Source organism: Triticum urartu, chromosome 5A (assembly GCF_056163025.1).
Source record: "Triticum urartu cultivar PI428250 chromosome 5A, HENAU_Tu73, whole genome shotgun sequence".
Taxonomy (NCBI): Eukaryota; Viridiplantae; Streptophyta; class Magnoliopsida; order Poales; family Poaceae; genus Triticum; species Triticum urartu.
In genome coordinates this window covers 553,006,776-553,078,376 of record NC_141877.1, presented here as the reverse complement: position 1 = coordinate 553,078,376, position 71,601 = coordinate 553,006,776, and the positions used below count along the sequence as shown (strand labels likewise).

Genomic DNA, 71,601 nt, shown 5'->3' with positions numbered 1-71,601 from the left:
GACAAAACACCGAGTCCCTAGTATGCCTCTACTTGACTAGCTTGTTGATCAAAGATGGTTATGTTTCCTGACCATAGACATGTGTTGTCATTTGATGAACGGGATCACATCATTAGAGAATTATGTGACAGACAAGACCCATCCGTTAGCTTAGCATAATGATCGTTAAGTTTTATTGCTATTGCTTTCTTCATGACTTATACATACTCCTCTGACTATGATATTACGCAACTCCCGAATACTGGAGGAACACCTTGTGTGCTATAAAATGTCACAACGTAATTGGGTGATTATAAAGATGCTCTATAGGTCTCTCCGAAGGTGTTTGTTGGGTTGGCATAGATCGAGATTAGGATTTGTCACTCCAAGTATCGGAGAGGTATCTCTGGGCCCTCTCGGTAATGCACATCACTATAAACCTTGCAAGCAATGTGACTAATGAGTTAGTTGCGGGATGATGCATTACGGAACGAGTAAAGAGACTTGCCGGTAACGAGATTGAACTAGGTATGATAATACCAACGATCGAATCTTGGGCAAGTAACATACCGATGACAAAGGGAATAACGTATGTTGTTATTGCGGTTTGACCGATAAAGATCTTCATAGAATATGTAGGAACCAATATGAGCATCCAGGTTCCACTATTCACTACTAGGGAAAAGCCTAGCAGCAGCACGGGTTCTAGGTATATCAGTAGCGCGGGGACCAGCGCTACTAATAAGGCGCTACAGCTAACCCGTAGCAGCAGCGCGTGCACACCCACGCTACTGCATACAAGTGTAGCAGCAATGTACTTCGTGGAAGCTCGCTACTGCTAATAGCTCTAGCACGCTTTACCTGGACGCGCTACTGCTAATAGCTCTAGCGCGCTTTACCTGGACGCGCTACTGCCAACTTTTCTCCACTCGCTACTGCTAATTTTAGCAGGTTTTGTTTTTTTCTACATATTTGTTTTGTATTTGAACAGGCTTTATACAAGAATCTTTAGCAGATACAAATGTCATCATGATACACATACAAATGGCTGCGAGACCACAAATGTAATCATAGCATATACATACAAATAGTCTCATCATAATCATCATCCAACACAAAGTGGTATCTCGTCATCATCTCAAAAATAGCGATACATGCATGTCTCGAATACTTGCAACTACAACGTCATCCATCTAAACAATGGTATACGCGAGAAGAGCTATCACTATGAGTGAGAGCGGAACTATGCAGTACATGAGGCGGCTGTTATGAGTCCTCTCTCGCGCTAGCGTGAACCTCAAGTAACTAGCTTCTCCTTCTTGTCTACTTTTGAAGCCTTTATGGTTGGCGTCCAAGACCCCATTCACTTGCGCCTGACACTCAGGCCACTCGTTGTACACCCCCGGAACCTTCCCTTTGTACACGACATAGCACTGCCATCTCGCCATCAAGAAACTAGGTACCTGTTAGAGATGCATCTTCATCAAGAGGATGTACAATCATATGCAAAAAAATATACTAGAGCAACACGAAAAAGAAAGGGTTAGCAACTAGATGCAACATACAGTACGCAAACTAATTAACTAGAGGTACGCAAGTCATCGTACGCAAACTAACAAAGTAGCGTTACGCAAGTTTGGCAGGGACCGTGGACATCACAAAGTTTCATCGCTACAAAAAGTATACAAGTTCAACCGACACATATCATCATCATCGGCATCGTAAATCACTAGAAGTTCCATCCTTCCATATCATCGAGGATGGACCCTAGCTTCTTGAACAACGTGAGGTCTTGACGTTGCATGCCTATGTGAGTTCGGACGTCAGCTCGCGATGTAGGGCCGTGGTGGAACATCCCCTTCTCATCGACGACTTCTTTCATGATGATCGTCGCAATGTACCTTTGGATGCGAAAGAAGTCATCTCTAAGTTTATAATCCGCTTCTCCATGAGATTCTAGCCACTTGTGGATATGATCATCATTTCTGCTTGTCATGCGAAGCTTTTGGTGATCTGTGCTGAACTCAATCATGAGATGGAGGATGTAGAATCCATCCTTCTTTCTTGGTTTTGGGACATGGATGCAGCAGAAGTTAGTTTTATACGCGAAACCCATCTTCTTGTTCCTTTGTTTCCTGATCTGCATGTGGCCACCTCTAATGTTGAAGCCTTGGAGAGCATCATCTAGAATATTCATTATGTGGGTGTAGTCCTTTTCTCGTAGTCTCTGGAAGGGTCGAAATACACGGCATGGGAGACTCGCGGGTAAAGAACGATAAGGACGACGCACCCGTTGCTGCGGGGAAAAGACACCTCAAATTATTCTCCATATGAGCGAGAAGGAATGATTGAAATGTACGAAAGGGTTGTCCGGAACTGACTTACTTTGGATGATAAGGCAGGAGGACAATTTCCTTGTCCTTATTCTGTACCATGAAGTTTTGGAGGTAGTCCCTAGCAGTTTCACGCTCAAAGTCGCCGAGACTCAAGAAAGACTCGTGCATGTAGTAGGGATCCGCCACACAGATTTGCGAGACTTCTTCTCTCTTCATGACGGAGCTCATATGTAGCGCAAAAAGGCGGACGATTGTAAAATCGAGCCGCCTTGTCAGAAACATCTCAAAGATATGGTCAAACCGCAGGAAGAACACCTCCGTGTGCCGTGTGTCGACGTAGCACTTCCCCTCAGGCACACGAGCCACGTATGTCGGATATCCTGGATCCTTCAAGGCTAGTAGGCTTTTCTTAATCGACAGCACATGGTCGTGCAGTCTCCTGAGATCCCCTGATAGTGCCTCCAGCGGTTTCGGCAGTAGCATCGGCTCGCCCGTGAGATGGAACATGGCCGCACCTTTCACGGGTACATGCTCTTCAGAATCCATCGTCTGGCTTCTATGTGCTCTGGCTTGTTTGGACGTAGCTATCTTCCCCGATCTCTTCCTCTCATTTTTCTTGGGCACACCTTCCTGACCCTTCCTTAACCCCTGCCCCAGTGTTCTCGGGCTAAGCACTGTACGACCCCCGGCTAGTTGAGCCTGTGTTGAGGCGGCATCTTCAGGCATGTCCTATGAGGATTTCATGAAGAGAGACTTTTTGCAATCCCTGCTATGACCTTCCTTCCCGGGCAAATCATCCATATCCTCATTAGCATGCTGAGATAGCCCGATTTGTCATATGGTTGACTCATCATATCTAAGTCATAGTCATACGCGTTTGTATTAACCCATTGGGTCGACCTCCGTCTCATCATCCATTCTCTGTTCTACAGGATCGATCACAGCAACCAGTACTATTGCACCCCCTTGATCACGTCGTCCGCTGCTCTCACCCGACACTATAGGAGCTGGTAATTGCGTAGGAGGGGTGGTGGTCTCCGCACATGCTTGTTGATGTGTGGTTATTGGTGTGCTCTCGGCCGGCTCCAGACGAATAAGATTCTTCGGCCATAGCAGCATCCAACCCTTGCAGCTTCCAATCCGCGGCGGGGTCTCGTCGTCCTCTCCCACATGCTGTACTGGAGGAGGCAACTCCTCATGCCCCGATTTCACACTGGACAAGTTAACCCTGAAGTGCCCAGCGGGGATCGGCTGGTTGTGGAACGTGGGTTGCAAGGGATTCATTATCATCCCCTTTCCCACGTCCACCTTTTGGCCTTTGATCAAGTAGAGTATGGTGCACGGGGTTTCTTCGGCCTACAAACACATATGTCTGTGGCATAAAACATCCAAAAGACAACGAAAATGGAATATTATATATATATATATGTTGGTGCGACATGTAATTACCGTGAGGGCGTCGAGCTTAGCCAAAGACGGAGGGCCACCTAGCGCGCCAGAGACTGAGGATGGGCTGCTATTAGCGGGAGCGACTACAAGAGGAGGCCCGATTGCGTGAGCAAGTGATGGTGCGGTGGTGTTGTTGTTCATGGAGTTGCCCCCGACGAAACTGGACAACGGGAAATCATGTACCGTCTTGTCTAGATTTTCCTTCATCCAGTTGATGATAGCTGGAACCAAGTTAGTAGCGAAATCATTTCTGCAGGCAGTTACAACTTCATTAACTGCCTGTTGTAGCAACTCATTTTTCTCCTCGGCTGTTTTGTTGCGTCCTCAGCTGCTTTTTTCTCGACCGCAAGCTTCACCTTATCATCGATGTCCGCTTGACTAAACTTATTTTTCTGCTTCTTGGCCTCTGGGCCCTCGTTGTAAAACACCTTCCACGTGGCGCCGTCTCCAGCGCCATGCACACGACCATATTGCGGCTGCTGGCCCAAAGGGAGTCCCTTAAGTTTGTTCAAGGCCTGGTTGAGAGGGGTTTCCCACTTGGGCCTCATCAGAGAAGTAGGGCTTTCAGCTGCAAGCTGGTGTTGCTTCTCCTGGAGAAGGAGCGTGAACTGTTTAGGAATGTGTAGTCGACTAGATATGGAGTTAAATGTAAGGTGGTAAAAGAATAATTACTAGTAGTCTAATCAATTTCCTCGTGATCTGGTCAGTGTAAAAAACCTTCTTTTCCTTGTCCCACTTGTAGCGGGCCCTGATGAAGTCACGCTCCAAGGGGTTGGTGAACTTCGCGAAGGGGTCTGGGATACCCGCGGCTTCACGTTCCGCGTCCTCCTTATCCCATATGGGCCTTTTACCGAGGTAGCCACGGCTTCCGAGACGATGCTTCCCCGTGTTCCTTTGCTGAATGCTCTTGAATTTCGCAGCCTTAACCTTGGCTGCCTCAGTAGCGCAAGTGTCCTTAAACTTTTCGAACTCCTCTTCCGTAAGTGTCGGATTTTCCTCCAGAATCTTGGACAGGGGTTCCTCAGCCTCAATAGCTCATTTCACACTCCCTTTCCAGGAGGCCAAATCATTGCTGAACATTCCCATGGCATGATTGTTAATCTTTTTCATCTTCGGATCATCCCACGGTCGTTCTATGTTATCATCCCGGTCGGGGAACTTGAATCTCTTGTGCAACTTCGTCAGGAGCAACTACGTCAAATGTTCTTTACTCCTTAAGTCATCGTCGTTGATGCTCGCGCATTCCCATAGGATGCATCCTACTTGGTTCCCATAGCACTTGCGAGGTTCTTCCGGCTCTAATGGCTCAAACTTGCCAGGTGCCATCTTTGTGATCACCAGTCGTCCAATCCCTAGTTTGTTAGGTTTTCGTATCCTCTGCTTCTTCTGCTTCTTCCTTTCGGTAGCGGCATCGGCGCCGGTACCTTCCCCGCCGGTATCTTCCCTGCCGGTACCTTCCCCGCCCGTCTCAGCGCCGCCATCGGTGCCGTCGCCGTCAGTGTCGATGTCGGCGTCAGTACCATCATCGAGGCCGACCTGCAAACATTGCCTTTGGAATTGCTTAGCAGTCAAATAGTCGAGGTACTCTTGTTCACCCTCATAATCCATCTCGTCTGCATCTTGGTTAGAAGGCCCAGTTTCTTCGTTGTTCGACATGTTTCCTATGATTAAGTCTCCTCGTTTAATTCTAAAACTATGAAAAAAAATGAGAAATGACATAAAAAAGATATCTATGTTTGCCGGAATGTCGTTTCCTAGCAACTCGCTGTACTCGATATGCCTATTGTCCAGCACAAATCATGCCAAAATTCACAGAAAATTTCGGCATGTCCTTTGCTAAAAAATGGACATATCGAGCACCTAAAATTCACCGGAACGGAAATGAATCAACATTCCGGCGTAACATAGGCCACTCGGATCATTTACCCTGCACATAATCATCATGTCCAAATGACATGTCCAAATTCCAAATATGACATGTCCAAAACATCACATGTCCACATATCACATGTCCACTTCAAATTTGCATATAAAAGGAAGAAAAATATAGAACTTGAAGAAAAAACCTAGTTAAATTCATAACTAAATATATAACCTAATTAACCATCTACCCTAACTAAAACCTAAGTAAATTAACCAAGAAACCTAGCTACCAGAGAGAGGAGAAGCGGTGAGGAGCTTACAGAGGGTGCAGGCCCGACGACGGCCGAGGTTGGGAGGGGTCGAGCGCCGGGGCCGGAGCCGGGGTCGGGGTCGGGGCCGTGGGCGAGCGTCGGGGCCGGTCGGGGTCGGGGTCGGAGCCGGCGCCGGGGTCGGGGTCGGGGGCGGTGCCGACGCCGGGGTCGGTCGGGGGCGAGCGCAGAGGCCCGGCGAGGGCAGGGCTCCGGTGCGCGGCGCGATGGGGGATTTGGGGGAAAAGAGGCGGGATGAAGAGAGGAGTGGGGATCGATTTTGGGGGTTAAGTGGGCATAGCAGTACAAAAAAGACACATCCGTGACATTTTGGGCCGAACGAAAATCTTTTCTGTCATACTTATGACACTTCTATGACGATAATTGTGAAAAAACCCGGTATCATCATAGATGTGGTGGGTTCCTACTTCTATGACAAAAAATCATGACAGAAAATGGGCTTTTCGTCCTGGGCGGGCCGGAGACGCAGCTGCATGACATTCTTTGGGCCGTCCATGACGGAAAAAACCGTGGTAGAAGTGAGGGCGAGGAAAATATCAGGGTGTTCCCGGTTACGGTGGGTGGTCGGGGCCGAGCGATGCGCGTTTCTCTCGTACACGCACGTGCGAGGGTGCGAGGCGTTGGGCTCTAACTGAACCCGAGCGAGGCATTGGGCTCTAACTGAACACGAGTGATTGCACTGCAGGCTACGCGTTACTGAACCCGAGCGATCGATCGATGGCTGTTAACTGAACCCGATCGAGCGATTCCTTCACTACTGCTGCTAACTGAAGCCGATCGATGCTGCCTCTGGATGAACAGTGAGCGTTGCTGGGGGGGGGGTTGGATGAATAGTTCCCAGTGGGGGTGGATGAACAGGACCACATGGTGTTGCCTCTGGATGAACAGGACCCCGATCGATCGAGCCGGTTGGGGCTGGATGAACAGGACCCCGTGGAGGGTGTGACACCCCAAATTTTTGGCCTTGTTTTATTAATTAAGATTTTGCCAGGAATTAAAACTTTTATTTTCTGGGCTCCCTTTTTATTTTTGAACCATTATCTCCCTTGATTTATGGAGTTTTCCCCAAAGTGAAACCTTTCAAATATGTTATTGGACTTGTTTAACCTCTCAAGAAAAACTTTTCTTTTATCAGTATAACTAATTTCATAATTAATTTGCTTGATCTTTATTTTCTTGAAAAAATGGTTTTTCAAGGTTATATGGCCATAATTGAACTACAACCATTTGATAAGTTCATTCAAAAATTCCAACCAAAATTTGGAAATGTCATGTGATGTTTTTAAATCATTTTTATACAAAAATATCTTTTATTCATGTAATATGTTGAGCTCTGCATCAGTTTTTCTTCTCTGGTCCAGAGTGCAAATTTGCACTACAACCCATTTAAATAATTCTTTCTAGCCTCCACCAAAATTATGGGATATTGGTAGTAGCATATGATTCAACATTATGCAAAAACCCTGTGATGTTATTTGAAAAAATCGAGTGAATCAACCTCATTTTCATTCTGGTCCAGCCTTGTGATTTCTACTGGAACCCTATTTATCTTTGCTCCAGTAACCTTGTGCCTTCTCCTACTTGTAGACAGCCCTACCAAACCCCTAAGTCCAGGAGCATGCACCCATTTGAATATTTTTGGTTCATGAAATAATGTCATTTATCTTATGTCCAGAATTGAAGTTTTGCAAAACTTGCACTAACAAGTTTCTGCTTTTGGCCAACTAACCTCACCACCTTCTCATTCATCTAAGGAGACCTTGATCTGGAGATTTTGGCCACCCCAAGTATTGCCTAGAGGCCCTTGGCATTTTGACAAACACCCTGTGTGCATAGCCAAATTTGGCATGGATTCAAGTTTACATTGTGAACTTGGCCACCTGACCTAACCACCATGCCCATTCACCCTCTATCTAACCCTAACCTAGCCCTGTATCTTCCCAGCCTCAACCGCGACCTCTAGCATGCTCTGGCATTACGTCGAGCACGTCCCGTGCACGCCCGGAGCGCGAGCAGAGCGTGCGTTTGGCACGCATTTTGCACGTGCCGCGCCTGAGACGACGCGTCGCGCCCCTAGCTTGCCCCCACTGCAGAACCACGCCACGCACGTCCCTCCTCATCGCTACACGCCAAGCCGCCCCTCGCCTCGCCCCGGCAGGCCAAGAGCTAGCCGCCGCAGCCGCCCGACAGCCTCTGCACATGTCGGCGCCGCCCGAGCCTCTCCCGCTCGCCACCTGGCCCCTGGAACAGCGCGAGCTCATCCACGAGTGTGTCCACTAGCGCTCGTCGCCGCCACGACGCCCTAGCTACAGGATGGCGGTCGCCGGCGACCTTATCCGCAGCCGCCACGGAACCGCCTTGGCTCACCCATTTAAGGAGCCCCGAGCTCATCTCCGCACGCAGGCAGTACCAAGCCATCTCCCGAGGACCCCCATTGGCAGCCAATCGATCCGGGGAGGTCTCCTTCCTCATCTCCGGCAACTGCAGCCGCCGCCACTGCCCCGGCCAATTCGGCACCACCAGGGCCTCCCACTCTCCGTTCTCTTCACCAGGAACTCTCTCTTCCTCCCGTGAACCCATCCCCCTACTCGATTTTGATCGGGAACCACCGTAGCCCCAAACACACTTTGCTCCCGAAGCTCCCTCCGCCGCGAAGCTCACCGCCGACGACTCCGTCCACCCCTGTCTACCCAGCGACCACCGGAAGGACTGCCTCGGTCTCGCGGATCCATCAGACCCTCTGGAACCCGCGGGGAGCCGCCGTTCGCCGGTGACGATCGCCGTTGCCTCGCCTCCGTTCGGGCAGAGGAAGAGGAGGGAAGGATAGACTGGTCAAACCTGACCAGTGGGCCCCCTAGACCCACTGTCAGTGACCCACGTGCCGTCCACGCTGGAGTAAGTGGAGGCGTAAAACCCGTAGTACGTTTTCTCTGCCGAAGGCGTAATCTCTGTTGAAACGTTTTCTTTTTCCCGATTTTATTAAAAACAGATTTTGACCACAGCTTTGACTGTCTATAACTTTTTAAATATAACTCCAAATGAATTGATTCTTTTTCCTACATCTCTCAAATTCTGTCTAGTTTATTTTAGATTTATTTGAAAATTTTCCAAACAACTTTTTTGTACTGTTTTTGAAATATGTGTTATTTGCATATTTTTGAAAATAGGATTTTGGAAGAGAGGAGAAAGCTTTCAAAAGTTTTGGAGTGCACCCCTGCCTTTGCACACCATGAAGGCAAGCATTCTGAACCACGAAATAATATTTTTGGTGTGTTAGTTGACACGTTTATAACACCACCTTATATCGGAGAACTTGTTATTTCATGTGATATGATCATTTGCATGAATGCATATTAGTGATTTCCTTGCTGTTGGAAATGAATATACTGGTGATGGTAATCATCCTCATGTGCCTTGCATGCATACCGGAAAGAAATTCGGGAAAAGCCTCTGCCTTGGGTAGGCGTGAGCTTATCTCCGGTCTCCGTCGGGACGGTTACGTCCGGTATGGCATGGTAAGATATGTTGAGTGGTGATTTTGTTGGTTGAAATATATTTGTTATACATGTCATGCAGGGAATTTATAAACCTCCTGAGTCGACCGTAGATCGAGTCTTGTTCCAGTAACCCCCATACTTGCTATGTACTACCACTTGTCCCTGCCGCAGGTAGGGTATGGTTCAGTAAGTCGTCAACCCCTTTCAAGCACACACCGTACAGAGAGGCCATGGTGGAAGATATCGGTTGTAGCCGGTAGGCATGCCACCTGGTCCGGGGGCATGGGTGTTTCCGGTTGAGACCGAGAGGGGAGGCCACCCCTTAGAGCGCGCGATATAAATTTGATCCCATGCCATGCGAGGTTGTAGCCTCCCCACTTAGAGTTTTGCTTAACAAGTGTCATGGGTGGTTCCAGACACCGATGAGTTAAGCTGGTGTGTGCAAGTTAGGCGTGTTTTCAACTAAAAGGCTGTAGATGGAATTAGTCTCGATGGACTAAAGGAATCCGTTACTCGTGGGTAAAGAGTACACCCTCTGCAGAGATTAAAACCTATTCGAATAGCCGTGTCCATGGTTAAGTATTACAGTCTGGGATGGGTCAAGTATTGGTCTTAGTGTCGGTCTTCGGAGGACATATTGTTAAACCAAACTTGGATGCCGACTGGTTACTTGTGAGGACCATGATTATTATTTTGTGATGGACTAACCCGTTGCATTATTTATATTATCAAGTATCCCTGGGACGGTTCTACCTCCTGGATATTCATTATGATTATTTATTTTATAAGCCCTTTATGTGGTGTCGCTGAGACGCCCGACTGTGGCATTGCTTGTTATTTATTTTTTATTTTATAAGCCCTTTATGTGGTGTCGCTGAGACGCCCGACTGTGGCATTGCTTGTTATTTATTTATTTTATAAGCCCTTTATGTGGTGTCGCTCAGACGCGTGACTGTGGCATTTCTCTTATAGGCCCTTTATGTGGTGTCGCTCAGACGCCCGACTGTGGCATTTCTCTTATAAGCCCTTTATGTGGTGTCGCTCAGACGCCCGACTGTGGCATTTCTTTTAAAGCCCTTTATGTGGTGTCGCTCAGACGCCCGACTGCGGCATTTTATTCCCACTCCATTACTGCTTATTCATGTTGCATGAAAATAACCTACTTGCATGCATAAAGATGTTTTATTTATGACTGACGATGTGATCATAGAATTCTTCAGTGCATGATTATCAATTATATTATCCCAGTGTTCATAATGTCTGCGAGTACATTCAAAGTACTCACTGGCTTGTCCCTGGCTATTGTCTTGGCCAGATTTCTGCTTGGAGAGGAGCGTTGCGGTGACAGCCCCGGAACCCACGTAATGGTGATAGCAGCCTCGCAAAGATAGGAGCTAACCTGGTCAGCTGTTCCTGTGGGAAATGGAGTCCCATAGACACTGACGACCCACAAACCGCTTCCGCCATCAACCACTAGAAACCTTTTGTTGTACTCACAGGCCAGAATGGTCTTGTACTACATATGTTGTATTTTGCTTGGAATTTCTGTATCAAGTTGGTGCCTCATCAGCTAACAGTTATCCTGGGGCTGGTGAGTACAACGACCATTTTCTGGAATTTAAAACCCGGAAAACCGGTCGTGACAGACTTGGTATCAGAGCCAGGCTGACCATTGGCTAATCCTATCTTAGCCGGGTCTATAAAAATTAGGCAAACCAACCCACCAAACCATAACCAAACCCCAGCCAAGCTTCTCGTGCAAGATAGCCACACAGTGACCCAACACCTTTTGGCAGTCGGTGCCCAACCTATCAACCCAACCTGTCGCTCATGCACCAGTGACCAAATCCTGAATAGTCTTTCTCACAAGCATGCGAAGGAAGACTCCGTCCCCTTTTTCCTATAAAAAGGGGCATGCTAGCCCCAACACAGCCCAGCACAGCCTCTACCCCAAACCAAGCTACAATGCCCGGCCCTGTCGTGCACAATGAGACCACAGCAACCAACCTTGGAGGCTTTGTGACCATACTCGCAAACCTCACCCGTCGTGCCTATGCGTTAGAAGAGCCCCCAGAATATGTTGTGTACCAAGGACCCATGAGCGGTGAGAACCGTCAATTCTGGGCCACTGTACACATCTACGGTAGGGGTCTAGAGCCCGAACGCCCCTACAGGTTCACCGAAAGAACAACTTCCTTTGAGCTTCAAGCCATCCAACTAGCTGCTCGAGAGGCTATAGTTCATCTCCGGCACTTGTCGCCCAGAGTTAACTGTCGCTCGTTCCACTACTACCCCAGACGTGAAGGGTATGGTAGACCACCCCAAGTTGCCAACGGAGATCACGAGACAGATCCTGCATTGTTGCACCTAGTGCGCTATGTAAGTGCACTAGAGGAACTGTGCGATCAAATCACTATTGATCTAATCGCAGCTCGTGGAGAGCTGGTTCGTCGAGCCCCGGCGAGAGAAGAGAATGAGCCCAACGTCGACAACCCAGTCGTGCTGTTTGGACACCCGATCGAGTCCCTGAGGTCTGCCCCAGCCATCGGCCAAGGTGCTGCGATAACCCCAGAAGTGCTTCGTCGCATATTGGGAGCACACTCCAACGGGATTATGGCCAACAATCCCCGAGATGGTCCTCATCGCTACCCCGAGCCTGCAGCCCCTCAACCCACGCCAGCTAATTCCGACTACGAGACCCGTGGAGGAGCCTCAAGGCACGCCCGCTTGGATGTAAACGAGGTAGACTAAGTCACCCGAGTCGTATCGAGTCCCAGTGTACCCTCGCTTTGTAATCGTGTGGCCTTGTAATTAAATACCGCCTGTTGTCATGCCTCTGTTTTAATAGTAGCCTTGCCTGGATACGCCAGTATACAGTATAAGATTTCTATCCCGGACACAGTTACCAAAAATCACCCCGTCAACCCACAGTAACACATCACTATAGTGAAATGTGAGAATCTGTGGCTTGACCCCGACCCTTGGAACAGAGCTGAAAATTTTCTTTACCATTCACCTCGGTAAAAATGACCCAACTCTGGTGCTATAAAAAGGCCACCGCGTGACCTTGCCAAGCACCTCTCACCTTGTGCACCACCCTCACAACCATTTCCTAGCCATGCCGAGCCCTAGCATTTATCTGAGAACCCCAGATGCAACCCCGGGTAGTTTTGTCAAGATATTGCAGGATTTTACCTGCAGTACCATGGGCGCTACCCAGCCACCCCAGTACGAGCTGTTCAAATCAAGAATTACCCCTTCCACCTCGAGATATTGGGCAGCAGTACACATCCCTCCCGTAAACTCAAACCAAGATCCAACGGAGGTCTCCTTCGTGGGGAAATCTATGCCAACCCCACATATGGCCATAGAAGCTGTTGCATACGAAGTGCTTGCTCGCCTTTGATTCGCGGTACCCTATGCCAGCGAACGAGGGTATTATTAGTTCCCGAGCCGTGCAGCACCCGGAGGGATGGCATCTTTTCCCGGTGGACAAATTGAGAGAGACCCAGTCCTAGCCAACCTTGTCCAGTACGTCATCGCTCAAGAGCATTTAACCCAACGTGTGATGGGTTATCTCCAAAGCCTCGCAGATTTAAATCCTCAGATTGCCATCGGCAGAGCACTAAGGCCCGACCAGGAGAGACACGTGCATCGACTGGTCAATCCACTTCCCCCGATAGAAGAGGAGTGTATCCCAGTACCGGAGACGTTTTCTAGGGACCCCGTCCAGTTACCATTCCCATTTTAGACGTCGCTGCGGTGTTCATTATTGCAACATTTATTTATGTGTGTGACTTATACGTGATACTCTGAATTTGTATGACGAGTCAATTATTTGGCTTCTACTAATGTGTGTAGTTTTTGTTGTGGTTTATGCCCCTTTAAATTAACTGTTTTCCCTCGTAAAATCCTAGAGTGAGATTTCTTTTCCCTGAGTTGCTACATCTGCACCTTCTCACGGCATGGATAAATTAACTTCTCGCAACACCACGGCAGCAGACTCACAACCATAATCATTCGAACGCATACACTATTTGCAAAACTTGGCAATGGTGTTACATCCAGCTAATCACCCCCTAACAACAGATTGCACCCGGCACACCCCATCTACTCCTCGTGATCACCACCACCGCGGAGAGCCAACACCCGAGCAGCAGCGTCGCGACGCTCGTCGAGGATCATCGCGCACAGGAGCACAGAGAGCCCCAGCAGTGTCGCCAGCCCTTCGCATATCAGGATCGCAAACCAGTCCGGCATCGCCTCCGCCATTAGAGCCTAACCCGAGCTTTTGTGAGCAGTAATGGAGGGAGAAGGAGGAGGAGAAGTGAGGCCAGGTGCGAGGAAGAAGAGAGGGGCACCCCGGCCGTTTTATAGCTCGAGCTCGATGTACGGTGGGCGAAGTCCACCAACGCCGCTCGTCGCCGATCGCCGGTGTTTGGAGACGAATCCGCGAGCAGTGCCGACAGCGCGCTGGCCCACGAGGTGAGTGCACGCTGCACCGGCAGCTAGCACGCCGCGCACTACCATGGTACGGCCTAGATGCCCTACGCGCTAGGCGTCGTCGGTGGAGAAAGCGCGCGGGAGAGAGGAAGAAGAGAGAACCAGAGGGAGAAGAAGAGGCTGACAGTGGGCCCCGGGTCCACCTGTCGGCCAAAGAGAGCACTGTGCTCTCGGGTACGACCAACGTATATTTAAATTTAGAAGTTATTCTAAATTTATATCCAGCGTAGAAATCTTACGTTTTTGTCCCGAACCGTAGACTTTTCCACGCAGCACCAGTTTTCACACTGTGGTTTTTCACCACTTATTGCCCTCTCACTGTAGCCACATTTTTACTGCTTATAATTTTTCTTAAAACAACTTTTAACAAATCTGGAGGACGAGATTTTTCTTAAGGGGGTAGTGTTGTGACACCCCAAATTTTTGGCCTTGTTTTATTAATTAAGATTTTGCTAGGAATTAAAACTTTTATTTTCTGGGCTCCCTTTTTATTTTTGAACCATTATCTCCCTTGATTTATGGAGTTTTCCCCAAAGTGAAAACCTTTCAAATATGTTATTGGACTTGTTTAACCTCTCAAGAAAAACTTTTCTTTTATCAGTATAACTAATTTCATAATTAATTTGCTTGATCTTTATTTTCTTGAAAAAATGGTTTTTCAAGGTTATATGGCCATAATTGAACTACAACCATTTGATAAGTTCATTCAAAAATTCCAACCAAAATTTGGAAATGTCATGTGATGTTTTTAAATCATTTTTATACAAAAATATCTTTTATTCATGTAATATGTTGAGCTCTGCATCAGTTTTTCTTCTCTGGTCCAGAGTGCAAATTTGCACTACAACCCATTTAAATAATTCTTTCTAGCCTCCACCAAAATTATGGGATATTGGTAGTAGCATATGATTCAACATTATGCAAAAACCCTGTGATGTTATTTGAAAAAATTGAGTGAATCAACCTCATTTTCATTCTGGTCCAGCCTTGTGATTTCTACTGCAACCCTATTTATCTTTGCTCCAGTAACCTTGTGCCTTCTCCTACTTGTAGACAGCCCTACCAAACCCCTAAGTCCAGGAGCATGCACCCATTTGAATATTTTTGGTTCATGAAATAATGTCATTTATCTTATGTCCAGAATTGAAGTTTTGCAAAACTTGCACTAACAAGTTTCTGCTTTTGGCCAACTAACCTCACCACCTTCTCATTCATCTAAGGAGACCTTGATCTGGAGATTTTGGCCACCCCAAGTATTGCCTAGAGGCCCTTGGCATTTTGACAAACACCCTGTGTGCATAGCCAGATTTGGCATGGATTCAAGTTTACATTGTGAACTTGGCCACCTGACCTAACCACCATGCCCATTCACCCTCTATCTAACCCTAACCTAGCCCTGTTTATTCCCAGCCTCAACCGCGACCTCTAGCATGCTCTGGCATTACGTCGAGCACGTCCCGTGCACGCCCGGAGCGCGAGCAGAGCGTGCGTTTGGCACGCGTTTTGCACGTGCCGCGCCTGAGACGACGCGTCGCGCCCCTAGCTTGCCCCCACTTCAGAACCACGCCACGCACGTCCCTCCTCATCGCTACACGCCAAGCCGCCCCTCGCCTCGCCCCGGCAGGCCAAGAGCTAGCCGCCGCAGCCGCCCGACAGCCTCTGCTCATGTCGGCGCCGCCCGAGCTTCTCCCGCTCGCCACCTGGCCCCTGGAACAGCGCGAGCTCATCCACGAGTGTGTCCACTAGCGCTCGTCGCCGCCACGACGCCCTAGCTACAGGATGGCGGTCGCCGGCGACCTTATCCGCAGCCGCCGCGGAACCGCCTTGGCTCGCCCATTTAAGGAGCCCCGAGCTCATCTCCGCACGCAGGCAGTACCAAGCCATCTCCCGAGGACCCCCATTGGCAGGCAATCGATCCGGGGAGGTCTCCTTCCTCATCTCCGGCAACTGCAGCCGCCGCCACTGCCCCGGCCAATTCGGCACCACCAGGGCCTCCCACTCTCCGTTCTCTTCACCAGGAACTCTCTCTTCCTCCCGTGAACCCATCCCCCTACTCGATTTTGATCGGGAACCACCGTAGCCCCAAACACACTTTGCTCCCGAAGCTCCCTCCGCCGCGAAGCTCACCGCCGACGACTCCGTCCACCCCCGTCTACCTAGCGACCACCGGAAGGACCGCCTCGGTCTCGCGGATCCATCCAGACCCTCTGGAACCCGCGGGGAGCTGCCGTTCGCCGGCGACGATCGCCGTTGCCTCGCCTCCATTCGGGCAGAGGAAGAGGAGGGAAGGATAGACTGGTCAAACCTGACCAGTGGGCCCCCTGGACCCACTGTCAGTGACCCACGCGCCGTCCATGCTGGAGTAAGTGGAGGCGTAAAACCCGTAGTACGTTTTCTCTGCCCGAAGGCGTAATCTCTGTTGAAACGTTTTCTTTTTCCTGATTTTATTAAAAACAGATTTTGACCACAACTTTGACTGTCTATAACTTTTTAAATATAACTCCAAATGAATTGATTCTTTTTCCTACATCTCTCAAATTATGTCTAGTTTATTTAAAGATTTATTTGAAAATTTTCCAAACAACTTTCTTGTACTGTTTTTGAAATATGTGTTATTTGCATATTTTTGAAAATAGGATTTTGGAAGAGAGGAGAAAGCTTTCAAAAGTTTTGGAGTGCACCCCTGCCTTTGCACACCATGAAGGCAAGCATTCTGAACCACGGAATAATATTTTTGGTGTGTTAGTTGACACGTTTATAACACCACCTTATATCGAAGAACTTGTTATTTCATGTGATATGATCATTTGCATGAATGCATATTAGTGATTTCCTTGCTGTTGGAAATGAATATACTTGTGATGGTAATCATCCTCATGTGCCTTGCATGCATACCGGAAAGAAATCCGGTAAAAGCCTCTGCCTTGGGTAGGCGTGAGCTTATCGCCGGTCTCCGTCGGGACGGTTATGTCCGGTATGGCATGGTAAGATATATTGAGTGGTGATTTTGTTGGTTGAAATATATTTGTTATACATGTCATGCAGGGAATTTATAAATCTCCTGAGTCGACCGTAGATCGAGTCTTGTTCCATTAACCCCCATACTTGCTATGTACTACCACTTGTCCCTGCCGCAGGTAGGGTATCGTTCAGTAAGTCGTCAACCCCTTTCAAGCACACACCGTATAGAGAGGCCATGGTGGAAGATATCGGTTGTAGCCGGTAGGCATGCCACCTGGTCCGGGGGCATGGGTGTTTCCGGTTGAGACCGAGAGGGGAGGCCACCCCTTAGAGCGTGCGATATAAATTTGATCCCATGCCACGCGAGGTTGTAGCCTCCCCACTTAGTGTTTTGCTTAACAAGTGTCATGGGTGGTTCCAGACACCGATGAGTTAAGCTGGTGTGTGCAAGTTAGGTGTGTTTTCAACTAAAAGGCCGTAGATGGAATTAGTCCCGATGGACTAAAGGAATCCGTTACTCGTGGGTAAAGAGTACACCCTCTGCAGAGATTAAAACCTATTCGAATAGCCATGTCCATGGTTAAGGATTACAGTCTGGGATGGGTCAAGTATTGGTCTTAGTGTCGGTCTTCGGAGGAGATATTGTTAAACCAAACTTGGATGCCGACTGGTTACTTGTGAGGACCATGATTATTATTTTGTGATGGACTAACCCGTTGCATTATTTATATTATCAAGTATCCCTGGGACGGTTCTACCTCCTGGATATTCATTGTGATTATTTATTTTATAAGCCCTTTATGTGGTGTCGCTGAGACGCCCGACTGTGGCATTGCTTGTTATTTATTTATTTTATAAGCCCTTTATGTGGTGTCGCTCAGACGCCCGACTGTGGCATTTCTCTTATAAGCCCTTTATGTGGTGCCGCTCAGACGCCCGACTGTGGCATTTCTCTTATAAGCCCTTTATGTGGTGTCGCTCAGACGCCCGACTGTGGCATTTCTTTTAAAGCCCTTTTTGTGGTGTCGCTCAGACGCCCGACTGTGGCATTTCTTTTAAAGCCCTTTATGTGGTGTCGCTCAGACGCCCGACTGCGGCATTTTATTCCCACTCCATTACTGCTTATTCATGTTGCATGAAAATAACCTACTTGCATGCATAAAGATGTTTTATTTATGACTGACGATGTGATCATAGAATTTTTCAGTGCATGATAATCAATTATATTATCCCAGTGTTCATAATGTCTGCGAGTACATTCAAAGTACTCACTGGCTTGTCCCTGGCTATTGTCTTGGCCAGATTTCTGCTTGGAGAGGAGCGTTGCGGTGACAGCCCCGGAACCCACGTAATGGTGATAGCAGCCTCGCGAAGATAGGAGTTAACCTGGTCAGCTGTTCCTGTGGGAAATGGAGTCCCATAGACACTGATGACCCACAAACCGCTTCCGCCATCAACCACTAGAAACCTTTTGTTGTACTCACAGGCCAGAATGGTCTTGTACTACATATGTTGTATTTTGCTTGGAATTTTTGTATCAAGTTGGTGCCTCATCAGCTAACAGTTATCCTAGGGCTGGTGAGTACAACGGCCATTTTCTGGAATTTAAAACCCGGAAAACCGGTCGTGACAGAGGGCAGGATGAACAGGACCACCCCGTGGAGGGCAGGATGAACAGTAGACATTGAAGGGCTGTATGAACAGTAGCGCATGGAGGGGTGGTTGAACAGGAGCCCGTGGAGAGGGCTGGTTGAATAGTAGCCGGTGGAGTAGCGCGTGGTGGAGGCTGGATGAACAGGAGCCCGTGGATGAACAGTCGCAGGTGGAGGCTGGAGGAGGTCGACGGTGGATGAACAGTAGCTCGTGGAGGCTGGAGGGGGTCGACGGTGGAGATGAACAGTATCCCGTGGAGTCCCGTTTTGTGGTACGCCACACCTCTCCCGATGAACAGGACCCCTGTTTCGACCGTAGCGCTCCAACACAAGTCCGTTTCCTCCGTTTTGCGGTACGCCACACTCCTCCCAATCAACAGGACCCCCGTTTCGACCGTAGGATGTCCGTTTCCTCCATTTTGTGGTACGCCAGACCCCTCCCGATGAACAGGATCCCATTTCGAACGTGGTCGGTCGAACACAAGGCTGTTTCCTCCATTTTGCGGTACGCCATGCCTCGTTTCCATCGGCTGTTCCGTCCAAGCCCTCCCGATGAACATGAGGACGCATTTCGTTTCGACCCAGCCGTTTGGCTCCCCATGAACACGACAAGGACATTGTTTCTCCGTTCTGACCTAGCCATGTACACGAGCCCTGGCCGTACGGACACGCGAGTAGGCGTTCGAGACCCTGCCCGTATGTACGTATGTGGCCGTATTTACTTTCTTGCACCCTGGCCGCTGTATGTACGTTTACATGCTACGTGCGTGCCTCTACTACGACACGTGCGCGCCTCTACATCGACCAGTATGTACGTACATGTTCGCGACCAGAATGACAACGCTACGTACGCTTCGACCAGGTGGGTCCCGACTGTCAGGCACTTCCTTGCGTGCAAAGATGTAGCTGGTGGGTCCCAGCAGTCAGGGGGCGAATCGTTTTTTTGCCCGGACGCACTTCCTTGTGTGCGAAGATGTAGCTGGTGGGTCCCAAAAGTCAGGGGGAAACGTTTTTTTCATGAAATACAGTGGCCCGTCCGGTGGGTCCCCGCTGTCAGGTGGAGGAATAATTATTTTGCGCGTAATAAGGAGGCACTTCCTTGCTGCGGCCGTGGACCCAGCTGTCGGCCTCTCCACGTACACTCCACGTCCGATGGAAGTCGTTCCTTGACCATGTTGACCACGTTGCGCCGAGAGAACCAGGGCAGTGGACGACGGTGAGACCTAGGAAGGGGACGACGCGGAGCCGGGGAAGACGCGGCAGTGGAAGCCCGTGCAGAGAGGAGTATGAGGGTTCACTGGTTCGGCTGCGGTGTGAGGCTGCCATCACCGCAGGGCCTGGCCAGCGGTGGGAATAGTAGGGGGCGGTGAGGCCTCCACGGCGGCACAGCCGGCCACGGGAGGCAGGAGCATGCGGCACGAATGGTGCTGCTTTGGGCGGCTCGAGCAAGAAGAACAGAGGTTGAAGAAGCACTACGGCCGTTGGATGGACATCGTACGGTCACTGGAGCTAGAATCGTTCATATTGACTAACTTGACAAAGCACTCCGTTCCCGTCAACTTAGTAGGCCCACAAGTCAGCCTCCCACCAAGGTGGGTCCCAACTAGCAGGGGGAGTATTCATTTTTTTGTGCGTAATAAGGAGGCACTTCCGGTGGGTCCGAGCTGACAGCGGGGGGAACGTTTTTTCGCAAAATACGGTGGCCGGTCCGATGGGTCCCAGCAGTCACGGGGAAACGTTTTTTGCCAAATACGGTGGCCCATGAAGGAAATATGCCCTAGAGGCAATAATAAAGTTATTATTTATTTCCCTATATCATGATAAATGTTTATTATTCATGCTAAAATTGTATTAACCGGAAACATAATACTTGTGTGAATACATAGACAAACAGAGTGTCACTAGTATGCCTCTACTTGACTAGCTCGTTGATCAAAGATGGTTATGTTTCCTAGCCATAGACATGAGTTGTCATTTGGTTAACGGGATCACATCATTAGGAGAATAATGTGATTGACATGACCCATTCCGTTAGCTTAGCACTCGATCGTTTAGTATGTTGCTATTGCTTTCTTCATGACTTATACATGTTCCTATGACTATGAGATTATGCAACTCCCGTTTACCGGAGGAACACTTTATGTGCTACCAAACGTCAGAACGTAACTGGGTGATTATAAAGGTGCTCTACAGGTGTCTCCGAAGGTATTTGTTGGGTTGGCCTATTTTGAGATTAGGATTTGTCACTCCGATTGTCGGAGAGGTATCTCTGGGCCCACTTGGTAATGCACATCACTTAAGCCTTGCAAGCATTGCAACTAATGAGTTAGTTGCGGGATGATGTATTACGGAACGAGTAAAGAGACTTGCTGGTAACGAGATTGAACTAGGTATTGAGATACTGACGATCGAATCTTGGGCAAGTAACATACCAATGACAAAGGGAACAACGTATGTTGTTATGCGGTCTGACCGATAAAGATCTTCATAGAATATGTGGGAGCCAATATGAGCATCCAGGTTCCGCTATTGGTTATTGATCGGAGACGTGTCTCGGTCATGTCTACATAGTTCTCGAACCCGTAGGGTCCGCACGCTTAAGGTTTCGATGACAGTTATATTATGAGTTTATGAGTTTTGATGTACCGAAGGTTGTTCGGAGTCCCGGATGTAATCACAGACATGACGAGGAGTCTCGAAATGGCCGAGACATGAAGATTGATATATTGGAAGCCTATATTCAGATATCAGAAGTGTTCCGGGTGAAATCGGGATTTTATCGGAGTACCGAGGGGTTACCGGAACCCCCCGGGGGCTTAATGGGCAAAAGTGGGCCTTATTGGAGAAGAGGAGAGGCGGCTAGGGAAGGGCCATGCGCCCCTCCCCCTCTAGTCCGAATAGGACAAGGAGAGGGGGACGGCGCCCCCCCTTTCCTTCCTCTCTCCCTCCTCTTTCCCCCCTTCTCCTAATCCAACAAGGAAGGGAGGGAGTCCTAGTAGAGTTGGCTAGAGTTCATTGGCATGCCAAAAAAATGGCAACCATCCAGACAAAGACCAATCTTTGTGTCAGAGTAAATGACCACGGGTGGCCCAGCCGGCTCCCCCTGGCACTTCAGAAAAATTACAAGCCATTCCAGCCTTCGAGATCCAAGGCGTGGGGCCGTCTTCCTCCAGCCGGCTACCTCTCAGAGTGGCTGGACGAAGGTGGCCCTGCCTCAAGAGCTCCTAAGGGAAACTACAAGAGGGCCGGCTCCAAGAAGCCGGCCATGAGAGGGCCGGCTCTAAGAAGCCGGCCATGAGAGGGCCGACTCCCAGAAGCCGGCCACAAGAGGGCCGCCTCCTAGAAGCCGGCCCCCAACCAGCGGCCAGGACCGTGCCCTCAAAGTCTACACCCACATAACGGCGACAAGACGGGGCGTGGCTACAGTAAAGCCTGCCACCCCCGAATCCCAGGACGCGCATGGCCACAGTGTGCCGTACAGGGTGGCCGTCCCAGTCCGGCGCAGCACTGTTGCCATGTTGACCGTGACATCACCCACGGCGAGATGTCAGTACGACCCAAGGGCTGCGGGCCCCATCGGTCAAGAAGATACCCGAAGGCGGCCAGGCCTCCTGTAGTCGGCCTGAGGTGAATCCGGCTCCCAGAAGCCGGCTAGCCCCTCCCCTCGAGGGGCGCGCCTCATTAAGAAGACAAGACATGGTAAGGCTACAGTGATGTGCCGCCCAATGACGGCACCGTAGCCATGCTTACCACGACGGAGCCCACGTCACCAGAGGTGGGGCAACAGTAAACAACCCCCAACAAGACCCCCGAGCGGTGGGTCCAGCCTGTCGACTAGAAAGCCGGCAGCCGGCGGGCCCACCAGTCGGCGGGCCCCATCGGCCAGCGGAGAAGCCGGCGAGCATAGACGCAGACAGCTAGGGCCCATGTCCAGCTGGATTACCATTGTACCCCTGGGGGTAGGCCTATATAAACCCCCTAGGGCGCCCATGCAAACGGAGATCTTTTTAGGAGTTTTTAGACAGCACATCGAGGGGAGAAGAAACCTAGCCTTTCCCTTCTTCTTCTTCCCTCCGAACAGCTCAAGGAGCCCCTTGTAGCTACTTGCCAATCTAGTGATCATGCGGAGGCCCCGCAGAGCAGCAGTAGGGGTGTTATCTCCACGGAGAGCCCCGAAGCTGGGTAAGATTCGCCGGCGTGCATGTCTTTGCCTCATCCCACTTCTAGGCACCGGCGACGTTTTATTGGCTCCCACAATGATAAGCCATCCGTTGGCATATGTCGCCCCAACCACCCGACATTTGGCGCCCACCGTGGGGCCAGGTGTACCATCGTCTAGAGACTTGCTCTGGACGGGAACCCTCTTCCTTCCCCGTGAGCGTAGCCAGCCTGGCTTACCCAATGGCGCTTGCCCCGACGCGCTGCAAGGTGTTGCTGACGCCTGCGCGGCGAGCTGCCTGGCCGATCTTCTTGGCGAGGCTCGCATCTCCGACGAGCCCGCGTCCGACGCAGGCACCGGCTGCCTCGAGAGCCACCTGGTCAGCCTCCTCGACCAACTCCACATTTCCAGCGAGCCCGCTGCAGACTTGGAGTCGGTTGGCTCCACCGACCCGATGCTCGTCGACTCTGACACAGCATCGCTCGACGCCTTCCCCACCAACGTAGTCATCATCAGCGACCCTCTTCCTCGAGCCGACAGTAGCGGCAGCGCTATCATCGAGGTACTGGTCATCAGCCATGGCACCGCCTCTGGCGGAAATGCCCACGACGCCTTGCAGACGGCCTTGCACGACTTGTCCGCCCCCATCTCGGCTGATGCCGACGCAGAAACACTGGAGGCACGCCGCCTCGCCCTCGTTGCGGAGGGCCAGAAGCTAGCTTCCATGAGACGTCTCACCAAGGCTCACCAGCGCGAAGTTGACCGCGCCGCCTTCGGCACGCCACCTCCTGACGGGCCGAGCCGCATTGGCATCGTCAGGAAACGCGGCGCGGCCATTGCCGACATGTTGGGAGCGGATCACCCGGTTTATGCCATGCCTCTTGAGAACCTACGCGCCGCCCAGGCGGCGGTAGACGAGCTGGATAAGCTGGGGGCCGACGAGCTCCCTTACATGACTAGACGCATCCAGCAGCTTATCGACGCTGTCGCGGAGCGGCATGAAGACGGCGTCCGCGCTGAAAGTCTTCCCCCGCGCCGAGAGCATGGTGCGACGTCGCGAACACCGACGGTTGGTAACACCCATGCAAGAAAAGAAAAGGAGCCGGCTGCAAGTCGCAGCCGGACTTGAATCTCCATCGAGCGTGACGCAGAAGGCCGCCCTCGAGCTGTGGAGCGGCGAGGCAACCCACCTCCTCCTCCGCCTCGTGGGGAGAGATATCCCACACCACCGCCTGTCACGCATCCGACTCTCAGTGGCCGACTGGGTCGCCGCGAAGGAGTCGGCGAGAATGACGCCCGCCACCGGATCGACCGCCTGGTGCGATCCCTGGCCCTGGAAGAAGATGATGTCGGCCCGCCTTGCTTCGGCCCCCGCATCCGCGATGAGCCCTTCCCCAAAGGGTTCTCACTCCCAAGAGACACACCCAAGTATAATGGCTCCGTGAAGCCGGAAGATTGGTTGATTGACTACTCCACAGCGGTTCGCATAGCAAACGGCAACAGGCGTGTTGCCGTGAAGTATGTCCCCCTCATGCTCCAAGGCACGGCGCGCACCTGGCTCAACAGGCTCAAGCCTTACAGCATCAACAACTGGCTAGACTTCACGGAAGCCTTCGTCCGCAACTTCACCAGCACCTACAAGCGGGCTCCCAAGCCCCGACAGCTCTCCTTGTGTGTCCAAGGGCCCCATGAGTCAACCCGCGACTACCTCACGCGTTGGGCCGAGCTCCGCAACTCCTGCGAAGGGGTGCACGAGGTTCATGCCATAGAGTACTTCACCGCCGGGTGCCGAGAAGGCACCCTCCTCAAGCATCGGCTCCTCTGCGATGAGCCGACTACCCTCGACGAGCTGCTAGTCATAGCGGATAAATACGCCACGGCCGACTCCATGAAGACCGAGCTTCGAGTAGACACCTCGGGGAAGGTGCTCACCCCGGGTCCCAAGACGCCGGTTGGAGACTCCAGCCGACGCCCGTACCACAACGACCACAAGCGCAAGGGTCCCGCGCCGCCTTCCACCAGTCGGCAGGTAGCAACAGTCGAAGACAAACCAGCCGAAGGGCGGCCCGCCACTACAAGAAATATGTCAACTTATGACCACCACTATTGGTCACTGAATGGTTAAAAATTTCCATTTATGACCTTTTTGTGACCAAAAACATAAGGTCAAAAGCTGACCGTCGTAAACTGACTATAGCGACCTTTCTTCTGGATTGGTCGTAAACGTTTATGACCAAAAAAAGGTTGTAGATTTAACGACCAACTGTTTTGGTCACTAGCAATCCGACCACACCATGTCAGATCCACCGTGGCAAGCTGACGTGGCAGACTTACGACCAAATGAAAAGGTCATAAAATAGAATCAGCCCGGTCCATTTCAGCCGTCTTGATGGGCCAAGCCCAATAATTCAGCCCATTTAATTTTTTTCTCTCTTTATTTTGCTTATCTGCATGGGCCTGGCCCAATAATTTGGCCTTTTATTTTCTGGGAATGGAGCCTTTTTCTGATGATTTTTTTATATTCCACTATTGTTTTGGGCCACAACCTTTTTAGTCTAGTTCGAATTTGGGCCTTGGCCTTTTTATTTTCTATTATGCAGCCTTTTATAATTTTTTTTCTTACAGTCATTTCTTTTTTTAGGCCCAAGCTTTTTTGGTCTAATTCTTGTTTGGGACTTGGCCTTTTTAGAGCCCAGGTTCTCATTTTGCATAACTATAAACAGAAAGGCCCAGGTGCACAAGTGATCCACAAGCCCAGGTGCACAAGTGATCCACATAACTTCACAGAAAATAAACAAAATGATCCACAAGTGATCCAGGTTCACAAGATCACATAACTTCACAGAAAGGCCCAGGTTCACAAGTGATCACATAACTTCATAGGATCCATGTGCTCTAGTTTAAACAGCAAAATGCAACAAAATGCAACAGCTCTCAGCTCAGCTCCCAGGTTCACAGGTTCAAAATGCAACAACTACCTTAGCTCAAAGACAAAGAGGTTCATAGCACAGCCATCAAACTACCTTAGCTCCAAAGAGAGCCATCAAGTGGGCTAACTTCTCTTCCTGTTCTTGAGACTTCTTGCGCAGTAGCTCAAGTTCCTTGTCGCGTGCAGCTTCAGATTCTTCCGCCTTCATCTTGATTGCTGCCAATTCTTCTTGCACCAGTTCAGCTTGAAGCTCGGACCTCTCCAGCTTCTGCTCAAGGTCACGAACATGAGCAGCAACTTTGCCGGAGTTGTTCCTAGATGACTGGAGCCCAACATTCCTGAGGAATGTGCTTTGCTTGGCTTCGGTCTTGAGGACTTGTTCGACAATTTCAATAGCAGACTTTGGCTCTTCACCTTCTGGTACCGGCGCTTCCTTCATTTTTTCCATCTCAAGCTAGCATATGGAGGAAAATGATAGGCATTAGTGGGAGATCTATTTCACATTTTGCAAACAAAACCAAGCAAGAGAAACCAAACCAGCACACAAATAGATTATTTGAAGTAATCAAACCAGCACACAAAATCTATACAAGAAGATGATGACTAGTGACCTGGAGACATGCAATTGGAACAATATGATCACTTCATTAAGCCTAGAATGGTGGTTCTATATAAGATGGCTTCCCAAGTGAGCCGATCATCAAACTAACATTCAGATCAAATTTCATCATATCATAAAAAATGCATCAAATAGCTACAGCAAGTTCTGATATCTTTGTTGAACTATCAAACAACATCAAAGCATGGAACATAGCATGTGTTCTTGACTGGCTCCGAGTCAAACAACATCAAATCATCAAAGCATCAAAGCTGGCTGTGAATCAAATAGGGCAAAGCATGGAGTGACTTACTATAGCAGTCTTGACTGGCTCCGAAAACCCGTGCTTCTTGCTATTGTGGGTGGCCTTAAACAAGTCAATCGCAGACAGCTCCTCACCCTTACGCTCTTCTTTCTGAAATGTTTTTCAACAAAAATCAAAATGTTATTCAGCAAGAATCAGAAATGTTATTCAATGAGGAACCAAAGGTAAGGTCTCTAGAGAAGAGTTCTCACAGTGGCAAAAATGTGTGCTGTGTAGTGCCTGGAACCAGTTCTTTGATTGTACACAACTTTTTGTCGATTCATCTTGTTCGACAAACAGGTTTCCTACAAAAAAGCATACTGTCAGCATGATCTAGCACTAGCATATCATGTGCAGAACATAAATCATCAAACAAAGCAGAGACAAACCTTGTGTCTTGGGGTAGACCACATCTCCACCAGAGCTTGCCATTCACCATCCGTTAGATCAGGCACCGGAGACTTAATGCTGACTTTATTTGCGGCTACGGTATCAAAATACTTCTTCTTGATCTGATGGCGTCTGTTCTTTGAATATTTCTGCAGAATATCTTTGCACGAGGTCTTGATGGTCTCCGAGTCCGTGTTCATCTCAAAATTTGCCTACCAAGATAGCAAACAAGGTAGGAACAATATTAGTGATCATGCATAGGTGTAACAGAAAATAGATAGCACATTAACTATGAAACAAGTAGCTTACAGCAACTTTCCCAATGTAGTTCTCCAATAGACTAGCATTTTTTTGTATAGCTTGAAGTGAGGAAGAACCAGAAGATGGCTTTTTGCAACGAGTCCACACTCAGAAGCAAGCTTTGCTGCCTGCAGAGGCTTCTTTGGATGAATCATCCCTTCGGCAATTTGGATAGGCACCTTGCTACCAAGCGACTTGGTGATCCTCTCTAGCCCTTTGCCCTTTCTAAGTCTAGTCTTGGGAGTCATTGCATCTGAAAATGAAACTGAACTCATAAATTAGAATAGAAATCGACAAATGCAGGAATCAACAAAAGCATACATGATCATTCCATTTGGAAAATGCACTAGTAAAAGATAGCATTGCAAAGGTCAACTTGCCTGATTGAAGCACAAGCTGCTGTTATTCTTCATTGATGACAGCGTTCCTCTCAATAGAAGGTGCAACAGGGCTGAGGTCTATGTGGACAGTGCCTGCTTCATCAATGCAGATGGTTCCTGCTTCATCTAGGCAGATAGTGCCATTTCCATCCATGCTGAGAGTGGTTCCTTCATCCATCGGCAGCAACTCATGACCCGTTTGCACCGAGGTCTGAGAGTCCATGAGCAGCATACTTTCCTGATGGTCCGTCGCAGTCGCCATCCTTGCTTTCTGCCTTGTGACTCTATCAAGGGCAGGTTCATCAGGTTCCAGGATCCTCTTTTTTTGTCCTAGAGCTGGGGCCATCACCCTTCCTGGAGGCATTGCAGGAGATGTTTCTGAGCTCTTGTGCTTCTTGCTGACTGTCTTCTTAACACCAAGCCTCTTCGTCCTAGATTCCTTCAGTGCCTCGTATAAACAGCACGGAAAAAAGCATTAGATCACAAGAGAAATATGTGAGCACAAGGAATAACATAGAATAACATAACCCCAACCCTCCAAGCAAGACAGAGTTTGCACCTTAACAATCTTGTTGACTACAACATCATCCACTTCCTCTCCATCAATAACTTCATCCTCCTTAGGATTGTACTCTGGGTCATCATTGATAACTCCACTACCCTCTTGAACCTCATCACTTCTACCTTCTTGTACACCATTTGTTTTCCTAATCATCGACGCTATTGCACCGATGCCAAGGGACTGGAACATCCGATTGTTCCTCATGATATTTCTAGCCCTAACCTTCTCGTACTCGGTGAGAGGCTCTTCTTTGCATGATAAAGGAAACATAACTATTAGGTGAATGTTTGGAATGCATGGACAGGCAGCCAAACATATCTTATGAAATTTTATTATCATTTAATCCTAGTTATTCAGGTAAGGAAGACTAACAGCACACGGGCACAATTAAGCCAGCTTATTCAGATTGCAGCAATACATTTCACTTAGCATATTAAGACACAGATTTTATGAAACTGACCATAAGGAGCAAGTTGCATACCAATGGTTGGCGTCATGCTTGACCTTGTCCTCCTTGCCATGGATGATCTTGAGGTGGTGCTTGCAAAATAGAATAAACAACAATCAGATACAACATGGATAAAGTAAAATGATGCACTTGTATCAATAAAGGAAAGCATTTGGACCATCATGCACATACAGTGATGTACTGTTATTAATTAAGCAAACATGTAAGTGCACTAAACAAGCATGCATGTACAGTGGAAATATATGTACACTAAACAAGCAAGCAAAGTGCTACTAATAGAAACAAGCAAGCATTGAAGGAAATTGAAAAGAAGCAAGCAAATACTATTGATACAAACCCTAATTAATAAGAAAGCAAGTAGCTTCTTCTCCATGTGCTACTGATACAAGCAAGTACTGCTAATGGAAACCCTAATTAAGCATGTATGCTTGCAAGCAACATGTATGTTAGCAAGCAAGCAACATGAACTAGTGAATTGGTGTCATGTACACATGCTTAGACAGTCTGACAGCAAGCTAGACGAGTATATCATGAGGACCTTCAAAACAACTAGATGTTTCCACTAGTAAAGCATGAAACAACAGTACTTGCAGAAGTACAAAAGCAGATGAAAAAAATACTCTCAACTGCTCAATAAAGTTCCCGGTCTTTGCAACAACAACAACAAAAAAAGGCGAGAGGGCCACACGGGACGGCCTCTATGCTGATAAAGAAATGCTCATCTGAATCATGTAATTCCACTATAGCTTGGTGACTGAACACATCACCTTCTACTTAACACAAATTGCTTTTGTGTTTGAGTACAGAAAGAACGCCATACCCGCAAAAAAAGGACAGATCATGGGCAGCCATAGAACGATATTACAACATCTTGGGCCAGCACAAGGCATCATTTTCGATGAAATAAAAGGGAAATAAACTACTGGTTTCATAGGGGTGAATCGTGATGATGACAACATTCACTTGGCCATACATCTCATCAGAGAGATACGACATAAACACCAGGTTCAGAAACATCAGTGACACAGCGCCCCGCTCACAAGAGCGGTAAACACGCCACGAACCAGACCAACGCACAAGCACAATATAACCAAACACACAGCAAACCCACCCATAACCTCAAAACAACAGGAATGGGTAGCATGAGAGGCCCTGAGGGGCACCTTCTCCAAGTGCTACTGATACAAGCCAAGTAATTAAATCATACACAAGCAACATGAACCATGAACCAGAGGGAGGTCTTCCTCAAACCTCATCCACCTCCTCATCCATCCCCATCCCCTAAAATCATGCACTTCCTCTCCATCAACATGAACCCTAAAACATGAGGGGGATCAAACACTACAATTGCACAAGGACACGCATGCAACATAACCAACTGTGACCCAAACCAAGCACCATGAGTGAATCTGGCGAGCACGTTCTGGATCAGTAGGGTTCGAGCAGGGAGGGAGGAGCCGACGCGCGAATCCTAACCCTAGATCGACATGAAAACGAATCCTAGCCCTAGATCGACATGAACAAGAACAAGAACCAAGAGCTCGATGAACATGAACAACTTGTCCAAAGAACATGAACAAGAACCACCAGGAGCTCGTAGATCAACCGAATCCTAACCCTAGATTGACCGAATCCTAACCCTAGATCGACCGAATCCTAACCCTAGGTTGACCAGGAGGGGGATCTACCGAACCCTAGGGGGAGAGGGGAGAGGAGAGGGGTACCTGTCGCCATCGTTGATCGTTGATGATGTGGATGATGTAGCCACCGTCGCCGATGTACTCACTGTCGTTGATGTAGCCATCGATGTAGCAACCGTCATCGAGGGGAGAGAGAAGGGTGGATTCGTCGTCGGGGTGGGCGGCGCACCGCGGTGCGGCGTGGCGGGGCGGCACGGAGCAGGGGAGAGAGTGGGAGCCGGGCGGCGCGGAGCAGAGGAGGGGCGGCGGGGCGGCGGGGAGGGGAAGCTAGGGTTCGTCGGGGAGAGGGGAGGGGAATGGAATGGGGAAATTTTGGGGAGTGGGAGGGGAGGGGAGTGGGATTCCGCGTGTTTAGTGGGAGAGGGGTGGTGGGTCCTGCCTGGTAGTGGGAGAGGGAGTGGAGGGAAATTTTGGGAGAGGGAAATTTTGGTGGAGGGAAAATTTTGGTGTGGGAGGGAAATCCTTTTGGGTTTGGGTGTAGAAAAAATAGGGTTTTTTTGCAAACTTTGTAGAAATCATGGTTAAAATCATACCGAGTAGCTCAAGAAAACGCCGGTATTGCAAGTTTAGTATTTTTGCTAGTTGGTAGGCCACATTTGATGATGTGACGCGGAGGTCTCCCTTTTTTTGATTTTTGTTGAATTTTTTACGGTGTTTTCAAAAACCGGCCGATTTCGTCGCGGCGACCGCCCGTGGCTAGGGTTTGAGCCGTGCAAATCTGTTGTCGATTCTATGATGGAATGCCTACCTGTGAAGCTAAAAAGAATTTTTAGTGAAAATAACGGGCAAGCTATGGAGGACCCGCAGTTCAAATTCCAGCCGGTTCCAGCTAAATCGGCCGAAGGTGGTCCGAATTGCCGGGAGTAGCTACGAGGGTCGGAAATGCATGCTTTTTGGCGACCATCCGTAAAATAGGGTCTACTTTGAGATAGACATGGAATGGCGCCGTTTGGGGTGCCCCTCCTTGTAGCCGCTTCACGAAAAACGCATGTCTTTTGCATTCAAAAAATGAAAAACGGTTTTTTTTGTTAAACAAGTTGGAACCTCGCTTTGGCAACATTGTTTGCCATCACAAGACGGAGGCATGCGCCCAATTTGGGCATATTATCAGAAACTATTCAACGGATGCGGCCATATCATTGCTAGTTTGGCTTGAAAGCCATGAATCTTCGTTCGTGGTAGGTCGTTTTTGAGAACACTTTTTCAAGAAAACGCCGGTATTGCAAGTTTAGTATTTTTGCTAGTTGGTAGGCCACATTTGATGATTTGACACGGAGGTCTCCCATTTTTTTTGATTTTTTTTGAATTTTTTACGGTGTTTTCAAAAACCGGCCGATTTCGTCGCGGTGACCGTCCGTGGCTAGGGATTGAGCCGTGCAAATATGTTGTCGATTCTATGATGGAATGCCTACCTGTGAAGCTAAAAAGCATTTTTAGTGAAAATAACAGGCAAGCTATGGAGGACCCGCAGTTCAAATTCCAACCGGTTCCCGCTGAATCGGCCGAAGGTGGTCCGAATTGCCGGGAGTAGCTACGAGGGTCGGATATGCATGCTTTTTGGCGACCGTCCGTAAAATAGGGTCTACTTTGAGATAGACATGGAATGGCGCCGTTTGGGGTGCCCCTCCTTGTAGCCGCTTCACGAAAAACGCATATCTTTTGCATTCAAAAAATGAAAAACGGTTTTTGAATTTCAGTTTTGCTAAAGCACATCTATATGTGCCATAAGTATTGCACATCTAAGTCCTATGGCATTGATCTTACGTCGAGATTCGTGTGGATATTTTCCTTTTTCTTCTTTCTTTTCTCTTTATGCTTGATTCACTCACTTAGATGTGCAATAACTAGAGCACATCTAGATGTGCCCTAGACACACCCTTTGAATTTGTACGGTGTTTCCAAAAACCGGCGGATTTAGTCACGGCGGTCGTCCGTGGCTAGGGTTTGAGTCATGTTTTTAGCATTCAAAAAATGAAACTTATATTGTTTCATACATGAGCATGCACAAAAACCCATAATTTTATCTTTCATCCATGAGCATGCATAAAAAATTTCAATTCCCATCAATTACCAAACTGAATATTCATTGTTAAAAACATGACTTGTTTAGATGACACTGTCATACAGCATCCATGAGCATGCACAAAATTAAACCTGACATACTAAACATTGACATGTTCATATTACACTAACAAGCTTAAACCTAACATGATGAACACCTTCTTAACACCTTCACTCCTCCTTCTCCTTCATCAACCTGATGCGCTCAGAGTGGCGAATCCCAACGCGGATGTACTCCTCTACCACAATTGGCATGGTCCTGTCGCCAAGCTGTGGGATTGCAGGTGCCGCCACCATCACGAGGTCGTCGTCCGCCACCACCATCGCGAGGTCGTCGTCCGCCACCACCATCGCGAGGTCGTCGTCCGCCACCACCATCGCGAGGTCGTCGTCCGCCACCACCATAGCAAGATGTAGGATCGAAAGTATGTCTAGAGGGGGGGTGATTAGACTACTTGACCAAATAAAAAACTTAACCTTTTCCCAATTTTAGTTCTTGGCAGATTTTAGCTAATTTAGGACAAGTAAAGCAATCATCACATGATTCAAGCAAGCATGCAAAGAGTATATAGGCAGCGGAAAGTAAAGCATGCAACTTGCAAGAATGTAAAGAGAAGGGTTTGGAGAATTCAAACGCAATTGGAGACACGGATGTTTTTCCCGTTGTTCGGATAGGTAGTGCTATCCTACATCCACGTTGATGGAGACTTCAACCCACGAAGGGTAACGGTTGCGCGAGTCCACACAGGGCTCCACCCAAGGGCAACGGTTGCGCGAGTCCACATAGGGCTCCACCCACGAAGGGTCCACGAAGAAGCAACCACCCACAAAGGGTCCACGAAGAAGCAACCTTGTCTATCCCACCATGGCCAACGCCCACACAGGACTTGCCTCACTAGCGGTAGATCTTCACGAAGTAGGCGATCTCCTTGCCCTTACAAACTCCTTGGTTCAACTCCACAATCTTGTCGGAGGCTCCCAAGTGACACCTAGCCAATCTAGGAGACACCACTCTCCAAGAAGTAACAAATGGTGTGTAGGTAATGAACTCCTTGCTCTTGTGCTTCAAATGATAGTCTCCCCAACACTCAACTCTCTCTCATAGGATTTGGATTTGGTGGAAAGAAGATTTGAGTGGAAAGCAACTTGGGAAGGCTAGAGATTAAGATTCATATGGTAGGAATGGAATGTCTTGGTCTCAACACATGAGTAGGTGGTTCTCTCTCAGAACATATGAGTTGGAATGGTGTGTGTGTTCTGATGGCTCTCTCATCGAATGAGGAGGAGGTGGAGGGGTATATATAGCCTCCACAAAAAATCCAACCGTTATACAGTTTTCCAATCTCGGTGGGACCGAATCAATAAGCTCGGTCGGACCAAAAATGTAAACCTAGTGACCGTTAGTGATTTTTGGTGGGACTGACATGCAACTCGGTAGGACCGATATGGTTAGGGTTTGGGCATAACGTAATCTCGGTGAGACCGATTACACAAACTCGGTGAGACCGAATTTGGTAATTAGCTAACCAGAGAGTTGGTCAGGCAAACTCGGTGGGACCGATTTGCTCTTTCGGTGAGACCGAGTGGAACTCGGTGAGACCGAAAAGTTACAAAGGGGAAACACGGAGTTTACATTGCAATCTCGGTGGGACCGATTCGCTCTTTCGGTGGGACCGAAAAGTTAGGAAAGGGAAACAGAGAGTTTGCAACCCCATCTCGGTGAGACCGAGATCCCTATCGGTAGGACCGAATTGCTAGGGTTTGGCAGTGGCTAATGACAAGTGAAACTCGGTGGCGCCGGATAGGAAGAATCGGTAGGACCGAGTTTGGCTTAGGGTTTAGGTCATATGTGGATATGGGAAAGTAGTTGAGGGTTTTGGAGCATATCACTAAGCACATGAAGCAAGAGGCTCATTAAGCAACACCTCATCCCTCCTTAATAGTATTGGCTTTTCCTAAAGACTCAATGTGATCTTGGATCACTAAAATATAAAATGAAGAGCCTTGAGCTTTTGAGCTTGAGCCAATCCTTTGTCCTTAGCATTTTGAGGGTTCCAGTTTCACATCCATGCCATGCCAATCATTGAGCTTTCCTAAAATAATCATCTTGGAATAGCATTAGCTCAATGAGCTATATGTTGTTATGAATTACCAAAACCACCTAGGGATAGTTGCACTTTCAATCTCCCCCTTTTTGGTAATTGATGACAACATATAGATCAAAGCTTCGACAAAAGATAATAATCATGAAATATATCGTCGCTTTGAGAAGTATGTGATAAGTAAGAGCTCCCCCTAAATTTGTGCATATTTAAAATTTGCTTTGGACTGCAAATGCACAAAGATTAGAGTCATGGGTTACTCTTCCATGTCACATACATCTTGGTGGAGCGCTTAAAATGATAAGAAAGAAATACATGCACTCATCACCAAGAATAATGAATGATCACATAAGATAGATAAGATAATAGCATTAAGCAAGCATTAAGTGTAGCTTATGATCAAACACATGATCATCAATGTCTCACAAATAATGACGTAGTATCTCAAGCACTCAAAAGCAAACAAGTTCGAAAAAACCACCAAATAAATCAAGAGAGAAAAAGCAACACTCTCTCTCTCTCAGCCTTTGATCTATACATCTTCTCCCCCTTTGGCAACAAGTTACCAAAAAGTTCCTAGAAAATGCATAGCACTAGATCGACGCTCATGCTTGATCTTCTGGTGGTGGTGGAGTCCGGATCACTCCAAGGACGAAGGCTTCAGTAGATGCTGAAGTAGTCGCTGGAGTTGGAGCTGAAGTAGATGCTGGAGCTGGTGGAACTGAGGCTGTGGCTGGTGCTGAGGTGGTGGCTCTTGTGTCAGCAACTGGCACGGCAGACGACCTCGGACCTCTTGGCACTCTGGCAAAGGCATGAGTGGTAGTCCTGCCTCTCCTCTCCTGCATGTCCTCCTGGAGCTGCTCCACTGCAGACTGAACTTCCGTTACCTTGACATCCAAGTCATAGAACTTCTGTTCCATGATTCTCTCTAGGCTCTGCTGATTCTGAGTAAGGGTGGCCAGACTTTGCTCAATCCTCAGCGTGGATGCAATCAAGTAACCAAGCTGCTCTTGTTTGGTCTTCAAGAAGTATTCAGATGCCTCCTCTTGAGTGGGCATCTTGGCAGCTTTCTCCTTCCTCGCCTTCTCCTTCTTTGCATATGCTTGTGCAGACGATGGCTCGTTCTCAGTCATCACAACTTCATTGTTCTCAAAATCTGGATGGATGGGCAGGTGTTCCTTGTCTAATAGATATATGCCCGTGCCCATCTTGGAGTTGATGAGCTCCTGAATCTGAGGGGCATATCCGCAGCTCCTCTTCTGAACTGCTGCAGTCCTCTTGATTGTTTCCACTATGAGGCTCATCACCTTGAACTTCTGAGGCACATCAAACACATGTAGCAAGTTGATAGCATGGCCTCTGATCATCTTGTGATCTCCAGACTTAGGCAATAAGGTGTGCCTTAGTATCCAATTGATCGTCAGGAGCCCTGATAGAAGGTAATGTACTGAGCCAAACTTGAAGGTATCAAGTGCTTCATTGGGAATTTCCTTGTACATATTGGACATGGAGTTATGGTCCATCTTCTTCTTGGCATAGATATCCAAGTCACCATCTTGCTCCTTTGGGGTATTTATGATCTGTGCCCACTCAGCCACTGTAGATTGGTACCTTGTACCCTTAGACATCCATGTGATCCTCCCATCTGGATAAAAGTGTGCCGTGGAGTAGAATTGCATGATCAGTTCCTCGTTCCACTTTGTGAGCTTCTGCCCAACAAAGTCAGCTACTCCACAAGCATTAAAGCTGTCATATACTCCTGGGTAGTGTTCCTCCTTCTCCCTCATGTAGGTCCAGTCAACCCATCTCATGTCACAGACAATTGGCTTCTTATCTAGCAAAACAGTCTCATAGAAGTCCTGCTGCTCCTTGGTGTGAAACCTGTAGTCCACTGCTGTCCTTCTCCTTGAAGCATACGGGTCTGCTTCTCTCCACTTTCTCAGCCCTGAATCTCTCCTGAGCTTCATGTCCTCAGCCACAGGATGAGCATCGTTGTGGTCTGGGATCTTGGGCTTTAGCTTTCTCAGGACATTCTCTTCCTCTTCTTCAGCAACAGTCTCAGGCACTGGGGCCTTGTTCTTCTCAGCTGCAGGAATGCTCCTTGTATTTCTCTTAGGTTTTGGTTTTGGAGCCGACTTGGCCTTGGAAGCAGCTCCCCCTGATTTTATGGCATCTCCCATTAGCTTGGGAGCCTTGGGCGCTGGTGCAGCTACCTCTTCTTCCTCTTCTTCTTCCATGATGGAAGCTTTGCCAAGCACTCTGGCCACAGTCTTCTTCACCCTTTCCTTTCTTTTCTTGCCCTCAGCTGCAACTGGCTCTTGGGGAGTGGGCTTCTCAGTTGAGGCTCTTGCCTTAGACATGGGCTGCCTGCCTGCTAGCCTTTTGATTTTCAGACCTGGTTTAGTGCCTTGAGCTGGCTCAACTCTCTTGGAAGTGGCCTCTTCCTCTGCCACATAGTCCTCATCTTCGGAATCTGAAGTCCTCTTCTTCCTTTGTCTCGTGGCAGCCTTTGGCAAATTGCTAGGAGTGCTCCTGCTACCTTCATCAGATGAACTGGAGGGACTAGTGCCCTCACTCATCACTACTTGCTGCTCTGACATGTTTTGGCTATCACTTTGATCAGACATGCTGCAAACTGACTGCTGACCCTATGAATAGATTATAGATGAGATAGAAAAGATGAGCATCACAAAATGCAGAGATTTTTGCAAAAGAATGATCCAAAAACTTAGTTTTAGTTTCCCACTGAAATCATCTTGGATCTACCGATTTTCAAACTCGGTGATACCGAAGCAGTTTTGGAACCTAAACTAGTGAACTTGGTAGGACCGAGTCACAGTTCGGTGGCACCAAGACTGCTAGGGTTTCACTGAGTTCAAAAATCGGTCACACCGATAAGATTCTCGGTCAGACCGAGTCTCACTTGTGCAATGGCATAAGCCAAATCGGTGGGACCGAGTTTTTCAACTCGGTGGGTCCGAGATAGTTTCGGCGGAAACCTAAACCTAGAATTTTCGAATCAAACCTAATCTACGGGCGTTTTGACTGGATAGAAGTTTATCAAACGTGGCTAGAATCAATATGATCACAATGTGCTAGGAATCAGATTGAGGAATAGCACAAAGATCAAGTCCATACCCTAGTTCGGCGGGGACTTGCTATGGCGGCAACGGCGGGGTAGAATTCCCGTTGACGGCGACGGAGACCAGCGACTGGAGGCTGCTGGCGGCGAGAAGACGATCCGGAGACCACGAGGGCAGAGAAGGCTCTCGTGCGGGCGAAGGGGTTCGGAGAAATTTCCAAATTTTTCCCGTGACTATATATAGCCCGACCCTGTCGGTGTGACCGAGTGGAACGACTCGGTGGCACCGAGATTCATAACTGCGTGCAGTTACTGAAACTTGGTGTGACCGAAAAGTTCAAATCGTTTGCACCGAGATCGAAAACCTAGATCAACTTAATGATCTCGGTAGGACCGAAAGTGGAGTATCGGTCAGACCGAGAATCATAAAGAGGTTTTGGAAGTTTAAGTCTATGACGAATCGGGGACTCCGAGCGCTCCTCACACAGAGTGGTTCGAATCTGACTTGATCAAATTTTGTGATGCAGCATGAATAGAGTTTGAGACGAGAAAAGCATAGATAGCTAGAGGAGGTTCTTAGGCATTCTTGTCCATCCACTTGGCAAAAAGAAATAAAGCCGAACAATAAAAACAACAAGTGGATGTCCTCGAATGAGTAAAATATGCAACCAACATGCTCACACAATAAGATGGCAAATGAAATATGTGACAAGGCATGCACAACCAATTCTAGCATCTATCAAGCAATTTGCGATGACTAGGTCATCTATATATGAGTATATTGACTTAGGAGTCAAGTGAGATCACTTGATCATAGGTCATACTCATCGTTTAAGCTCAAGTGGGGTTACCACTTTTACATAAAGCATTGTTGTGTTCACATCTTTAGAGTTGCTTTAGCTCAAGTCTTAGAGTAAAGCTCCCCCTAGATGTGATATCCCCCCTAAGAGGGATGAACTAACCTTGGGTTTTGTCGATGATCACTTCATGTAGATATTGAAGATGTGGATGCTCAATGTTGATGTAGATCTCTTGGAGCTATCCATTTGAGTGAATTGCACTTTCAATACCTAGATGGGTTAGTCCCATAAGGAACAAACAAGGATATCCATAGACATAGAGTGATGCACACAAAAAATGATGTCCATGAAAACTTTTAGGTTACCTTGTCCCTTGTCTTACCAACAAGAGGGTTTGTGACTCCTTGAACTAGTGCAAGATGTGGAAATTGATTGCACTTGTTCTTGCCAAAATGATAAGAGTGAAGTATGTTGGCGGAGTCACCCTCAAGAACTCTCTAGTTCTTCTTCTTTTGGATCCACATCATCTTGATGGGAATCCTTGGAGTTGTAGTCGTACTTGACGAAGTGGAACTTGAAGTAGTCTTGGGAATCCACTTGACTAAGGTCTTAGGAGCTTCTTCAAATGCATCAATTTTCTCTTGAAGCTTGTCCTTCCCTTTTTGCTCGTAGTCTTGTGGTGGAAGATCATCTTGAGCTTGTGTCCCCTTGAAAGAAGCATACTTCTCTTGTTGAGGGACAAACTTTGTCTTGGGGTATTGATCTTCTTCCCACTCAACTCCATTGGCATTGAACTTTCATTCAAAACCAACACCTTGATTCTTCCGGTGCATTCCTTGCTTGCGCACAATTTCCTCGAATTGCTTACTCCCGGCAAGGCTTTTGTACACTCCTTTCTCTATAATTCCCTTCAATAAGCTATTTTCTTGCTCAAGTGTAACTTGGCTAAGAGAATCATTAGTGGAATCAAGAGAGCTACTAGAAGTAACAATATTGGATTTAGCATGATCATTGTTACTACTAGAGGAAGAATCTTTCTTGTTGGACTTGACTTGAGGCATGTAAGTGGATAAGAGTAAACGCTTGGCAATGTAAGAAGAACTTTTCTTGCGGAGATCATCATTGATTGCCTTTAAGAACTCATGCTCTTGCTCAATATTGAGCTTTTCAAAGCGTTATTTCTCATGAGCTCTTAAAAGTTCTCGATGATCTACGAAGATAGTGTCATGAGCTAACTTAAGAGTTTTTAGTTCTTTAGTTAGAACCTCAATCTTCTCCTTATCATTGTCATTCGTCTTATCTTGATTAGCATGATTAATTGGTCTTTCATCATAGTATTCATCACTAGAGTTGTCACCAAGCAAATCATCACCTAACAAGTCATCTTCATCACTATTGAAATCAACATACTCGGGGTGTGTTACCTTAGGACCTTTGGCCATGAAGCATCTTCCAATTCCTTCATTTGGTGAGTCAAATATGTCGTAGGAGTTGGTTGACACAAGTGCTAGACCGGCAACACCTTCATCTTGAGTATCTTCGTAGTCGGAGTGATAACTTCTCTCGGAGTGGCTGTCGGAGTCGGAGCCGGATACCCATTCACCAACATGAGCTTGATATCTTCGTCTTGTGTAGCTCCTTGATGATTTTTCCTTCCTTTCCGAATCCTTGCTTCTCCGTGAGTATCTTCGTTCATAACGATCATCTCTACTCCTTCTCTCTCTTGGTGGTGATCCTTTGCTTCTTCTTTTTGGAGAATCTTCTCTTCTCTTGTAGGGAGCCGTACACTCATTGGAATAGTGTCCGGGACTTCCACAATTGTAACAGTTTCGCTCTCGACTAGAAGATCTTTTGTCATTGTAGGACCTTGACTTGGAGCTTCTATCTTTGCTTCTACTCTTGTATAACTTGTTGAAGTTCTTCACCATTAAGCTCAATTCTTCATTGAAGTCTTGTTTCTCACTTGATGATGTAGGGGCTTCACATGAGGCTTTATAGGCACCACTTGATTTGTTGTGAAGTTCCTCTTTATCCTTAAGTGACATCTCATGAGCAACAATTCTTCCAATCACCTCCGTTGGCTTGAGATCTTTGTAATTGGGCATCATTTGGATCAATGTGCACACAGTATCATATTTTCCATCCAAGGCTCTTAGAATCTTCTTGATGATGAATCTATCGGTCATCTCTTCACTTCCTAAGCCGGCAATCTCATTTGTGATGAGAGCAAGCCTAGAATACATCTCAGCAACACCTTCACCATCCTTCATCTTGAACTTGTCAAGTTGGCTTTGAAGCACATCCAACTTGGATTCCTTGACGGAGTCAGTACCTTCGTGCATATCAATCAAAGTGTCCCAAATTTCCTTTGCATTCTCAAGGCGGCTGATTTTGTTGAATTCTTCGGGGCACAATCCGTTGAAGAGAATATCACAAGCTTGAGCATTGTATTGCAACATCTTCAACTCATCCGCGGTAGCTTCACGGTTCGGTTCTCTCCCATCAAAGAAGTCACCTTGCAAACCAACACACACAATAACCCAAACGGCGGGGTTATGTCTAAGAATATGCATTTTCATTTTATGCTTCCAACTAGCAAAATTAGTACCATCAAAGTAAGGACCTCTATGGTGATAATTTCCCTCGCTAGACGCCATACTCTCCTAGGTTGTGAAACCAAGGCTATGACCACCAAAAGCTATGGAGATCAAGCAAATGGAGACCAAATCTCTTATACCACTTGTAGGATCGAAAGTATGTCTAGAGGGGGATGATTAGACTACTTGACCAAATAAAAAACTTAACCTTTTCCCAATTTTAGTTCTTGGCAGATTTTAGCTAATTTAGGACAAGTCAAGAAATCATCACATGGTTCAAGCAAGCATGCAAAGAGTATATAGGCAGAGGAAAGTAAAGCATGCAACTTGCAAGAATGTAAAGAGAAGGGTTTGGAGAATTCAAACGCAATTGGAGACACGGATGTTTTTCCCGTGGTTCGGATAGGTGGTGCTATCCTACATCCACGTTGATGGAGACTTCAACCCACGAAGGGTAACGGTTGCGCGAGTCCACACAGGGCTCCACCCAAGGGCAACGGTTGCGCGAGTCCACACAGGGCTCCACCCATGAAGGGTCCACAAAGAAGCAACCACCCACAAAGGGTCCACGAAGAAGCAACCTTGTCTATCCCACCATGGCCAACGCCCACACAGGACTTGCCTCACTAGCGGTAGATCTTCACGAAGTAGGCGATCTCCTTGCCCTTACAAACTCCTTGGTTCAACTCCACAATCTTGTCGGAGGCTCCCAAGTGACACCTAGCCAATCTAGGAGACACCACTCTCCAAGAAGTAACAAATGGTGTGTAGGTAATGAACTCCTTGCTCTTGTGCTTCAAATGATAGTCTCCCCAACACTCAACTCTCTCTCATAGGATTTGGATTTGGTGGAAAGAAGATTTGAGTGGAAAGAAACTTGGGAAGGCTAGAGATCAAGATTCATATGGTAGGAATGGAATGTCTTGGTCTCAACACATGAATAGGTGGTTCTCTCTCAGAACATATGAGTTGGAATGGTGTGTGTGTTCTGATGGCTCTCTCATCGAATGAGGAGGAGGTGGAGGGGTATATATAGCCTCCACACAAAATCCAACCGTTACATAGTTTTCCAATCTCGGTGGGACCGAATCAATAAGCTTGGTCGGACCGAAAATGTAAACCTAGTGACCATTAGTGATTTTCGGTGGGACTGACATGCAACTTGGTAGGACCGATATGGTTAGGGTTTGGGCATAACGTAATCTCGGTGAGACCGATTACACAAACTCGGTGAGACCGAATTTGGTAATTAGCTAACCAGAGAGTTGGTCAGGCAAACTCGGTGGGACCGATTTGCTCTTTCGGTGAGACCGAGTGGAACTCGGTGAGACCAAAAAGTTACAAAGGGGAAACACTGAGTTTACATTGCAATCTCGGTGGGACCGATTCGCTCTTTCGGTGGGACCGAAAAGTTACCAAAGGGAAACAGAGAGTTTGCAACCCCATCTCGGTGAGACCGAGATCCCTATCGGTAGGACCGAATTGCTAGGGTTTGGCAGTGGCTAATGACAAGTGAAACTCGGTGGCGCCGGATAGGAAGAATCGGTAGGACCGAGTTTGGCTTAGGGTTTAGGTCATATGTGGATATGGGAAAGTAGTTGAGGGTTTTGGAGCATATCACTAAGCACATGAAGCAAGAGGATCATTAAGCAACACCTCATCCCTCCTTAATAGTATTGGCTTTTCCTAAAGACTCAATGTGATCTTGGATCACTAAAATATAAAATGAAGAGTCTTGAGCTTTTGAGCTTGAGCCAATCCTTTGTCCTTAGCATTTTGAGGGTTCCACTTTCACATCCATGCCATGTCAATCATTGAGCTTTCCTGAAATAATCATCTTGGAATAGCATTAGCTCAATGAGCTATATGTTGTTATGAATTACCAAAACCACCTAGGGATAGTTGCACTTTCACAAGGTCGTCATCCACCACCAACATAGTAGGGTCGTCATCAGCCACCACCATAGCATGTTCGTCGTCAGCCAGAATAGGCTGCTCCTCGTCATCCCCGCTCTGCTCCTCGTCATCCCTGCTCTGCTCCTCGTCGTCATCCCCGCTCTGCTCCTCGTCATCCCCGCTGCTGCTCCCATTGCCTGGCCAAATGCAACAAAGTGTGAACATGGTGTTGTCATCGTGCAGGTAGAGGAAGCCAAAAGGACAGGAAGAAGAGAGGCAGAGAGCTTACTGGCATCATCGTCGTGCTGGTAGTACATGCGGCACATGGTGTTGTCGAACATCTTCACGGTGAACATGGCGTCGCCGTCGTAGCGGAAGACAAGGAAGTACCCGAGCTGTAGCTCATGGGCGCGGGCGAAATGCTCCCAGCCGGGCCCTAGGTACATGTGGCTTTCACCATCAAACACCACCAACACTTTCCACAGCCTGTGAAGCCCGCTATCGGCCTCCCGCAGCTTCACTTTGTGGGGCTCACGGCACGCGAGCATCTTCGCAAACTTGTCAGGCAGCCTCTGCAGCGAGGGTCAAGCAGTGGTTAATTGCGGCAATCAAGCACTAGACAGCAGAGTGATGATAAAGAAATGAGTGATGATAAATATACCTGCCTACTGCAAGATATCTCAATTATGATCTCGAAGAACTCAAAACCTTCCAAGCCAGCCATCTCACTTCTACTCTAAACAAGCAATAGGAAACAAGCAATAGTAAATTAAACAACATGACTGGACAGAAATAGGAAACAAGCAGCATTGTAAACCTTCCATACTTGAGCATGTTTAGTTTAAAAGAATATAAACAAGCAAGAATGCATGCATGCATATCAAATGTTGGCATCTACTGCTGCTACTACTCTGCCCATATTCATGCAGGTCACTACACCTGCATATGCATGAATCCCACTGCAGCACAAGACTTATCAACAAGAATAACCACAACAGCATGTTCAACCACAGAATTCAACAGCAACAGAATTCAACAGCATGTTCTGGCAACAGTAACAGCATGTTCACCATAGAATTCAACAGCAACAGAATTCGGTTAATTCAGTTAATTAACCACAGAATTCAACAGCAACAGAACAGCATGTCTACCACACTACCTACCATAGCAACAGTTAATTGCTGTCAGGTGACTACCAACAGAGCATAGATCCACCAACCACACTACCTACCACAACAACATAGTAATCAAACAGCAATTCAATCACACTAGATCCACCAACAGAGCATACTAAATCCACCAAGAACAATATGCCTAAATCCACCAATAGATGCCTAGTATGCATAACTAATCCTAGATTCTCAAACCCTAGAGCAGTAGAGAAAGGAGAGAGGATATGAAGCGGATGGCTTACCGCGGCGGAGTCCGAGAAGAAGTGGTCGCCGGCGGCGTAGGGCAAGCTGTGCGGGAGGCGTCGGACCAGTAGAGGCACCGGGGAGGCGTCGCCGTCACCCTAAAAAACACCCTAATCAAACCCTAATCCGACGACAAGAACCCTAATCTATCATAACAGTAGATAGGAAGAGGAAGAGGAAGCGGATTCATACCCACGGTGACGGAGAGTCGGCGACGGAGAGAAAGAAGCTGGCGGCGGCGGTGGGAGAGGAAGAAGCCGGTGGCGGCGGAGAGGAGGAGCGGGTCGAGTGGATAGGAGGAGTGGAGAGGGGGAGTGGGGAAAAGAGTGGATAGGAGGAGGAGCGGGCCCAATTGTCAGCGAGTTGTTTGATACATTGAAATGGGTGGGCATAGAGTACAAAACCAACAACCTCTTCCTAGCCCAGTGGTAGAAACCAAGTGAACTAAGCGCACGGTCGTGGGTTTGAGCCCTCGCGTGCGCATATTTTTTGGCCACGCGCATATTTTTGGTAGCTTTGGTACAATAACAAAATGGCCCACTTGTCAGTGAGTGGGTCGAGTGGCCCACTTGTCAGTGAGGTGTGTGCTTGATACTTGACTAGTTTGATATAGTCAAAAGGGTTGGCACAGAGTACAAAACCAATAGCCTCTTCCTAGCCCAGTGGTAGAAACATAGTGAAACAAGCGTATGGTCATGGGTTCGAGTCCCCGCTGGCGCATATCTTTTTGCTCACAATGAAATGGGTTCAGTTGAAGCAAAATTCAGTTAAAATAGCGCAAAATTCAGTTAAAATTCAGTTGAAGCAAAACCAGACATCATCCACTTCAGTTGAAAAAAACTACTACATGATCACAAAAACTACTAAATGATCACCAAAACTTGAACTAAATGATCACCAATATCTAAATGATCATTTTGCAATCTTTTGCATTACAGGACAACATTTTGACAACATTCTGAGCACAACTTCATTTTGCCATCAGCTCCATGCTATAAGACCACACCACTACAGCCATCAGGATCACACCACTACAGCCATCAGGATCTTCAAGCATTTTGCTACCTGGAGATAATTGTAGTACATCAGGATCACCATGCATATGCACAAGAAGGAAAACTACAGAGAGTTAGAAGGATCACCAAGGAGACCAAATTTACCTTCATGTCCATTCTCTACTCATCGTCGTCAATACGAAAACAAGGAACTCTATGCCCACTCCTGTTTTCCTCATCATCACTACAATATTGCAGCATAGTATGATCAGTCCGGTTTTCCTCATCCTCGCTTTCATGTCCATCCTCTACCACCTTTCTTCTTTTCTTGATGCCTTCAACTGTTGCAACACCAATGATCACACGTTCCCGGTCCCTTCGCACTCTGCTTTGCACCGGAACTTCCATAGAGTCATCATCAGCTTGCAACGGAACTTCCGTAGAGTCATCATCTTGGTATGTTAGTCCACCATCACCAGGGCCCTTTTCCACTTCAGTTTCAGTCACACTCCACAAGTGTCTGTGCTGAAAGTTTTGCACAACTCGCCATTTTCCGTGCAAAAGAGTGTCTGGCAGATAAAACACCATTGTTGCTTGTGTTGTTAGAATAAAGGGATCACTCTTATACCAGCACCTTGCAGTGTTGATGCTTTTGAAGTGGCCATCATATTTGACAAAAGAGTCTCTCCTCTTCTTGCTACCAAGCTCAAACCAGTCACATCGAAATAAGACAACCGAGCGATGGATGCCTCCACTAGAGTTGTACTGCAACTCTACGATGCTTCTCAACTGACCATAGAAGTCAATGGTCTCACCATCATGTGACCCCTCAGTGACGATTCCACTATTCTGTGTCTTCCTTTTTTCCTCGCGGTCAACGGTGTGGTACCGGACACCGTCAGCAATGCATGCTGAATACACTCTCACTCGCTTATCCGGTAAGCATGCCAAATCAAATAGATCATCACTGACCTTCTTCTCCTCATGCAACTTTCCAATCTGCACAAATAAACCATTTAGCAAACAATGGTATTTAACAATGGGTGAATAATACATAAAACATAAAACATGTGGCTAAAGATCTCACATGATTCTTAAACCACTTAGCAAACACCTTGGCAACCCTTTTATCAACATTGATATTGCTTTCTTCCTGATTTAACTCTTCCTTGCATTTCCTACAATGCCAACAAAACATGTGAATTAAAACATTAGGCTGGTGCCAACCCAAGCAAAATATATATATATATAATGAGTGCACAAGATATAACGTACTCGATATATGGTAGAACCTCGGCGCAATTGCTGAGCACAAACAAAACCATCTTGTCATACTCATCACCAGCCTCCAAGTATTGTGAGGCTCCAAGAAAGTTCACACCATGGTTGAAAACAGAGACATCACCACTTTGCGAATCAGACCGCTCTCTATTTCTGCCCGGCCGGTTCCATCTTGTTTCCACATCACCAAAGTATCTAGAGCAAAAAGTCAAGCACTCGTCAACGACATATGCTTCAGCAATAGAACCTTCAGGTCTTGCCATGTTTCGCACATAACGCTTACAAGTAAGCAGCCTTCTTTCGATTGGGTACATCCAACCGTATTGCACAGGGCCTCTAAGCATTGCCTCTTTGGGTAAGTGCACCGCCAAATGGACCATCACGGTGAACAAAGCTGGAGGGAAAATCTTCTCGAGCTTGCAAAGAATAATTGGGATTTCTTTTTCAAGTCTTTCCAAGACAGTTAGCTTGAGGGTTTTGCAGCACAGTTCTCTAAAGAAATTTCCCAGCTCAGCAACCGCTTCATATATATCCTTGTGCATGATTCCTCGGAGGCCCGCCGGTAAAATCCTTTGGAGGAGGATGTGACAATCATGGGTTTTCAGTACTGAAAGCTTGAATCCATCAGAAGTAACACACTTTGCTAGGTTAGCAGCATAACCATCTGGAAATTTCACCGCTCTTAGGAATTCACAGAATGCAAGCTTTTGTTCTTTATTCATTGTATACCATGCTCGTGGAATTTCAAATGAATCTTCATCTTCATTGTGCTGTAGATGCAAATCTTCTCTTATGCCCATGTCCTCCAAATCAAGCCTAGAACTAACCGTGTCCTTTGTCTTCCCTTCAATGTTCAGAAACGTCCCTAGCAGATTCTCGCATATGTTTTTCTCAATGTGCATTACATCGAGATTATGCCTTAATTTCAGATCAGCCCAGTATGGCAGGTCCCACAAACAAGACCTCCGGTCCCAACATTGACCTTCCTCACGCTTTCTTTTCTTCGCCAGCTTTCCTGGTCTCACATCTTTCACCTTTTCAAGTTGCTGCTCCAGCTCTTCTTTAGTGAATTCAACTGGCTTGTCACGGGTTTCATTCTCACCATTAAAATCTTTGCTTCTTCGCCAGCGATGGTTTCGGGGAAGAAAGCGGCGGTGCCCAATATAGCATATCTTGCTCCTTATTCTCTTTGAGCAAGTGTCTTTGTCACAATGGACACAAGCCTGATAACCCGATGTGATCCTCCCAGACAGAGTGTGCAGAGCCGGGAAATCATGGATGGCCCATATGATCGTAGCACGTAGATTGAACTTTTCTTCCGGACTCAAGGCATCGTATGTAGGTACACCAGTCCAGAGCTGGAGCAGTTCTTCTATGAGGGGCTCCATAAAGACATCAAAATCCTTTCCTGGAGAATCTGGACCCGGGATAAGCAATGACATCATGAAGTTGGACTGATCCATGCATGCCCATGGTGGAAGGTTGTACGGCACCACAAAAACTGGCCACATGCTATAAGACATGCTCATGTTCCCAAACGGATTAAACCCATCTGTGGCAATGCCAAGTTTTATGTTCCTTGGATCTGCAGCAAAATCAAAATGTATACGGTCAAACTCTATCCATGCCTCTCCATCCGCTGGATGGCTCAGCTCATTGTCCACAGGTTGCCGCTTCAGCTTGTGCCACTGTACCTCACTCCATGATTTCTTCGAGATGAACATCCGCTGCAGCCTTGGTATCAAGGGAAAGTGCCTCAGTACCTTCTCCGGTATTGACTTCTTCCCATCAGCATCTTTCCACCTAGATGCATTGCATTTTGGACAGTTGTCATGCTTTGCTAAATCCTTCCGAAACAAGACACAGTTATTTGGGCACACATGTATTGACACATAACCTAACCCCAGCCTGCGGATTATGCTCAATGCTTCATCATAAGATCTGGGAACACAACTATTAGGGAATTGCAAGCTCAAAAGACAGAGTATTGCGTTGAATGCGGCATTGCTAATCCGGTAGAAAGACTCTATGTGGAGTAACTTCACGGTGAAGGTAAATCTTGAAAATTTACCCCTTCATGAGCTGCGCGCTTCGCCTCCTCTAACACCTCAGCAAACAATGATTTCTGTCCATCAGCACGATCTTCAGCATCGTACAAATCCTTCAATAGGTCAGGAATCCTATCATCTTCATGCCCATCCTCTTCCTCCAAAACAACATTATCTCGCAAAACCTTTTCCATGAAATCAATGCCAGCATCACCACCACCCATCATATGAGGGGCCTCTGTATCAGCTTCAAAATGTTGAGGTTGTCTGTCTAAAGGTTCTCCATGATATATCCATCTATCATATGTGCTGGACATCCCATTAAGAAGCAGATGATCTTCCACTCTTCCTTGAGCCATTCTTGGACGGTTGAGGCATTCACAACATGGGCAAAGAATGTGAGCATCGTTGGCAAAATTTGCCCGAACAAATGCCATGAAATCATCAACTCCTTTCATATGTTCTTTCGAAAACTTTCTAAATCCTTCTCTAATCCAGCTTCTGTCCATCTGCCAAAGACAACAAATTGTTGCAACTTAGCAAATCAATCTAAGTGCATCAACATTAATTAATGAAAATGGATGGAAGTAATGGAAGCTAAAATTCCAGAAAATTTTATATGCTAATTGCCTAACCACAAGGCCTGAAGAATTCTTAACAAACAAGCTGAACAATTCCTAACAGCACATCAAGAAAATTCATCTATGCATTATCTACCAAACAAGCAAGCTATCTCCTAACTACTAACAGTGCATCAACAAAATTCATCTCCCACCAAAACAACAAGCAAGGTATCTCCTATGCTGAAGAACATCTGACTGAAATCCATCTCCCACTGCTCGGGTGACGAGAGAGGAGAGGGGGGAAGAGGTGAGGGGTGCATACCGGGAGGTGTGCTTGCGGCAGCGGCGAGTCCCCCATGCTCGGCGAGCCCCCACCACCGTCGGTCACCTACGCCCCTGCTGGCCCCCGCCTCCACGCCCTGCCTCGCCTCCGCCCCCTGCCGGCCCCGCCCCCGCCTCCGCTGCCGGCCCCGCCCCCGCCTCCGCCCCCTGCTGGTTGCTTCCGCCGCGAGGCCGTGGGCGAGGTCACCTGCGGCGAGGCCCTGGGCGAGGTCACCTGCGGCGAGGTCGTGGGCGAGGTCACCTGCGGCGAGGCCATGGGTGAGGTCACCTGCGGCGAGGCCGTGGGCGAGGTCACCTGGTTGCTTCCGCCGCCGCCCGCCGCCACCTGGTCGGAAGACCTAGAAAAACGCTAAGTGTTGCTCTGTTCGATGCCACCCGCCGCCACCTGGTTGGAAGGTCCCACTTGTCACTGGTACGTGAGAGCCGTAGTTTTATATACTATATGGAAAACTACCCACACATTAGCAACAATCTCTCTCTGGCCCAGCGGTAATGAACGAGCGAACCCAGCGCGAGGTCGTGGGTTCGAGTCCCCGCTAGCGCATATCTTTTAGGGAATTAAACACTCGCTCAACCACCTGTCAAATGGGTCCTGCCTGCCAGTGTTGCAAATCGTTGCTCTGTTCGATGCCACCTGGTCGGAAGGTCCCACTTGTCAATGATACGAGAGAGCCGTAGTTCTATATAATGTATAGATAAACTCCCAGATGCGAGCAACTGTCCCTCTCTAGCCCAGCGGTAGCATGGGAGCCAACCAAGCGCGAGGTCGTGGGTTCGAGTCCCGCCTCGTGCATCTTTTTTGGGCGAATTAAGCGCTCGGCCCCATCTGTCAAATGGGTCCCGCCTATCAGTGGGTCCCCCGTCTATCTGTTGAATATTAAAACTCAAGCAAAAATGACACCTAGATAGTGACACATAAGCGAGGTTGCAGAGGTGGCTTCCTAATCATCCTAATTCATTCAAACTCAAGTGTAGTGACCATTTTATATTGGTCGTTATCAGCTACGCATGAGGCAGTGGACAGTGCTACTAGCTTTACGACCATTTTCTCTAATGAAATTATGACCTTTCTGACCAAAATGGTCGTTATGGTTTAGGGTTTAGATCCCCCCAGACAGCTTTTGACCAATTGGTCTAAAATGGTCATAAATTTATGACCAATTCTTCGAGGGTCACTGACAGAAGGTCATAAGTTGACATATTTCTTATAGTGCGCACCCAAGAAGCCGAAGGGCGGCAGGCCGGCTTGGCAGCTGGCTTTCTCCTACGAGCAAGCACTTGATGCCCCCTGCAAGTTCCACAGCGGCGCGAAGCCCTCCAACCACACGACCCGGAGATGTCACTGGCTCAAACGAATCTCCCAGGGCGAGGGGATAGCGCCGCCTCTGCCTGCTGGTCAGCCGCCCCCGGCCCCTCAATAGCCGGCCGCTCGGCCAGCAGTCGGAGCCATTCAAGACGAGTTCCCCGATGAACATGCCGCCTACGTGGTCTTCACAAGCCATCCGGAAGACCGACGTAGCTGGCGCCGACAGCACCAAGAAGTCAATGCAGTCGCCTCCAGCAACCCTGAGTTCATGCACTGGTCAGAAAGGCCGATTAGCTGGAGCCGGGCCGATCACCCAGAGGTGATGCCGTCTCCCGGCTCTTATGCATTGGTCTTAGACGCCACCCTCGCCACAGAAAGGCGGGCTGCCCGGTTCTCCCACGTGCTGATAGATGGCGGAAGCAGCATCAACATACTGTACTGTGACACCATGGAGAAGCTAAGCATCAATACGAAGCAGCTCATGCCCAGTCGGACCGTGTTCCATGGCATCGTACCGGGCCTGTCTTGTTCCCCAATCGGCAAGATCAAGATAGATGTCCTCTTTGGGGACAAGGATCATTTCCGCCGAGAAGCAGTGTGGTTTGAAGTAGTGGATCTGGAGAGCCCTTACCATGCATTGCTTGGCCGCCCTGCCCTGGCCAAGTTCATGGCTGTACCACACTACGCCTACCTCAAGATGAAGATACCAAGTTCCAAGGGCATAATCACCATAAGCGGAGACTACAAGAAATCCGCCGAGTGTGCAGCAGCTAGCAGCCGGTTGGCCGAGTCCCTCGTTATTGCTGAGGAGAAGAAGATGTTAGATCGAGTCGTGGCCATGGCCGGCAAGCAGCCGGCCCTGTCCCCCGACCCCAAGGAGTGTGATGCCCAAGGTTCTTTCCAGCCGGCCAAAGAAACGAAGAAGGTACCTCTGGACCCAGAGCACCCGGAAAGGTTTGCCACCATTGGGGCGAACCTGGATAGCAAATAGGAAGGCGAGCTCGTTGATTTCCTCCATGAGAATCGGGACATCTTTGCATGGTCCCCCAAGGACATGCCGGGTGTTCCGAAGGAATTCGCCGAGCACAAGCTACATGTCCGAGAAGGTGCAAAACCAGTCAAACAACCCCTCCGCCGACTGTCGGAAGAAAAAAGAAGAATCATAGGAGAGGATATAGCCCGGCTTCTAGCGGCCGGCTTCATTATGGAAGTTTTTTTTCCAGAATGGCTCGCCAACCCGGTCCTCGTACTGAAGAAGAACAACAAGTGGCGTATGTGTATAGACTACATGAGCCTCAACAAGGCCTGCCCCAAAGATCCCTTTGCCCTGCCAAGGATTGACCAAGTAATAGACTCCACAGCCGGATGCGAGTTGTTGTGCTTCTTGGATACTTACTCAGGCTACCACCAGATAAAGTTGGATCCTGCAGACCGCCTGAAGACCGCCTTCATCACACCATTCGGAGCTTTCTGCTACCTGACTATGACATTCGGCTTGAGAAATGCCGGTGCTACTTTTCAGCGTTGCATGCAGAAATGCCTCCTCAAGCAGCTCGGCAGAGATGCCCACGTCTATGTAGACGACATTGTGGTGAAGACGGATAAGCGCGACACCTTGCTAGAAGACCTCAGAGAGACATTTGAAAACTTGCTCCGATTTCAGATCAAGCTCAACCCCGAGAAATGCGTGTTCGGTGTACCAGCCGGCCAGCTTCTAGGCTTCCTGGTCTCCGAACGCGGCATCGAGTGCAACCCAGTGAAAATCAAGGCCATAGAGAGAATGGAGATTCCCACCAAGTTGTGAGACGTCGAGAAGTTCACCGGATGCCTGGCTTCCCTGAACCGCTTCATCAGCCGGCTTGGAGAAACGGCTCTCCCCCTCTACCGACTCATGAAGAAGTCCACTCACTTCGAGTGGAACGACCAAGCAGACCAAGCTTTCCACGAGCTAAAGAAGATGTTGACCACGCCGCCTGTCTTGGCGGCGCCTGCTGAGAAAGAGACCATGCTCCTCTACATTGCCACCACTAGCCAGGTGGTCAGCATTGTCATCGTGGTCCAGCGCCCAGAAGAAGGCCGAGCTCAGCTAGTCCAGAGGCCAGTATACTATTTGAGCGAAGTACTGTCCACCTCAAAACAGAACTACCCGCACTACCAGAAGATGTGCTATGGTGTGTACTTCTCCGCCAAGAAGCTCAAGCCCTACTTTCAAGAGCACCCCATCACGGTCATGTGTACTGCCCCGCTCGCCGAAATCATAGGTAGCCGGATGCATCCGGCCGGGTGGCAAAATGGGCCATCAAGCTGGCCCCCTACACGATCTTCTACCAGCCTCGCACCGCCATCAAGTCTCAAGCATTCGCCGACTTCCTCGTCGACTGGGTCGAAACCCAGTACCTGCCGCCAGCCCCCGACTCCACTCATTGGCGGATGCACTTCGATGGGGCCAAGATGCGCACCGGCTTGGGAGCCGGCATCATCCTCACCTCTCCCAAGGGCGATAGGCTCAAGTACACATTGCAAATTCATTTTGCCGCCTCCAACAATGTGGCCGAGTATGAGGCGCTCATACATGGGCTTCGGCTAGCTAAAGAGCTCGGCATCCGCCGAATCCTGTGCTATGGCGACTCGGACATGGTGGTCCAATAGTCATCTGGCGATTGGGACACCAAGGACGCAAACATGGCGAGCTACCGCTTCCTCGTACAGCAAATTAGCGGACATTTTGAAGGATGTGAGTTCCTCCACGTGCCACGGGCCGACAACGAGCAAGCAAATGCCTTGGCACGGATAGGCTCTACCCGACAAGCTATACCAGCTGGCGTCTCCATGCACCGCCTCCTTAAGTCATCCATCAAGCCATCTCCAGAATCTGACTCCATCTTCGTGCCGCCTGACCCCGACGCAGTCGGATCCGACTTGGGGAGCCAGGCAGGCGGCTCGGGGACTTCGGCAGGCGGCCCGGGGACTGCCACAGTCGAACCCGGCCCGAGAACTTCAGAACTCGGCAGGGGACTACTGCAGTCGGCCCGGGGACTACATCGACGCATCAGACGGTGGCCGACTCCAATTCTTCACCACCCAGCCCACCCGCCCTGGTCACAGCAACAATTTTGACAATAGAAGAAGTCACAGCTCCATCATGGGCCCAGCCCATCCTCAATTTCTTGGTAAACAGAGAGTTGCCGCCTGACGAGATTTCGGCAAGACAAGTTCAACGCCGAGCCGGAGCATACACAATAGTAAACCGAGAGCTCGTTTGGCGCAACATCGCTGGAGTCTTCCAACGCTGCGTCGAACCAGAGAAGGGCATAGCCATCCTCAAGGACATCCACCAAGGAGAATGCGGCCACCACGCGGCCTCAAGGTCACTCGTCGCCAAAGCTTTCCGGCACGGATTCTTCTGGCCGACTGCTTTGGACGATGCCAAAGAGCTAGTCAAACACTGCAAAGGGTGCCAAGTTTTCAGTTCCAAGCAACACCTGCCAGCTTCTGCACTCAAGATCATCCCCCTAACCTGGCCTTTCGCCGTCTAGGGGCTGGACATGGTGGGCCCATTCAAAACAGCACGCGCAGGCATGACACATCTGCTCGTCGCTGTGGACAAATTTACCAAATGGATTGAAGCAAAGCCGATCAAGAAGCTGAATGGGCCGACTGCCGTGACGTTCATCGCATATATCACAACCCGGTACGGCATACCACACAACATCATCACCGACAACGGAACAAATTTTGCCAAGGGAGCCCTGGCACGTTTCTGCGCAACACAAGGCATCCGGCTGGACCTAGCGTCCGTTGCCCACACGCAGTCAAACGGCCAGGTCGAGCGAGCAAACGGCCTCATCCTCTCCGGCATCAAGCCCCGACTGTTCGTGCCATTGGAGCGCTCGGCCGGCTGTTGTCTCAACGAGTTGCCGGCCGTCCTCTGGAGTTTGCGCACAACTCCGAACAAGTCAACCGGCTTCACCCCCTTCTTCCTTGTATACGGTGCCGAGGCTGTCATCCCAACTGACATCGAGTTCGGCTCGCCTCGGGTTACCATGTACACGGAGGCGGAGGCCAAGGAAGCGCGAGAAGACGGCGTCGACCTGCTGGAAGAATGCCGGCTGTTAGCCCCCAGCCGGTCAGCCATCTACCAGCAGGGCCTTCACCGTTACCACAGCTGGAAGGTCAAGCCAAGATCTTTTCAAGAGGGCGATCTTGTGCTCCGGCTGATCCAGCGAACAGCCGGCCAGCACAAGCTCTCGGCCCCTTGGGAGGGCCCCTTCGTCATCAGCAGAGCTTTAGGCAACGACTCCTACTACCTAATCGACGCGCAGAAGCCGAAGGCACGAAAGAGAGATGATTCCGGCAAGGAGTCGGAACGACCATGGAACGCCAATCTCCTCCGAAGATTTTACAGTTAAAAAGCAATATGTACCACGCTATCTTTTGTACTAAGTACGAGACAAAGGGTGCCCCGAGGAGCACTCGGGGACTACCCTCTTTTATCTATGAATGACGAGTATCACGCCTATGATTATGTTACTACAATTGTCTTTTTCGTCCGGCACCGGGTTCGACCAGTCGGCCCGGGGACTCGCCGCCTTAAATTAATCTAAGTTCTGCTTGCAGTCAGACAAGTAGTGTGCCGGAACCCAAGCCCCCTCTTGCCGAAATTCGCAGCTCGAAGAATCGACTGACCGACTGGCAAAAGCCAAAGGCAGGAAAGGGTGCCCACACAAAAAACGGCTAAGGAGTAACGTACTTATATAATGCAAGCCGACCTCCCGTCCCGCCAGCCGGCTACCAGAGAAGCCGGCTGGCCGGCTTCCCGTTCACCTTGCTACAATCTAAGAAAGCTCCAGTACTTGCCTTCCCAAAAGAAAATGGCCAAGTCCTTCTCCAGCCACAGACTGCAGAGCAGCTGTCCGGCTGGGAAGGCGGCGACCAAGGGAAGGCGGCAAAGGAAAAAGCCCAAAAGATGAAAAGCAAACGTGAACGAGAGCCAAACACATGCATGATTATATTTACACAAAAACCTTCGAAAGGCCAGCATTCAACATAGTTTGAATACACCCCCAGTGGGTGGAACTACGCAAATTTAATAGAAGTTGTTCAAAGAGTAACAAAGAGGAAAAGCAAGGACGGCAGATTAAGCCAAAGGAACGACTGGCGAGTCGGGAAGGTCGGTGGAGACGACAGTGCTGGCTGGAGGAGTGGCCGGCTGGCGAATCTCGGCATGATCACCACCTCCCGCATACGGCGCGCTTGCGTGCGCCTCGTTGCTGGAGGAACGATCAAGCTGAGGCTGCCTGGTCGCTTCACCGTCTGGCACAACGTCTTCACCACCCTCTCCCTCTTCCTCTTCGCCCTCGTCGCTGGAGGCAATCTCCTCCGCCGAGTCCTCACCCTCTGCCGTGTTCAGCCCAAACCGTTCCTCCGGCTGAGCAATGCCGTCATCATTCACCCCAGTGGCAAAGGCGCTGGTGTCAGTGCACTCGGCAATCATCGAGGCACGCTGAGCGATAGCCGGCCGCACCTCCTCCATCTCCTCGTCGGCTTCCAGCTGCCAGGTGCGTAGCTGGTCCAGGTTTAGCCCAGGATACCAAGCTCGGACGAACTCCAGCGCCCGCCAAGCGCCGAGCCGGGCCGCCGATGCCTTCCAAGCCTCGAAGCGGCCAACCGCAACCTCCAGCCAGTCGGCAGTCCGACTTGGGGTGTGGGGAATTGCCTCGCTAGGCCAGAGGGCGGCTAGCGCTTGTGCCCCGGCGCTGAGAAGACAGCGGAGCATGCGGTGAGCCGGCTGCAGGCGGGCTTGAATCACCAAGAGCTGATCCTCAAGAGAGCGGCCCGCATTCGGCGCGATCTCAACCCCCTCCTGCCGCCGTGCGTCGCGGTAGGCCTCAATTGCTTGGGTAGCGGCGACGGAGTAGCTGGGAAAGTAGTCTGCGCAAAGAAGAAAGCAGCAGCTCAAAATCAAAAGACAAACCAGATGACAAAGGGCAGGCAAAGAAACAAAGAAGAAGGCGGCCTACCATCGATCAAATCTTCAACTCGGCTGTAGCCCTGGCTCAGCGCCTGCCTCTCCTCGGCCCAGCCCGCCGCCTCAGTCTCATACTCGACCTTAAGGGAGGCCTCGCCGTCTTGCACCGCCTTCAGGGCCGCCTTGTGGCTCTCCTCCTGGTCGACCAATTTCTTGGCCAGGCGATCGCGCTCCTGAGCCAGGGCGTTGCACTCGTTTTCTTTGGCATGGAGGGCGGACTGGGCTCCACCTAACTATTCCCTCAAGTCGCCTTTGGCCCCTGAAGATATGAAGAAGAAGGGAAAAGTAATAAGAAAGAAGTTGTCAGGAGAAGATCCGACCCGACTGCTCAGCAGTCGGCCCGAATCTCAGGACTACACCCAGTGGGTGCGCTGACGCGCCCCCACTTGAGAATAGAACATGAAGCACTTACTCCGGCTCTCGGTCAGATCAGTGGTTTTCTGATTCAACTCCTGGGCCTGGGAGTTGAAAGCAGCTGCGCAGGAGATATGATACTCCTACAGAAAAGACATGAGATGCAAGTAAGAACAAGACGGCAATCGAAGTCTACCAAAAAGTTCAAAGCCGCCTGCTCAGCAGCCGACTCGGAACTCGGGGACTACACCCAGTGGGTGCGTTGACGTGCCCCCACGGAAGAAATCAGAAACAATCAACGATGCGCAAGAGGACTCACCCGGATAGCCGTTCGAGTCGCAAGAAACTCTTGGGTGTACTGCTTCAGCGCGGTGGCCTGGGCCTGAAGCCGGTTCCGGACGTCCTGTGCCGCCACGTTCAGCACGGTCATCCCACCGCCTGGCGTCCACCCAGACGAGCTGTCTCTGGCCGCCTTCGGGTCCTGGGCCGACGTTCCGGCGCCGCCGACTTCTGCGCCCTCGGCAATGATGTCACCCTCTCTGCGCGCCGACAAGACGGCGACAAGACCACAAGATCCGCCCCCACGGCCGGCTCGCCCCCAGCCGGCTGCACGGGCGGTGCTTCAGGCCGGCTTCCTTGAGCCATTCTGGTCAACGGCGATGCCACCGCCTCCCTCTCCATCACCGGCTGGTCACGGCCGGCCTCCTCCGATGGAGGCACGGGGATGTCGGGGGCCATGGTGGAAGGGGGATGACGAGCTGTGGAGGTTGGTTCTGCAGGGCCTCCGCCTCCGTCTCCTCGGCCGTGGCCTCCGCTTGGGCCTTGGCAGCCGCGTTGGCCCGCGCCTTCGCCGACTTCTCCCTCACCTCCCGGACCGCCCTCTGCTCCTCCGCCTCCCGCTCCTCCCGCGCCTCCCGCAAGTTTCGCTCCGTCACCTCTAGGAGGTCGGAGCGGGGATCCACACGGCGGGAGCTCGAAGACCCTCCCGTGTTTCCAACTACGGAGGCGGCGGAGGCCCGCTCGAGAGAGAGCGGGGCCCTATTGATGAGTCAAGAGGAAGACTTAGAAGAATTTCAACACAAAGAAAAAAGAGAGGCGTAAGAGAAACAACACTTACGCCAAACCGCCTGCGGCTGCTTCACCACCTTGCGGAAGCGGGCCGCCTTCGCGGCCGCTTCGTCCCGCTTGGTCGCAACTGCGGTGCCCTTGGGTTTCTTCGGCCGGCTGCCGAAGTAGGTCGACGCGGCCCGGTGTTTCTGCGCGCCGCCACGGGCAGCCGGCGCGGCAGATGGACCCGCGCCTTGATTATCAAGCGCCGGCTGGCGGCACGGAACGACTTCGACCTCGTCATTGTCCGCTCAGTCCTCGAGGGCGACCCCGAGCCTCACGCCGCCTGCCTCGTCGCCTTCCCCTACGACGGCGTCTTCCATGGCGGCCGCCCCCAGGTCTGGGTCGTCGACTTCATCCACCATGCGGTAAGGGAGGAGCTGGCGCTCTACCCCTACAGCCCCAGCCGCCAGTGGAAGAAGGGGGTACTGCTGAAAACAAGCCGGTTGATCAGAAGTTGGCCATCATGAAGCCAGCTAAAAGAAAAGAAGAAAAGAAGAAAAGCTTACCGCAGGCGGAGGGTTGGCGCGAGAATACAACTCCTTGCCGTACCGCCACTCCTCGGCGAGCTTGCAGTTGGAAATATAGTTCACCATATAGGACACCTCGACATGCGGCATCTCCCTGGTGCTTAGTCGGCATGGGTCGAACCGGCCGCTCATCTGGCAGATCATGTGAGGCCGGCCCTGGCTCGGCACTCCACGAAGGCGGCCACCAGGTCGGCTCCGGTCAGGCCCTCCGACTGGGTCATTACCCAGAGCCGGGCAACGACGGCGTTCCCGGCCTAAGACAGCGACCTGGCCCGGTAGCTCCATGAGGGTTGCCTCCCAGCCGGTGGGCCGGCTACGTAAGCCAGCAAGTTGACGAAGTCGCCTTGCGGGGCGACGTTCTTCACGTAGAAGTAAGACTTCTGCCAGAGCTTCACCGACTGGATCAGCGGGATGGACGGGAATGGATTGTTCTCGCCCGTCCGCCTCATGGCGATGAAGGCTCCGCATGGGGCGGGCACGCCCGCGACGACAGTGCCGAGCTTGCACTGGAAGAATTCTCCCTAGAGCTCGAGAGTGGGGAGAACACCGAGAAAGCCCTCGCAAAGGGTGACGAAGGCCGACGGCAGCATCACCGCATTTGGAGTGAGGTGATGCGGCTAGAGGCGGTAAAATTCTAGGAAATAACAGAGGAACCCGCTTGCCGGAAGGCCGAAGCCACGCAGGCAGTGCGAGCGGAAGATTACCCGCTCGCCCTCCTCCGGTGCCGGCGAGATCTCCCTCGCCGACGCGCGACGGACCCGCACGTAGTTCGCGTCGGGCAGACGCCACGTCCGGCGGAGGAAGTCAACATGGTCTTCGTGGACGTTGGAGCCGTCCCAAGAGCTCGACAGCGCCATAGGATCGGCGCGGCGGTGAACAAGGTGCGGCGGCAGAGATGCGCGCGACCCCGCTGCGGCAGAGCAACGACGAGCCAAGAGGATTGGCGGAAGAGTTGGGCTGCGGCAGAAAGTCGCGATGACAGAGAGGAAGAAGAAGCAAGGGGCGGAGCGAGGGCGAGCGTGCGAGCGTCTGCCGCTCCCCCTCCTCCCCCCTACTTATAGCCTCGTGCGGCGGAGCTGAGGAGGCGAGGCGTGGGGGAACGTGGGATTAACTGTGCCCATTCCCCCACGTCCCGTGATTATTGCGCCTTAACGGCATGCAGTAACCGCCGCTGGAAGGCGTGCGGTCCGTCCGGTCCGCAAAAGGTCCGCGTGTGGGCCGAGGCCCGATGGTGGTGGGCCCCAGACTGCGGCGACGTCCCGTCGCGCGCGTGGGCTGGCTGGCCCTTCCTGCCATCGGGTGCCATGTGGCGCATAGGCGGTGAGCGGCCAACACACAACCTAACCCGCGCAAACGCCTGGTTCCCGCCTTCAAGCTTCGAAACCACCGAAAGACGGCGCGCCGAACCAAAGCCAGCTCCCAGCTGCTGGCTCCTCAAGATAGGAAGCTGATTGAGCTTCTCGTCTTTTTTCAGCCTCGGAGCCCAACCAGCTTCAGGGACCATTCCAGCCTTCGAGATCCAAGGCGTGGGGCCGTCTTCCTCCATCCGGCTACCTCTTAGAGCGGCTGGACGAAGGTGGCCTTGCCTCAAGACCTCCTAAGGGAAACTACAAGAGGGCCGGCTCCAAGAAGCCGGCCATGAGAGGGCCGGCTCCAAGAAGCCGGCCATGAGAGGGCCGGCTCCTAGAAGCCGGCCACAAGAGGGACGCCTCCCAGAAGCCGGCCCCCAACCAGCGGCCAGGACCGTGCCCTCAAAGGCTACACCCACATAACGGCAACAAGACGGGGCGTGGCTACAATAAAGCCTGCCACCCCCGAATCCCGGGACGCGCATGGCCACAGTGTGCCGTACAGGGTGGCCGTCCCAGTCCAGCGCAGCACTGTTGCCATGTTGACCGTGACATCACCCACGGCGAGATGTCAGTACGACCCAAGGGCTGCAGGCCCCATCGGTCAAGAAGATACCCGAAGGCGGCCAGGCCTCCCGTAGTCGGCCTGAGGTGAATCCGGCTCCCAGAACACGGCTAGTCCCTCCCCTCGAGGGGCGCGCCTCATTAAGAAGACAAGACATGGTAAGGCTACAGTGATGTGCCGCCCAATGACGGCACCGTAGCCATGCTTACCACGACGGAGCCCACGGCACCAGAGGTGGGGCAACAGTAACCAGCCCCCGATAAGACCCCCGAGCGGTGGGTCCGGCCTATCGACTAGAAAGCTGGCAACCGGCGGGCCCACCAGTTGGCGGGCCCCATCGGCCAGCGGAGAAGCCGGCGAGCATAGACGCAGACAACTAGGACCCATGCCCAGCTGTATTACCATTGTACCCCTGGGGGGTAGGCCTATATAAACCCCCCAGGGTGCCCATGCAAAGGGAGATCTTTTTTAGGAGTTTTTAGACAACACATCGAGGGGAGAAGAATCCTAGCCTTGCCCTTCTTCTTCTTCCCTCCGAATAGCTCAAGGAGCCTCTTGTAGCTACTTGCCAATCTAGTGATCATGCGAAGGCCCCGCAGAGCAGCAGTAGGGATGTTATCTCCACGGAGAGCCTTGAAGCTGGGTAAGATTCGCCGGCGTGCATGTCTTCGCCTCATCCCGTTTCCAGGCACTGGCGACGTTTTATTGGCTCCAACAATGATAAGCCATCCGTTGGCATATGTCTCCCCAACCACCCGACACTTTGGGTCATGACCAAAATTTTGGTAAGGTGTACTTTGGCCACAATCCAAACACACCCCAACACCCGGCTCGTCGAGGAAGCACGGGGCGCCGCGACGCATCCGCAGAGTGGTGTAGCGCGGCCAACTGCATCCTCTGGACCTGAGACCATGCCAGGTTGTCTTGCTTTTTCAATGACATGCGGGGATCGCATGTGAGCAAAGGGCATCTCCAACATTGCCACGACCGCATCGGACTACCCTGGCACACCGAAACCCTCGTCCCGTCGTGCGGTGCGTTCCCAGCCGGCGCCAGCTACCCGCATTCATGCCGTCCGTTCGTATGTCGTCGTTAAGAGGCTCGGTGCCCGAGGAACCAACTCCGGCGACTTAATGACACACCCGACGCTTGGCCTCACCGGAATGTGCTACTTAAAGCGGCAACGCCCAGCTAACCTCCACACCATAGCGCATCGTCCTCCTACCTGGCACCACATCCGCCATGACCGCAAGTGCGAACACTCTGCGGGAGAGCTTGTCTTAGGGGATGAAGCTCGAGGTCGCCGCCCTCGCTCAAGTCGCCTCTCGCGACGCAATAGCGGCGTAGCCAGACACGGACGCGACCGCACGAGCGATGGCCACGCCGGCGGCCGACGATGAGAGCACCGTCAGCCACACGTCCTACTTGCCGCCGTCCAACGTCCGGCACCGCCGAGGTCGGGGACTCCTCCGAGGATGAGTAGGGCATGGGAGGCGGCAGGGCATGGTGTGCCAACTGGCCGGTCCGTATCCCGTGTTCTACTCTTCCTCGCCGGAGACCGCACCTTCACTTCACGGGTCTTGAACCCCGCCCCCGTACATAGAGATCGCAGATGGAGGACGTCGGTCGCCGCCGTAGAATAGGTTTAGGGTCGATTTTCTTTTATTTTTCTGTCCTATAGAAGTTCAAAATGTAAGGAAAATCTGCCGTGTTTGCATTAATCTCGGCCGGTGTATATGAACTTTCACAATAATATACATATTGTAGGAGTACTAGCAAGATGCCCGTGCGTTGCACGAAAGATCAAGATCTTGTGGGAGAAAAGGATGAACGAGGGAATGCCTTACCTGCAAATGTGGAGAGGAGTGCGGGTAAATTGTCATAGTTTCCTTCCTATCCGTTAGATATAGATCGGACGGCCTATATTGCAGGATGACAGGCACACCATCATCACCAACTCTGCTTTTTATTGAACTGAGACAAATCTAACATGCGAAGTAAAATAAACACATAGGGTCTATACATACACAAATTATCATAGGCACTCCAATAGTACATCCACTACACATTCATGCATTTCACATCTTTCTACATCTACGGGAACCTACGAAAGGGTTAACGTAAATTGCCTCTCTCTCTCCTCCCCTGATTTTCATGGTGGTGGGCCCCTCCCTCCCCCCAATCTACAATCAACAACTCACACGTTTCACATTACGTTAATTACGTAACTGGGATTACGTAGGTGTAGCATTACTTGTCCTAAAAAACCCAACTAAGCCAACCTCCCAGCATATCGTGCAGGAAAAGATCCAGCCACGTCGTTTTAGTCGGGATTACCGGATTACTAGTAGTAGTATCGATGGATTGCGCGAAGCAACAAATTTTCTTTTGAGGGGGCGAAGCACCTAGTTTAAAAGGAAAAAAGGCGGTACACTCACAGCACTCCTGTCGCGGTCGCATTGCGCCCCACACATGTTCGGTCCTGCACACGGCTCACGCAAACGGAACGCGCTTCGGCTTGCCTCTTCACTGACACGTGGGACTGCACTTGGAGAAACCGACCATGCGCCAAACTCCCCCCGCCCACCGCGCGAAAATCCTCCCCCCCACACCCAGAGATTCCCCCCATATCCGATTCAACCGCCCTTCGGCCAACTAGCCAATAATATTCCCCAAACCCCCCTCCCCCCTGTCCCCTCCACTCCATTCGCTCCACCAAAGCCGCCCTCCCCACCGTGCCGATACGTCGGCGCCGCGGTTCAGCGATCCCCTCGCTCCCACAGTACGCTCTCGTAGACTGCTGTCCTCTAGCCGCGCCGCCACCTCTGGCTACGTTCTTGTGGAGGCACATGGCGGTCAGCGCCGCCACCGCTGGCGACGTTCGTGTGGAGACGCACGGTGGTTAGCTTCTCCCACGGTACACGCATTCTAGACTGAGGCCCATTCATGTTGGTGTAGCGCTGAATGTTAGCTGATAGGCACTGTTAATCTCACTGTTTGCCGAAGTAGTTTACTGTTAATATGCTCTGCTTAAGAAGCTTCCTTGCCCTGTTCTGCACTCAATATGCTTAGCTGAGATGGCATGCCAAGGCCGATTAGTTGCTAAAATATCCTGCGATATATTTATTGTGACGTAGATTGCCATGGTCTAGTAGCCAATCTGTTAGGTGAAATAGCTCTACACCGTTTTATACTCGATCTTTGTTGCTGCGATGGCCTTCGATAGTTCGATGGCTGTGTGCTCGGCCTCATTGACTGCTGAAACAACCTGCCATAATTTGGCACTCAAATCTGTTTGCTGAATTAGCTTTACATATATTTCGTTACTTAGATCTACTCGTCCAAATATCTTGCCATAGCTTTAGACATCGACCTAGGTAATTTTTTTTCTGGACTTCATAAAAAAGCATATATGTTTTTCCTATAATATCTAGTAGAAGAACTAATTTGTATGTCTAACAGATGGATAGGACTTGGATAACTTCTGCTCGAAGATTCTCCGCTGCATATGTCGAGGGGGTTGAAAACTTCATGAACTTTATCAGAGCTGAGTACGGTGGTCCGAAATCAGATGTGCTCTGCCCATGTAGCAGTTGTATGAATTCAGTTACAAGACCCCAGTCAACTGTGCAAAATCATCTACACTTGTATGGGATGTCGGTCACATATACTAGGTGGGTTCATCATGGTGAAGCTGTGAACGTCAATGTTATTGACTACGTGGAAGCAGAAGATCACCATCTTGATCTGCCTGATGCTCAGGTGGAAGAGGAGGAGGAGGTGGTGGTGGCAGAGCCAGTGAGTTTGACCAACATTGAAACAATGCTACGAAATGCTCGTGCATTCCGTGAACTTTCACCTGCAGAAGAAAATAGGTGGGCCCGCATGTTGGAACAATGCAACATTGCTGTCACCCCAGGAAATAAGCTGTCAGTAATCTCAGCAATGGTCACCTTTCTTCAGGTGAAGACATCTGAGCAGATGACCAACAAATCATTCGATGCGATGTTGGCTGCTTTCCGCAAATCTTTCCCAGATGAGTCTGAGCTGCCACACACCTATAGTAAAATGAAGAATTTCCTTCGTGCAGTTGGAATTGGATATGATATGATCCAGTTTGTAAGAATAATTGTGTTCTATTCCGGAAGGATTATGCCAACTTAAGTGAATGCCCGAAATGCAAATCATCAAGATGGAAAGATGGCGATGTTGTGAAGAGGATTCCTCATAATGTTCCGAGACATTTTACAATTACACCAAGATTGCAGAGGTTGCTTCATGATGCTGAAACAAGAGAGGATGTACTGTGGCATTCTAGGAACCAGGAGTACAGAGATCAGAATGTAATGAGCCATCCATCTCATGGTAGTGAGTGGAAAAGCTTCAATGATAAACACAAAGAGTTTGCTGCTGACCCGAGAAACATTAGACTTGGCTTAGCTTCAGATGGATTTAACCCATTTGGCCACCAGAGCGCCACATATAGCATGTGGCCAGTGCTTGTTATCCCTTACAACATGCCTCCAAATGTTTGCACCAAAGAATCAAACTACATGATGGCCTTGCTCATCCCAGGTCCAAAAAGTCATGGAAAGGATTTTGATTTGTTCATGGAGCCTCTTGTGGAGGAACTCCAACAGCTATGGAAGGGTGTTCTCACTCGAGACCTATATAGCAGCCAACCAACTGATTTCTTTCTGCGTGCTGTTATAATTTGGTGCATCCATGATTATCTGGCTTTGGGCACTATGTCAGGGCGAACGACACATGGTTACAATGCATGTGTTCACTGTGACAGGAATCCGCTGTCATACGCAATACTTAGCAAGATCTGTTACATTGGACACCACCGTTTCCTTGCCAAGGACAAGCCGCATCCTAGAAAATACCGAAGACATGTGTTCAATGCAAAGCATGAAAACCGTGATGCGCCAAAGAGGCTCACCGCCGATGAGTTGCAAGTGGAATTAGAGAAGGTCAGGCATATTACACCAGGAAACCATCCTGGTAATGGTAGCGGGAAAAGGAAGCGTGGCAGGGTAGAAGAGAGATTATTGTTTACCCGCAGGTCCACTTTGTGGGACTTGGAGTATTGGAAAGATTTGGATCTGCGGCATAATCTTGATGTGATGCACACCGAGAAAAATATATGTGACAGCATTATCAGCACACTTCTTAATATTGAAGGCAAGATGAAAGATACCTTAAAATCTAGGATTGGTTTGACACACCTGGGTATCAGAAAGGATTTGCAGGTGCAAGATGAAGGTAAACCACGGGATATGGCACCAGCTGTGTACGTCTTGGACAAGGTAAAAAGAAAAGAATTCTGCGAGGTCCTGTCACATGTGAGATTCCCACATGGATTTGCTTCCAACCCTGAAAGGAGAGTCGGTGCAGATGGAAACAAGGTACAAGGGTTGAAAACTCATGACTGCCACGTCCTACTTCAAAGGGTTTTACCTGTTATCCTTTGAGGATTGGGCCGCCCTGACTTATACAGAGCAGGTGCAGAGTTGGGACAATTCTTCAGGGAACTCTGCAGTAGGAATATCAGGATAGATGCTTTGGAGCGTCTTAGAGACAAGATACCAACTATCCTATGCGACCTTGAGAAGATATATCCTCCATCCTTCTTTGATGTGATGGTGCATTTGGCTGTTCATCTACCTGATGAGGCACTACTTAGAGGTCCAGTACAGTATGGTTGGATGTACCCTATTGAAAGGTGGCTAGGCACTTTCAAGGGCTATGTTAGGAACAGAGCTAGACCCGAGGGTTCCATTGCAGAGGCCTACATTGCCACAGAAGCGTTGATATTCTGCTCAAAATACAATGAAACAGCTGATCAGCGTAGCAAAGAGGTGGGTGAAGACAATCCTGGGCTCAATGTTTCGATTATTCTATTCGAGTTACAGGGAAGAGTCGACAAGAGGACAAACCTAAAGATTTCGACAAAATGGTATGGTATGTGTTGAATAACTGTCCTGAGATACTACCTTATATCAAGTAAGTGCAATACTGTAGCTTATACATCGTACTCTACTAAACTTGCAGCACATTCTTATATATTTAGATGTTTGACGCGATCACTATTGTCTGTGTCAAAACCGGTGGATCTCGGGTAGGGGGTCCCGAACTGTGCGTCTAGGCAGATGGTAACATGAGACAAGGGACACGATGTTTTTACCCAGGTTCGGGCCCTCTCGATGGAGGTAAAACCCTACTCCTGCTTGATTGATCTTGATGATATGAGTATTACAAGAGTTGATCTACCACGAGATCGAAGAGGCTAAACCCTAGAAGCTAGCCTATGGTATGATTGTTGTTCTTGGTCCTACAGACTAAACCCTCTGGTCTATATAGACACCGGAGGGGGCTAGGGTTACACAGAGTCGGTTACAAGGAAGGAGATGTACATATCCGTACTCCCAAGCTTGCCTTCCACGCTAAGGAGAGTCCCATCCGGACAAGGGACGAAGTCTTCAATCTTGTATCTTCATAGTCCAATAGTCCGGCCAAAGGATATAGTCCGGCTGTCCGGATACCCCCTAATCCAGGACTCCCTCAGTAGCCCCTGAACCAGGCTTCAATGACGATGAGTCCGGCGCGCAGATTGTTTTCGGCATTGCAAGGCAGGTTCCTCCTCCGAATACTTCATAGAAGATTTTGAACACGAGGATCGTGTCCGGATCTGCAAAACAAGTTCCACATACCACCGTAGAGAGAATAATATTTCCACAAATCTAATCTGCTGACGTATTTCACAGTGTGTCATCACACCATAGCCAGGTCACCATTCGAATTGTTTTTTACAACCATCCTCAGCACGTTTCACGAGGCGGTTTCCTTGGCACGTCTTGTCAAAGCAGAGATCATGTCCCCTTATTACGGGATTCCCATCAATACGAACGTGGGTAACCCAACCGCGCCATTGATTACGACGCTTGGGGGATAAGCGAGTTTTACCAGGCTGGTAGGGATGTATAGTTTCGTCTGCCCTTATAAAGGGATAAGGATTCACCTTTTTCTACCCACGCCTTCTTCCTCCTTGCTCATCCATTCTCGCGCACTCGAGCTCCAGCGCCCAAGTCCACATCCTTCTCCTCAAACCTCTCCAAACATGTCCGGAGTGGGAGGCAAGTGGATGATCTCCTCCGTCACGGAGGGACACATCAAAAAGCTGAGGGGAGCCGGATACCTATCCGAGGATATCGCACACCGGCTCCCAGATAAGGGGCAGCTCATCCCCATGCCCAGGCCCCATGAGAGGGTGGTGTTCCTTACCCACTTCCTCCGCGGACTGGGATTTCCCCTCCACTCCACCCATTCGTCCGGGGGCTCATGTTCTACTACGGCCTGGATTTTCACGATCTGGCCCCGAACTTCATCCTCAACATCTCAGCGTTTATCGTCGTGTGTGAGGCCTTCCTCCGCATCAAGCCCAACTTCGGCTTATGGCTGAAGACCTTCAATGTCAAACCGAAGGTGGTGGGTGGCCAGCAGGCGAAGTGCAGAGGCGCCATGGTGGGCAAAATGCCCAACGTCACATGGCTCGAGGGCTCCTACGTGGAGACCATAAAGGGGCGGTAGTCGGGGTGGTTCTACATCACCGAGCCGTGCGACACCAAATGGGCGGCGGCCCCCGAGTTCCGATCCGGAATCCCCACGCGGCTCACCTCCTGGAAAGAGAAGGGCCTGCCCTTGGGTAGTCCAGTAGAGCTGACCGGACTCCTGACATGTATCCAAAACATGACAAACAGGAAGCTTTAAGCTTGGCAACATAGTCCAAGTCATGCTCATCCGCCGGATCCTCCCGTGTCAACAACGGGCATTCAATTTGTGGGTGTTCGACCCGGCCCAGCACCAGACTCTAAGCGAGCTCTTCGACACGACGCACGAGGACGCCTGGAAGGTGCTGTTTAAGAGTGCCGAGGTTCCCCCTCCCCTCACCGAGGATCACGGACTCAACGCACAGCGCCAAGCCGATGCGGTAAGCTTTTTTATCACTTATGGGGTATTCATTGTCCATAGTTTAACTACGTGCGGGATCTGAGCTCCCATGCCTTTGACAGGACTGGGTGGAGACATCGGGGCAGATTGACTGCCCGACCCCTCTGCCCGAAGACCCTGCAGACGCTCTCCTGACAGAGATGCTGACTCCGGCTCCTTATGAGGTGCCGGAGAAAAAGATCAAGAAGAAGGCCACGGGAACCCGAAAGAGTTCCCGGCGCCAGGTGGTATCGGACTCATCATCCGATAACTCCGAGATGCACTCCTCCCATGAAAATGAGGAGGAGGAAGATAAAGGTTCTCCCCCTCCAGCCGGGGAAGACAAGAAAAGGAAGGCCGCCCCAACCGGGGAGGCCGGAGGGTCCAAGAAGGGAAGGACTCTCCTTCCGGACTGCTCCACCACCGCCGCCGACAGCGAAGACGAGTGGTTACCCAGGGCCAAGCCCCTGGCGAAGTCGTAAGTATTCGGATACCAGAGTAACTCATAACATACTTTTGTCGCACTGCTTCTCCTAACGCCGAATGTATTTATCCAGTCCGTCTCGAGCCCGCATCGACGTGCCCTCGTCGAGCTGTTCCTTGGATTCGTCGGATTTGAATAGCTATTCACTTCCGACCGCCTCCTCTCCTCGCCCCATGGACAATGCCGAAGTATTGTCTCAAGGGGCACCAAGTCGAGGGGAGGTAGTCCTGGAGGCGCCTCAAGGAGACCTTTCGGACTCTAGGCGCAAAGGGAGCAAGACTCCCATGCCGGTGACCTCCGTCCATCCGGAGGCACCGGACAATTTGCTGGAAGTGCTTAGCGGCGCTTCCATCGACGAGGAGCACCGCACTATTATGAGTGCGGTGATCAAGAAGGTTCAGTCCGCCAAGAGCGGACTGACTGAAGCCTATGCCAGCATTCTAACAGGCTTTGAGGTAAGTATTTAAAATATAGGAAAATATTACCGCATAGACAGTAGCCCCTGATGCTCTGTTTGGTGTTCACAAAGAAAAGCCGAACAGAGGATCGAATAATATCTCCAGGAGTCTAATACAAGTATGTCTATATGCGTATGCAAGCTTCGTTGCTGACCTCTGCCGCACTGACTGCGGAGGTCGCCGCACTGAAGCAAAACCTCGAGCGGTCCGAGGAAGAGCTCGGCCTTGCCAAGAGGCAGCTCGAGGAGAACAAAGGTAAGTAATACCTTGTCTATATATATATATATATAAAGATGTGGTTGCAAAATGATAGGATCATCATGGATATAGTAGGGGCCACGACCGAGGTGGCGACCCTGAAGCAAGCGCTGTCCGAGGCCAAAAACAAAGCGGCCAAGGAGCGCACCGAGCGGGAGAAGCACGAGGCACGGGTGGGCGAGGTGAAGCAAGAGCTCCAGGCTCTCGTGAAGAAGCACGAGACTTTGGAGCTTGACTCAAAGACGCGAGAGTCCGATCTTTCACGGCCCTCGAGAGCACAAAGCATGCCAAGGCTGAAGCCCAAAAGGCCCTCCAGGAAATTGAGGCGATGAAGAAGATAGCGGCGGGTAAGGCATTCATTATGCAAAGCAAGCATGTGAAAGTAAATTACTTGTTACTTACCCGAGTCTGGAGCTCTCCAGGAGCATTCACAAATTTGCCCCGCAGCGTGTCGGATGCCGCAAAGTACTACTGAGCTGAGGAGGGGAGTTCGACAGAGAAGGTGTTCTGGTCTCAGCCGAACACCCGATGCCCTTGAGCGACTAGCTGAAGCAATTTGTCGAGCTCCATAAGGCGGCCGAACAGGCCATGAAGGGTCTCATAATCCGGCTATGGCCTGGAGATGCCATGCCAGGGAGCTACTTTGGGCTGGTGAGGCGGCTGTGGATGCCTGCCCTTGGTTAGAAGTCATCAAGCAGTCCGTCTGCATCGAGGGCGCCCGCAGGGCGCTTGCCCGTGTTAAAGTACACTGGGCCAAGATGGACGCTGAGAAGCTGGTGAAGGAGGGACCACCGCAGGGCAAAGAGTATCGTGACCCTGAAATGTATTATGAGGGCGTCCTGAAGGGTGCCCGCCTTATGGCGGATGAGTGTTCCAAAGATGTAATTTTTGAGTAAACTTGCTCGTGTGATCCTGTATTATGAAAACTTGTTCATATGCGCTATGCAACGCTTGTTTGAATTTAAAATATTACCTTCTGTGCGGCTGTTTATCAAATCTGAGAGATGGCCAGTCGTCGGCTTCTGCCCCCATGCCACGAGTGCTGGGGTGTTCGGGATAAATCTAAGCACTCTTTTCCCCATTCTTGGGTCCTTCGAGGGAGGTGCTCAGCTCAACGAACAAGGCAATCAGACTATAAAGCTTTATCACTCTCACTTAGCCAGAGAATTCTATAATTTTAAATTTTGGCGAAGCCCCTGGTATTCGGAAGGCCGAATTCGGGGCGCTATCCATGCCTAAGCCGGACAAAGCCGACTCCTCGCTCTAAGCGGCATAAGTCTTTAGGGACTCGAAACCTCTCGAACAGCGACCAGCTCTCGCCTTATCATGACAGTCAGTTTTAGCTTTCTCTACTGAGGTGCTTGCCCAGATGAACCGGGGCACAATCGCAGTAGTTCTCCCAGTGCTACCTTAGCCGATATAGCGGAACGTAAGGTACCAAACATGGGAGCCGGGCAAACCCAACTATTGACCCAAGACATGATTCGGAGCTGACGCATATAATGCTATAAGTTCAGGGTGCCGCACTGTCGAAAGTGTTCGGACTTCTCATGCCGTATTATGGGGTACGCTTAAGCCCCTGGCGTATTGGCTGTACCAGAGTGTACGGGTGCTGAATGTCAAGAATG

General features: G+C 49.8%; 2 protein-coding genes and 3 pseudogenes across 2 annotated transcripts; 1 reads left to right on the top strand and 4 right to left on the bottom strand.

Moving 5' to 3' along the window:
* Positions 1 to 32,592: 32,592 nt before the first annotated feature.
* Positions 32,593 to 43,622, bottom strand: LOC147972800 (uncharacterized). Its single transcript, XM_087523681.1, has 4 exons — positions 43,560 to 43,622; positions 43,188 to 43,470; positions 42,930 to 43,095; positions 32,593 to 32,788 (listed from the first exon to the last, which is right to left on the bottom strand). Exons 1-4 carry the CDS (start codon positions 43,620 to 43,622, stop codon positions 32,593 to 32,595), a joined length of 708 nt encoding a protein of 235 aa, XP_087379807.1.
* Positions 43,623 to 45,071: 1,449 nt separating this feature from the next.
* Positions 45,072 to 45,140, bottom strand: LOC147972799 (small nucleolar RNA SNORD36; annotated as a pseudogene).
* Positions 45,141 to 45,488: 348 nt separating this feature from the next.
* Positions 45,489 to 47,506, bottom strand: LOC147972798 (uncharacterized). The gene is made up of 3 exons (XM_087523680.1): positions 46,584 to 47,506; positions 46,396 to 46,486; positions 45,489 to 46,307 (listed from the first exon to the last, which is right to left on the bottom strand). The coding sequence occupies exons 1-3, from the start codon at positions 47,489 to 47,491 to the stop codon at positions 45,489 to 45,491; spliced, it is 1,818 nt and encodes a 605-aa protein (XP_087379806.1). The 5' UTR covers positions 47,492 to 47,506.
* LOC147972797 (uncharacterized) lies at positions 47,502 to 49,146 on the bottom strand (annotated as a pseudogene).
* Positions 49,147 to 53,299: 4,153 nt separating this feature from the next.
* LOC125507334 (uncharacterized) lies at positions 53,300 to 55,477 on the top strand (annotated as a pseudogene).
* Positions 55,478 to 71,601: the final 16,124 nt, after the last annotated feature.

What these genes read in the sequence shown, in the direction of transcription:
- LOC147972800 (XM_087523681.1), bottom strand. Translation starts at nt 43,622, where the DNA reads ATGGCTGGCTTGGAAGGTTTTGAGTTCTTCGAGATCATAATTGAGATA. An exon ending in AGATATCTTGCAGTAGGCAG is followed by an intron (nt 43,471 to 43,559) that starts GTATATTTATCA and finishes CCCTCGCTGCAG; the next exon opens with AGGCTGCCTGACAAGTTTGC. An exon ending in GACCCTACTATGTTGGTGGT is followed by an intron (nt 32,789 to 42,929) that starts GGATGACGACCT and finishes GATGGTGGTGGC; the next exon opens with GGACGACGACCTCGCGATGG.
- LOC147972798 (XM_087523680.1), bottom strand. Translation starts at nt 47,491, where the DNA reads ATGCACATTGAGAAAAACATATGCGAGAATCTGCTAGGGACGTTTCTG. An exon ending in GAGGTTCTACCATATATCGA is followed by an intron (nt 46,487 to 46,583) that starts GTACGTTATATC and finishes TTGGCATTGTAG; the next exon opens with GAAATGCAAGGAAGAGTTAA. An exon ending in CTAAGTGGTTTAAGAATCAT is followed by an intron (nt 46,308 to 46,395) that starts GTGAGATCTTTA and finishes TTATTTGTGCAG; the next exon opens with ATTGGAAAGTTGCATGAGGA.